Source organism: Hevea brasiliensis, chromosome 4 (assembly GCF_030052815.1).
Source record: "Hevea brasiliensis isolate MT/VB/25A 57/8 chromosome 4, ASM3005281v1, whole genome shotgun sequence".
Lineage (NCBI taxonomy): Eukaryota > Viridiplantae > Streptophyta > Magnoliopsida > Malpighiales > Euphorbiaceae > Hevea > Hevea brasiliensis.
Window position 1 is genome coordinate 64,698,550 of NC_079496.1, and position 72,089 is coordinate 64,770,638.

Here is a 72,089-nt window from a genome sequence, read left to right on the forward strand (position 1 = left end):
TTCTGCTAGCTTTTCCAAAGAAGTAGCCTCGATCGCGTAAAATGTGCTGATTTGGTTAACCTATCCACAATCACTCATACTGCATCATGCTTCTTTTGAGTGAGAGGTAGACCACTGACAAATTCCATAGTGACTCAGTCCCATTTCCATTCAGGTATGTTTATGGGCTGTAACAAACCTGATGGAACTTGATGTTCTGCTTTGACTTGCTGACATGTCAAGCATCTAGTTACATAGTCAACTATGTCCTTCTTCATACCTGGCCACCAGTATCGGAGTTTCAGGTCATGGTACATTTTTGTGCTTCCTGGGTGCATAGCATACACACTTTTATGTGCTTCTTTCAGAATATTGGTTTTCAATTCTTTATCATATGGAACACACACTCTTTCTTTATAGTACAGGCACCCATTTTCTTTCACTTCATATTCAGTTTCCTTCCCCTCAGTGATTTTGCCCATAACAGCCATTAATTTCCCATCTGTCTTTTACCCATCCTCAGATTCATGTAATGCATTCGCTTCACTTGCAACTCAGCCAAAATAGCTCCATCATGAGTTAAGGATAGTTAGGCATTCAGAGATCTTAATGCTACAATAGATTTTCTGCTTAAAGCATCAGCGACTACATTTGCCTTCCCAGGGTGGTAGTCAATTACACAATCATAATCTTTCAGTAATTCAATCCATCGCCTCTATCTCAAATTAAGTTCCTTCTGGGTTAACAGATACTTCAGACTCTTATGGTCTGTGTATATGTAGCATTTTTCTCCATACAAGTAATGCCCCCATATCTTCAATGCGAAGATAATTGCTGCTAATTCTAAATCATGAGTAGGGTAGTTCTTTTCATGTGGCCTTAACTGCCTGGAAGCATATGCGACCACTTTCCCTTCTTGCATGAGTACACACCCTAACCCATTGTGTGAGGCATCACTGTAGACTACAAAGTCTTTTCCAGACATTGGCTGTGTTAACAATGGTGCCTCTGTCAACATAGCCTTCAGCCTCTCAAAACTGGCTTGACACTTGTCATTCCAGTCAAATTTCATATTCTTGTGTAGTAATTTGGTCATTGGAGCAGCTATCAGGGAAAATCCCTTTACAAATCTTCTATAATATCCAGCTAACCCCAAGAAACTTCTGATCTCAGTTGTATTTCTGGGAGGCTTCCATTCCATCACTGCTTCAATTTTCTTGGGATCCACTCTAATCCCTTCAGCTGATACTACATGTCCAAGGAATGCAATCTCATTCAACCAGAACTCACACTTGGACAATTTAGCATACAATTTCTTCTCTTTTAGAGTCTGCAGAACAATTCTCAAATGCTCATCATGTTCTGCTTTATCCTTGGAATACACCAGAATGTCATCAATGAAGACCACTACGAATCGATCTAAGTATGGATGGAAGATACGGTTCATAAGGTCCATGAATGCTGCTGGAGCATTTGTTAACCCAAATGGCATCACTAGGAATTCATAATGCCCATACCGGGTTCTAAATGCAGTCTTAGGCACATATGCATCCTTAACCCTTAGCTGATGATACCCTGATCTGATATCAATATTAGAAAACACACTGGCTCCCTTTAACTGATCAAACAAATCGTCAATTCTAGGCAACGGATACTTGTTCTTCACTGTTACTCTGTTTAACTGTCGGTAGTCAACACATAACCTCAGTGTCCCATCTTTCTTCTTTACAAACAGTACCGGAGCTCCCCACGGTGACACACTGGGGCGTATGAACCCCTTGTCTATTAGTTCTTGTAGCTGAATTTTTAACTCTTTCAATTCAGCAGGTGCCATCCTATATGGAGCAATTAAAATTGGAGCTGTACCCGGCATAATCTCAATAGCAATTTTTGTGGTAATGGTAGTCCACATTAGTGTAACCGAGTCACTGACTCTAGCTACCTTAGAAGTGTAGTCTTTCGATAGGCTAGTTCTGAAGTTTTAAATTTTTTACTAGAATTTTCACATTTATTTCCCGTAATAGTACTCTATTCGGGCGTAACTGTATCAAATTATAGATTACTTACAAATATTCTTATTTTATTCTACCACGAGAAAGCACGTAGCTCTACACAATAATCTCATGTCGGTACTGTAATCTACAGCTTACAATACAAACATCGAGAACATTACATAGTTATTACATTATAACCTAATTAACAAGGTTTTCTACTTCTTTTTCTAATGCCCTTTATGGCTCTAAGTCCATATCTTAACTTTGATTAATCAAAAGTAAACAGATCTGCATAGTGTCACCTCAACTCTTATGAATGCAATGCATGTATGCACATTATCTTTCCACTTATCTTTGCCTAGGAACACCTAAACCGTGCTCTAATACCACTAAATGTAACACCCCTCACCCGTCTACAGTGTAGCTGAGCAAGGCGTGCTACACGGCGTGCCGGAGCACCTGATCTTATCTGATTTCATTATAGTTCTAGATTTACTTGTTCAAAAACTTTGTTTGAGGTTTAGGCTATTTTTACTGTTTATCAAAATCTGACTAATTTGGAAATTTCAAAAAATTTTAACGATAATCCGGCAACGTGCTGACTGTAATTTAGACTAACAGTTCTTCTGAACCTGCCAAAAATAATTTCAATATACACTCAATTTCTCAAACTTAATAGTCTCAAAAATTCTCAAACATAATGTATCTTAATACAGTATCCAGATTTCTCAGAAAACTCATCAGATTTTCAACATCTCAATATTCACAAGTACAATCTCATTATAACTCAAATTCAATTCACATATTAAAATACTTACTTTGAGTAGCTTCCATAATTCATAGGTTAATTACATGAGTTTATTTTGTACAAGATATACAAATAATTTACAATGTACTAGGAATGAACAATATACATAACATGTATAAAATGAGCCCTATCTACATGCATTGCTAAGGAGGTGACAATCTTGAACTCTTCTGACACTTCTGCAGATCTGGACTCCAAAAATCTCAGTTGACAGTCTACTGGTTTTTACCTTCAGTACCTGCGCGAGGAAGCAATTCCATCGCGCTAAGCATTTCTGCTTAGTGGTGCAATAGTATAACAAGAAATAATATATACAATTAAAGAAAGAAATAAATCATAATTCAGATACTCAAGAATCAATTTAATTTGGTATGGTATTTCTAGTATCAACGATCTTATATACTAGTTTGTTCCTCTTTGGAAGTGCTTACTTTATAACTTTTCAGTAATACTACCCAGTATGCAATTTATTCTAACTGTATTGTATTTCAAGTCTCTATGATTTTGCAATTTATATTTTTTTTATGTTTCTTTTGCTAATTTCTTTTACTCATTCATTCAATACTTAATTTAATTGTAAATACTTAACTTAACTTAGCTTCCTGAACTGAATAATGTTTTAAATGACTGCCCATATAGCCTATACACTGACCAGACTGGATAAATGGATATACTAGCACTGGGTACCTAGTACCTTGGGCCGTCACACCATCGGTCACAAAGTATCTCCCGGTGTGCAAACAGTGTGGCTAAAAAGCCATATAATCAGTCGGGCATTAAGCCGAGTATAATAACACAAACTGTATAGCCATAGGCTATTAAAAACATAATATGGCATAATAAGCCATAAAATACAGTATGACGTAAAATCATTTACAGAACAGCTGTCAGAATCCTATTAGCATGCCAACCTATCCAAACTAGTCAACTAGGCAAACTAGGGCATATTACAAGATTAAATATTTATTTCTTTATTTTCAGGGTTTACTGGTCATTACACAATTCACTGGTCAATGAAAATATTAACCTTTTTATACATCATGGATAGGTTGATTCTAGTATCAACATGTCACAATTTGCATTTCAATATGCTGCCAATATAGTGCTATTTACCATTTTTACAAGTTGGCATTCATTGCCAAAATGCTTCAAGCATCATTGTATGTAAATGTCAAATTCTCAATTTTTGTGTGCTAGATTGGTCTACCTTAAAGTCCTATTTCTCTTGGTTTTTAGCTTATGGTCAAAGAAGCAAAATTGTAGCTCTATGTCTCATTGCACGCGGGGCAAAATTTCAGGTCATTCTGAGTTGTATAGACCAAGTTATGGTCAATTTACTAAAACTGGACAGATTGCACCTTTGGTGCAAAATTTGGTCAATTTCTCAATTTTTGTGTGCTAGATTTGTCTAGCTTAAAGTCCTATTTCCCTTGGCTTTTAGCTTCTGGTCAAAGAAGCAAAATTGTAGCTCTATGCCTTATTGCACGCGGAGCAAAATTTCAGGTCATTCCGAGTTGTGTAGACCAAGATATGGTCAATTTGCTAAAGCTGGACAGATTGCACTTTTAGTGCACAATTTGGTCAATTTTTAGGTCACTTTTGGTTCGGCAGTTTTTGTGCCCGAACTTGTGCAAGCCATTTGACTTGGTTCTGGTCATTTCTGAGCTTTTGTGTCTTCATAAGACTTGTAGATATAGGTCTTAACTATTCCTGGTCAAAATTTTAGGTCAATTGGACCTGTTTTTATGGCCTAAACACTAACTGCTGCCCAAATGGTCAGTTTTCAAGCCTTAAATGCACTAATCCGGATTTGGTCACTTTTTAAGGTCAGTTTCTAGGTAGAATTTTGGCAACATTTCTACATGAAAGTTGGCCTATTTGGTGTCTAGTTTCACCCCATATTGGCCTCATACCAATTGGGTTCACAGTTTGGCACTTATGGCCTAATTTAGGTGCTGCCTTCAATACACAACCTGCACAAAGAACATACACTCCCAATTTGATGTTCCTTCTCCTCCTCATTACTACAATATTCAATCAACAACACTTCCATATATATATTGTACACAATTCCAGTAAAAATTCTGGGCAGAATACTCAAGTGCACAAGGCACACAATACACCATTAAACTTCAATATTTACATCCACCCAAATTCAATGTGCATTAACACTTATGTTCCACAAACACTCTCATTTTAACTACACATGCTGCCCACAATTTAACACCATTACATTTCATTAATAAACTACATATTCACACACACAAATTCATGATTTAATAGGCTGCCCAATATGGTAGTTTGCCCAAGGCATTAAAGCTCCATTTCACACCCTTAATTCAAATGTTCTAATTCAACAATTCACATTCAATCAATTCAATTCCTATACATATATCCATATCAAACTTCATCTTTAAACTCATCTACATCATTTAAACACATCAAAATCCCATGAATTTCTTGGCTGCCGAAATGAAGGGCTCACCAAATATACATTAATTTATTTAATTTCTTCACAAATCAACTCACCCAAAGCTCAAAACAAGATCTAATGAAAGAAAATGGGGAGATTAAGCACTAACCTTAATTCAAGAACTTCCCAAGCTTGTGAAACTTCAAAATTTTCCTTTCTTTTTGCTGCCTATAGCTTTCCCATGAGGTGAGGACCAATTTTAATGAAGGGACTCTTGAGTTTTAAGTGGAAAATGATGAGTTTGGTGAGCTTGCATGGAACTCATCTATGGAGGAAAGGAAGAGCTCCATTTCGGCCTTTTGAGAGAATTGGAGAAGATGAAGTGAGTTAGTGGATTGTTCCTTGTCATCTTATGTATTTTATATGCCCACTAACTTAGGTTTATTATTAGTATAATTCAAAGTTTCAATATTTGCAAATTAATCCCCCACTTTTTCCTTTAATTGCTTTTCATATTTAATTTCTTATTTTCATGAAATTTTAAAATTTAATACCACTTATTTTTAATGGAAATTTAGGTCAAAATCCAACTCTAGGTTTCAATTGACCAAAATGCCTCACTTCGGGTTATATTCCCGATTTTTTGATAATACCGATTTTTATCTGTTTCTCGATTTTTCGTTTTTCTTTGTACTAATTTATAAATTTTTATTTGATATTTGTAGTGTCAATTACATTTCAATAAACCTTTATTTATGTCTCAAAATTAGATTCAGAGGGTTCCCCGCGGTCCTGAGGTCGGCAACGGCCTTCCCAGTGCGGTTACCCATCGCTATGGTGCCGGCTCGTTTAACTTAGCTTCATTTTCTCTCTTTCATTTTTGTTTGATTTTTCTTGTATTTTCTTTTTATTTATTTCTATCATTATATGTCTGTTCACTATCACCGAAGTGTAGTGCCAGACATACTGACTTGCCTGGACTGATATTTGACTACTGGAGCAATAGAACGTACAAAATATGTACAGTGGGGATGTTACAAAGAATATGAATGACAGTATTTTAGTACAAAGTATCATAAATTTGTTCACAATCGAGGATACTTCACAAAAGGCATGACTTATCCAGAAAGATTGTAATCATGTTTGTTCCCAAAGTATTAATATGAGATATAAATAAGTTAGAGTGGTGAGTCTCATGCCACATAACAAACATGATAGGCACTTATACACAATAAGTAGGCCGAATCAGTGATGCTTATGACAAGCACATAGAGTTTACTCTTGTCAATGCATTGTCATATATCATATCAGTGCATATAATCTTTAGACCTGAGATAACATAGTTATCTTGTATATAAGTGGTTTAAGTTTGATACTCGTATTGTGTATGGGTATATGGGCATATGTTAGCTCCTACTAGTTATATATGGAATAGGTGTTGATCAAGATGGAATTCGTTACCCTAAGTAAACAGGGATAAAATTCTATGTTCATTTAATTGTTCTTGATGATTTACGTTCCTGGCCAGAATAGATAGATTTAGTTAGAAAAGAGTTTCTGACAAGAAAATCTAATTAATCAAGAACTGGAATTAAAAGAGAACATAATATTTATAGCAAATAGAGTTTGACATTAATCATGACTCCAGCTAGAATTGGGATTTTGTAATGGAGGATTCTAGAGCATGGTAACATATGATTAAAGGTTCATTTAAGGTATTCATTATTACTAATTGGATAGCCATGGCATGCTATGCTAGGTATCAACCATGATCTATGAGATACCTGAAATGATTTAGAGAAATCATTTACTGTAAGAAAGAGTTCTAATAATATTAAGAGATAATATCATTTCTCATTGCCAATAAGTAATTAGCCTAGTAAGTCACACATCTACACAAGTTAATCACCAAGTAAAATTTGATTTAATTGATTAATTAAATAGTTTAATTAATTAATTAAATAGGTTTAGTTTGCAATAAGATTGTAAGGTCCCTAACATGACTAAAACCAAATCTAGGTTATTGGATGTAAAGCATAAATTAAATATATATTTAATTATTTAAATATGAATTTAATTGTGAGAAATTAATTAATGAAGATTAATTAATTAATTAATTTATATTTGATATAAATTAATTTAAAGAGGAGAAATTATAATTTTGGGTTGAGAACTCAAATTAAAAGTAAGGGTAAATTGGTCTTTTCAAATGGTGATATGTGGCATCATGAGATGGTGACACATGGCACCATAAAAGCTTACCACTTGTCTTCCTATGATGGAAGACCACTTTTTATGATTTAAATGGAGCTTGACACTTGGCTCCATGAGATTAAGTCAACTAAAAGCAAGATAGGATCTTGTGGTGACATGTGGCAAGGAGTAAGTGAGGTTTGACTTTACTATAAAAGGGAAAAGGAAGAAAGAGAAAAAAAAATCTTTTTAAAAAAAAATTCTTCTCCTTCCTCTTCTTGTCGCCGACACACTTGCTTCTCCTCTCTCTTCCATCTTTCTTCCATAGACAAGTGAGAGAAAGCTTGGTTCTCTTTAGAATCAAAATACTAAAAAGAGTTTCTAGTACATCTACATCCATAAAACCTTCACCAAATGCAAAACCCTAAGTTTTTAGTGGTTGGCAAGCTTCAAGAGAGGATTGGGGCTGCAATTTGGTGATCCTTGGTGAGCTTGTGGTGGACAAGCTAGAGGAGCTACAATTGGAGCTCTTGGAAACTCCCAAAGGGAATTAAGAAGGTTGATTCTCCGCCTTAGAGGTTTGTTGAACTTCATCGCTCTTTTAATTAGCATTTAATGTGATTAAATAATAAACATCAATCCTTAATGGCAAATAAATTAATAAAGTATGCTAAAAGGTATTTTGGCATGCCTATGGGCATAGGAGGTTGGCTAGGTTCACAAGCTACAATGATATGCTAGCATGTAACCCTAGATAAAATTTTTGAAATTCAACCTACTAATGGCCCAAACCCACACTTCCCAAGCCTTTAATTGGTATCAAAGCCACTATATTTGCAATTAGGATTGATTTTGAGGCTTAATTGTGTGATTGGATAAGGTTTGGAATGAAAAAACCTAGAAAAACTTAATTGCCATAAGAAACACGGCTTGGGCGTGTCCTAGATCAAGGGCCGTGTTTTTGGGTTTGCTAGGAAGGGCGTGGGGGTGTAATGGTTACACGGGCCATGCTTTTTCGCGCCTTGACCCTTGTTTTCCTCTGCCCGACAGAGTCACATGACAAAGCCCATGTTTTTTCATGCTCCGAGCCGTGTGATCGGTACCACGGGTTGTGTAATGGTTACACGGGCTGTGTTATGCTTCAAGGGCATGTTCTGGCTAATTTTGGGTTCTTTTATGCAATTGTTGTGTAAATCTTAACCCAAAATTAAGCCTAGACCTAATTAAATTATTTAATTAGGATTTCCAATCACACAAATAATTTTTAAAATTGTTTTCATGAAATTAAATTTGGAAAAAGTTCCTAAAATTTAGAATTGATTTGAATGAAATTCAAATTGAGTACTGATTGAGTATGTGATATTCAATTTAATTTTAAACATGTATATTTCTTTTATTACTAAATTTTAATATGCATGATGGATGATCATGGACAATAAAAGACCAATGTGATTGGATTTATTTCTTTTATTTTTTTTTTGGATGTAAAATAATTAATTTTATTTTAGAGGCATGTATTACAAATGATGTAATAACTTAGGATGTATTTTCATTTATTTAAGGACTTTAAAAGTCCATATTCTTATATATTCACCTTGGTATGCCAAGGGTTACAATGTAATCGGATTGCAAGAAGAACAAGCAGGTCAAGAGTATTGGTGGGACCAGTGGAAGGAGATCAAGATAAAGGGTTGATTATGTACTCCTTCAGTAATTCTTGTAAAATGAATGAATGAAATACACTTAGGAATGCCCTGGTTCAATTCTTGGTGGCTCAGAATTGAATCTCTTAGAAAGTCTATGATCATACCATATTATTTGTTTATCCATGTATGCATGAGATGTATATGAATGCATGCAAGTATTTGATATATGCATGCCAACTGGATAATGTGCGAAGTGAGACCATAATAGTAATTAAGTCGACCACAAAATCTTCCAAACAAATGATTAAGTTGGAATGGTATAATTATGGTAATTATATCATGACCCTCCATTGAGGTAGTTATTTTAAGAAATTTTAAATACTTGCATTATTGGCTATATGAGCTTGGAAATGATGCATTTGTTTAAGAGATTTTCTTAAGAATAATTGTTAAGCATAAGATGTTGTAAGTATGTAAATAGTTGGTGGCCAATAATGGATGTGCCTAAGGTCATTAAAATTATTTGCATGCCTACTAGCTAAATGGGATAAACTTAAATAATGCAAGATAAGTCAATAATGGATGTGCCTAAGATTTGGAGCGTTAGAGGCCAAATAAATAATTGAACTTCACATGAGATGTGATGGGCAAGGAGTTGCTCACTTATAGTTCATTGTGATTCCAATAATGGATGTGCCTGAGGATGATCAATAAGATTATAAGAATTCAATCATCCACTAGAAATCCATCTAACTATGATTTGTGTTTCCTACTTTGGAAGTGTAGGATTCGCCAATTTAGTAGGATGAGTGAAGGAGCGGAAGCATGAAAAACACAAGTTTAGATCGTTGAATTCAAAAATTTTTCATATAGGGTCACCTGCATCATGCAAGATTTATTTTTATCTATTTGATTTCAATGATAAACAGCATATTAAAACTCTTTTAATATATTTTTGGATCTACATTTGCCATTTAAGATTTTAGAATTAACAGATTAATTCTTTAGAACCCTATATTAGATTAAGAACAAATGCACTAACCTTTTTTATGCACTGCAGTGTGTTTGGTACCTTTAGGATGTGCCTAGGACACTAAATGTTGTCCTCTAGCTTTTCCACATCAAGATCACTAATGGCAGCCCCTTGAACAGCTTCTAAAGCTTTTTCAATCAATTAGAAAATCAAGTTTTGCCTTTTGAGAGATTATAGATGTAAACAGAACACTAGAAACAATTTCCAGTATTTTTAATTCAAGAGATTGTTGAGAAATCTCTTTGAATTGATGAGAGATAAAGAAGATGAGAAGAAGAACACTCCAAGGGTGGCGGCACCAAGAGAATACAACAGCTTGTATTTTTGTTCTTTCATCCTTACACTTATATAGCTAGGTCACCACTTAAAACCCTTATCACATGTCACCTTCTGATTGGCTCTAGGTTTAATTGACCCAATCACATTGTGCCAAGTGTTAAACCTATATTTAATCTTGACTTTGATCATCTTACATGATTAAAAGACATATGATAAGCTTATGTGTAGTGCCATGTGTCACCATCTCATGGTGCCACATGTCAACCTGTGAAATGACCAAAATACCCTTGTGTCTTAATTTTGAGGTCTTAACCCAAAATAATTAATTTTCTTCTTATAATCAATTTATATCAAATATAAATTAATTAATTAATCTCTATTAATAAATTTCTCATTAATTAAATTCATATTTAAACACTTTAACTTATACGATACATCCAATAGCCTAGATTTGGTTTCAAGTCATGCTAGGGACTTTGCAATCTAATTGCAAACCAAACCTATTTAATTAATCAATTAAACTCTTTAATTAATTAATTAAATCATATTTAATTTGGTGATTACTTGTGTATGTGTGTGACTTACTAGGCTCATCACTAATTGGTAATGAGACATGATATCAACTCTTAATATCATCAAAACTTTTTCTTACCATAAATGATTTCTCTAAATCATTTTATGCAGCTTATAGACTATGGTTAATACCTAGCATAGCATGCCATAGCCACCCAATTAGTAATAAGGTTTACCTCAAATGAACCTATAATCATGTGTTACCATGCACTAGAATCTCTCTGTTACAAAATCCCAATTCGAGTTGGAGTCATGGTTTATGTCAAACTCCATTTGCTATGAATATTATATTCTTCTTTAATTCCAGTTCTTGATTAAAAGATTTTCTCATCAGAAACTCTTTTCTGATTAAATCTATCTGTCCTAGCCAGGAACTTGAAACATCAAGAACAATTAAATGAACATAGGATTTTATCCCTACTTATTTCGAGCAACAGATTCCATCTTGATCAACACTAACCCCCATATATAACTAGTAGGAGCCAACACATGCCCATATACCCATACATAGTATAAGTATGAAAGCAATATCAAACTCAAACCACCTATATACAAGATAACTGTGCTATCTCAGGTCTAAAGATTATATGTAACACCCCCATTTGCATAGCCTGGTAGATTTCACTGTTCTAGTGACCGGAGTTAGTCCGGAAAATTAAGGGGATTAGAGCCACACTTAAGACAACTAGAGAAGCCATAAATATAAATAATTAGTAATTGCTAATTAGTTAAGTATAAGTAAGAAAAACGAAACATAAGAAGTTAAACGAGCCAAGAGTCACAGCGATGGGTGGCCTTCTCGGGAATGACTGCGAAGTCATTTTAAACTCAAATTTCGAACCATAAAAAGTGACGCTGCGGTCCTTAGGACCCTTATAAACACAGTGAAAAAGAGAAAATCACGAAAAATAACTGTTAAGCCAGTCAAATAATTAGGTCAGGAAGCAGGAAGAAATATGGAATTAATTACAAACAGAGATGAACCAGGGAGGGGCAATTTGGTCAATTGACCCCGAGAGCTGACTCCTAACCTAACTGTCAAATAAAATAGGGAGAAAAGAAAATTTCGGAGTCGGGAATTAAATTAAAGAACTAATAGAAAAATAAAAATAAAAAAAAGGAAAAAGAGAAAGTGTAGGGAGATGACATCATGCATGACATCATGCATGATGTCATAAGAGTAATAATTAATAAATTAATTAAATTGATTTTTTTTTGGGTCTTCCATAAGCTAAAATACATAAAAGAAATAAAAAGAAAAAAATATATCATTTTGGTCATCTTTTTCCCATTGTTGCCGCCTTACCTTTTCCCTCTCATCTCCATGAATGGCCCTCCATTAAAGCCTGCACTCAAGCTTTAATTTCTTCACTTAATCTTAATAACTCCCATAAAAACCTTACAAGAGCTTGTTATATGAACTTAAGAACAAGAAAGAAAGAAGAAAAGAAGAGAAAAAATTGAAGATTGGATATTAAAGTTGAGGTAAGCACATCAATTTGAAAGTTTGTAATTATTTGTTGCGTTTTTAGTTTGAATTAGCTTGAAATATGCTTAAAATAAAAAAAAATATAGTGAGGGACCATTACTGAAATTTTGGCCAGCAGGTGATGGAAGTATGATTTGCATGGTTTGATGGATTTAAATGAGTTTAGAAACTTTATTTAGTTGAATGGTTAGGATTAAAAGCATTAAATGTGGTTAAATAATACAATTTAGTAAGTTAGGATTTTGGGACTTAGGGTTTATGAACAAAAAATGTAAGAAATGAGTAAATGGTGTCTTGGACCTATTTGTGAAGTGAAAAATGGTCATTTGTGACCAAATGAGTTATGTTGGAATGGTTGGAGTGAAAGCTAAATTCGGAGGGAGTGTGGTCATGCTGCTAGCAGCATGACCAAGTCAGCTTTGAAGGACCAAAAATGAAATTTTACAAGTCCAATTGATATGGGACCAATTGGGGATGAAAATAGACATAAAATGACACAATTTTCATTTGGGAACCATGCCCACAAAGTGACCAAAACCTAGTGAACAAATTGACCAAAGTTGGATAAGTGCAGGCTGCCCTGTACAAACTGACCAAATGAACAGTATTTATTCATTTGGTCATAACTCGAGCTAGGCAGGTCCAAATGACCTGAAATTTTACCACTGGCTAGATGAGATATAGACCTAAAACTTTCATGAAGAACACAAACCCAAATTCTGCCAGAAACCAAGTCATTTGGCCACCCATGTTGGTGACCCAAAACTGTCAGCACCAAATTTGCCCAGAAAATCTGGGTTTTTTCCAATCCGGCAGCCATGGTTCAAATGGCCATAACTTGAGCTACAAAACTCCAATTGGGGTGATCCAAAAATAAGAATAAACTTAAGACAATAAGGAACATTTTCGATGAAGGAAGTTTTGCCAAATTCCAACAACAAACTGACTAATGAAACAGTACAATTAGGGACACCAAAATTGAAAATTTGACAATTTTGCCTAAAAGGCCTAAGTTTTGAGAAAATGACCAAAACCAACAAGTTTAGTGACCAAAATGTGGTATGTTGGTGAAGTTGGAATTCCCATACCTATTAAGCCTTAGAAAGTCAATAATTTGACTTGAATAGTGCAGTGAATAGTAACCCGAAACATAAAATTTCAAGAACGTCGAGTTTAGCACGTTAGAGCTAGGTAAAAATGAGGCTAAATTTATTTTGGATTTATGTTAAGTTCTAGTACTGAAACATTGTAAAATTATGTGTTTCAGTTGAAAAGAATATCGGGAAGGAACCCGAGGAACCGAGTCGAGGCTAAGGGGCGACTCGCTTGAGGTTTGTGTACAACGTATACTTTTTGTAATCATCTTTTGCATACTATTTTGAATAATGTGAAATATTGGATTATGGCATTCTTATGATGTTGTGATTTAAATTGTTGAAAGTTATTATGTATATTGAAATGACAATGTTTAGCAAATTGTTAAGATAAGTTTTGAAACCACAGTGCCATGACCATATATTTGAACACCTCACTAGCACGACTAATGGGGGTAATTAGTTTCGAATTTTGATTCCTTCTCTGGAGAAGTGTTGAGGTGTGTCAGTAGAAGAGGATGTGAATGGATATCCATATATTTGAGCTAGCTAGTCTTGTGATGTGATTTCTCTTTAGCCTATGGCTATTGAGATTCTATTTGTTTCGAATGGCATGATGTAACTGTGGGTTTTATGAAATGTGTTTTGATACTTTGAAATGAACTTGGTTTGCATTTAAAATCTCATAATGCATGATTTGTACTTAATTCTCATGATCAGCCAAATTTTTGAATAAATGTGATTTAAGTTTTGCATAAAGATTATTTTAGTATGTTGTGCACCACTGAGTCCTAGTACTCAGCGATAGCTTCTATTGTTGTCGCAGATACGGAGACTAGAAGAGCAGCAGACTGAGCTGCTAAGGATTGAGGATCTTCCTGTTTTGAAGCTATTGGGTATAATTTATACCCTAATTGTAAATATTTCTTTTGATGTATGTATTGCATATAAATGTATGGACATGTAAATGGGTCTTGAGCAGCTTGTACAAAAATTTGTATGAAGTTTGTAATAAAGTTTAGTTTGTGTTTCTTTTGATATAAATTTGTAAGAATGTGTATAAATTGTTTTGTCTTTAATGAAATATGAGTGGAACTATTTTATTTAATTTGAATGAAATGTATTGTTAATATTTTGAGGATTATTGAATTTTGAACATGAGAAATTGATTGAAATGAATTGAGTTTGATTGTGAAATTGAAGTAGTTGTTGAGAAAAATTTTTAGAAGTGCTTTTTACAGATATTTGAAGAACTAGTTTTTCAGAATACAAACAGAACTCTGTCAAAATTTTTATAAAATTTGCGGAAAAACAAAATGGACCAAAAATATTAACTAGATTTACTTTTAATCATATGTTTTAAATACCTATTAAAAAATGCTCACCACTTGTCAAAAGTAAGAAAATTGTTTAAAATCTCTTGTAGGGTACTTAATGAGTTATCGGTAGGTGAAGTTCGGTAGTTCATTAGGCATTCTACGGGATCATGTTAAGCCTTACAGAGGGGTAAGGTGTGACATGTTTTAGTGGTCTCAGAGCAAGTTTTTGAAGTATGTTTTAAATTGTGAATTTGTGTCTTTTCTTTGTTAAGTATAACTGCTCAATGTCCATAATTGTTACATACAGTGCATTACATCATGAATATGAACTAACGGGGGGAAATCTACATGTGTTATTTGTTTAGGAGATACCCTAACTTCAGATTGAAATGGAAGAAGGGGATCGCTCAGTTGAGCAGTCTGTTGAAGCTGAGGCACATGGGGAAGCCCCAGCTTTACCGAATGTTAGTGGGTCAGCAGCACCAGCCCCACAAATGCCGCAGTTCCCTGCACAGTTTGCACAGCAGATGGCTGCGATGTTTCAACAAATGGCTGGGGGTATGCCTGCTCAAGCTCCACCCCAACCACCTGTGGCACAACCACCGCTCCACTGCATAAAGATGATAAGTTATTGAAGTATGGGGCTGCAGAATTTAAGGGTACAGTGGACCCTTTGGAGGCAGAGCAATGGCTTGAAAGAATGGACAGAGTATTTAAGAAGCTGCATTGCCAAGATGAGCTAAAGTTTGAGTATTCTGTGTCGCTACTGCAAGGGGATGCGTATGATTGGTGGAAGACCATCCCCCACAGCTTGGCTGAACCACTAGTGCTGACCTGGGATGAATTCATCAGAGAGTTCAGATAGAAATACATCCCAGATGCATATGTTGATCAGAAACTGCAAGAATTTTTAAGTTTGAAACAAGGGAACCGATCGGCGGTAGAGTATGAGAGGGAGTTCTCTCGCTTAAGTCATTATGCTGGGAGTCTCCTTACTACCAGCAAGGCAAGATGTAAGAGATTTGAGACGGGTTTGAAGCCCAGCATAAGGATGCAAGTTGTGGGATTTCGACATAGCAAATTCTCAGAGCTTATGTCTCAAGCACTTGAACTGGAGAGAATTGAATCAGAAGCAACCCCAGTGAAAGAAAAATCAGAAAAAGCTGAGAAATCAGAAAAAGACTAGGGGAAAAATCAGTTGAATAGAGTTCTGGTGCTACCTCTAGAAAGAGAAAGAAATTTAGTGGACCCAGCAGGGGTCGAGGTGGAAGATTTGGTAGAGGCAGATTTTCTGGACAGAGACCCCCTAGGTCTGGTCAGCAGTCGAGCAGGGGTTCACATTCTGCCCGCCCCTGTGAGACTTGTGGCAAGATTCATGGACAGGGTCATTTAGCAAGAGACTGCACTAGTGCTCCGTCTTTGAGATTTGGTCCAGCTCCTACTACTTCGAGGGATCTATTCAGAGTCTTGCTCCCAGAGGTTCACAGTCAGTTGGCAGAGGAAGAGGCAGAGGTAGAGGCACTGCTTCAGGCAGTCAGGGCACAGTTGGTTAATCAGGACAAGGAAGTGCTTCAACCAGAATCTACACAATGAGACAGCGAGAAGAGGCTGAGACTTCTAATGTGGTGGCTGGTACATTCTCTATCTTTGATCAAGAAGTATTTGTATTGTTTGATCCGGGTTCAACCCATTCATATATTAGTGCTAGCATAGTCAGTTCACTTGCTGTTCCATGTGTGCAAATGGGTTTTGAAGTGCTAGTAACTAGTCCGTTAGGACAAGAGGTCCGGGTCAACAGAATTTATAGAGACTGTCCTTTGGTGATCCAAGGACATGTTTTCCTGTCAGACTTGATTGAAATGCCCTTCAGAAAATATGATATCATCTTGGGCATGGATTGGTTAGCCAGGCATCATGCCATGATTGACTGTAGACTGAAGACAGTCACTTTTGGTCTCCCTTTGTACGGTGATGTGGTAATACATGGGGAGAGGCATTAACTGCCATCAAACATCATTTCAGCTGCACTGGCCAGAAAAATGATTAGGAAAGGGTGTGAGACGTACTTGGCACAAGTGATAGACACCCAAATGGGTAGTCCAGCATTGAGGGACATCCCTACTGTATGTGACTTTTCGGATGTGTTTCCTGATGAATTGCCAGGATTACCTCCAGAAAGAGAGGTGCAGTTTGAGATTGATGTTATGCCTGGTGTGGACCCAATCTCCATAACGCCATATAGAATGGCACCTGCAGAATTAAAAGAGTTGAAAGTACAATTGCAAGAGTTGCTTGACAAGGGCTTTATCTGCCCTAGTGTGTCACCTTGGGGAGCGCCAGTGTTGTTTGTAAAGAAGAAAGATGGCACTCTCCGCTTGTGTATTGATTATCGGCAATTGAATAAGGTGACAATAACGAATAGATATCCATTGCCCCGCATTGATGACTTGTTTGATCAGTTGAGGGGTGCAGCTGTGTTCTCCAAAATTGACCTTAGATTAGGTTATTATTGTTAGTAGTATGCCCTAGAGCATATCATTTAGTATGTATCTTGTACATATTTTTAATAATAAAAGGCATTTCCACTTTTCCGTTTACATAATATATTTATGTGTAATAGAAAAGGTCCATTGATATTTTGTTAGAAATATTATTCTTAAGTTGTTAAGAATATGAGTGACAATATTTCTAGCACAAAGTATCATAAATAGGTTCACAATCGAGGATACTTCATAATAAGGACATGACTTATCCAGAAAGATTGTATTCATGTTTGTTCCCAAGTTATTTATATGAGATATAAATAAGATGGAATGGTGAGTCTCATGCCATATAACAAACATGATAGGCACTTATAAATGATAAGTAGGCCGAACCAGTGACACTTATGACAAGCACATGGAGTTTACTCTTGTCAATGTTTTGTCATAAATCATATCAGTGCATATAATCTTTAGACCTGAGATAGCAGCTTATCTTGTATATAGGTAGTTTGAGTTTGATATCGCTTTCATACTTGTACTATGTATGGGTATATGGGCATGTGTTGGCTCTCGCTAGTTATATATGGAGGTAGGTGTTAATCAAGAAGGAATCTGCTCTCTAAGTAAATAGAGATAAAATCCTATGTTCATTTAATTGTTCTTGATGTTTCAAGTTCCTGCCAGACAGATAGATTTATTCGTAAAAGAGTTTCGATGAGAAAATCTTTTAATCAAGAACTGGAATTAAAAGAGAACATAATATTCATAGCAAATGGAGTTTGACATAAACCATGACTCAAATTTGAGTTGGGATTTTGTAACAGAGAGATTCTAGTGCATGGTAACATATGATTATAGGTTCATTTAAGGTAAATCTTATTACTAATTGGGTGGCCATGGCATGCTATGCTAGGTGTTAACCATGGTCTATGAGGTTCATAAAATGATTTAGAGAAATCATTTATGGTAAGAAAGAGTTCGATGATATTAAGAGTTGATATCATGTCTCATTGCCAATTAGTGATGAGCCTAGTAAGTCACACACATACACAAGTTATCACCTATTTAAATATGATTTAATTAATTAATTAAAGAGTTTAATTGATTAATTAAATAGATTTGGTTTGTAATTAAATTGCAAAGTCCCTAGCATGACTTGAAACCAAATCTAGATTATTGGATGTGTAGTATAAATTAAATTTATATTTAAAGTGTTTAAATATGAATTTAATTGATGAGAAATTAATTAATAGAGATTAATTAATTAATTTATATTTGATATAAATTAATTAGAAGAAGAAAATAATTATTTTGGGTTAAGAACTCAAAATTAAGACACAGGGGCATTTTGGTCATTTTGCAGTGTGACACGTGGCACCATAAGATGGTGACACATGGCATAACACATAAGCTTACAAATATTTTTAATCATGTAAGATGATTAAAATCAAGATTAAATATAGGTTTGATACTTGGCACAATGTGATTGGGTCACTTAAACCTAGAGCTAATCAAAAGGTGACATGTGGCTAGGGTTTAATGTGTTAACCTAGCTATTTAAGTGGGGTTATGAAAAGAAAACACAACCAGCAGCCTCTCCTCTCATATGTCACGCCACTTTGAGCCTCTCCAGCTATTTCTCTTCATCTCTCATCAATTCAAAGAGATTAGCCATCAATCTCTTGAATTAAGAACACTAGAAATTGTTTCTAGTGTCCTGTTTGCATCTCTAATCTCTTAAAAGGCAGAACTTGAATTTCTAATTAATAGAAAAGGCTTTAGAAGCTGTTCAAGGGCTTCCATAGGTGTTCTTGGTGTGGACAAGCTAGAGGGACAACATCCGTGTCCTCAAGATGAATCTCAAAGGCGCAGACACGCTGCAAAGACATCAAGAGGTTAGTGTAATCGTTCTTGATTTAATCTAGGTTCTAAAATTAATCTGATTAATTTTAAAATCTTAAATGGCAAATACAGATCCAAAAACATATTAAAAGAGTTTTAATATGTTGTTTATCATTGAAATCAAATAGATAAAAATAAATCTTGCATGGTGCATGTGACCCTAGGTGAAAATTTTTGAATTCAATGGTATAAACTTGTGTTTTTCACGCCTGCCTTCAATTGGTATCGAGCCACTAGATTTGCCATTTAGATTGTTGATTATATAATCTAATTGTGTGTTTGATCATGAGATCAAGAGATTCATTGCTGGTTGGATCATGAGATGTGGCGTCACACATGGAGAAGCCACCATTGGTGGCGGCAACAATGGTTCCATGGGTGATTCAAGGTTTGGCTTTTAATTCTGCAATTGTTGTATGATCTAAGGCCTATTCTTTGACTAATTAAAGTGTTTAATTAGTTGTTTTAATCACACAATTAAATTATGATTCAAATCAGAATTTTAAAAAATGTTTGAATGTGATTCAAATCTGAATTTTAAAAGTTGTTTGAATGAGATTCAAATCTGAATTTTTAAAGTTGTTTGAATCATATTTAAATCTGATTTTTAAAATTGATTCAATAAAATTCAGATCTGATTTTTAAAAATATTTGAATGTGATTCAAATCTGATTTTTTAAAAAATGTTTGAATGTGATTCAAATCTGAATTTTTGAAGTTGTTTGAATGTGATTTAAATCTGAATTTTTAAATTTGTTTGAATGAGATTCAAATCTGAATTTTTAAATTTATTTGAATCATATTCAAATCTGGAATTTTAAGTTGAATATGAGATATTCAATTTAATTTAAGAATTTATGTTTTATTTAATTGTTAAATAGTGATATGCATGATGGATGATGATGGACTATAAAAGACCAATGTGATTGGATTTATTTCTTTTATGTTTCTTTGGGATTGTAAATTAATTAATTTATTTTAATTTATTTTGGGCATGTATTATTAAGTTTGTAATATTTTTGGGTTGTAATTTCATTTATTTAAGTTCTTGTAAATTCGCCTTGGTATGCCAAGGATTACTATGTAATATTGGATTGCAAGAAGTTCAAGGAGGTCAAGAGCATTGGTGGGACCAAAGGGGAGGAATTCAATATCAAGTGTTGATTATGTACTCCTTCAGCAACTCTTGTAAAATGAATGAATGAAATGCACCTAGGAATGCCCGATTCAATTCTTAGTGGCTCGAATTGAATACCTTAGAAAGTCCATGATCATAACATATTTACTGCTTATCCATGAATGCATGAGATGTATGGGAATGTATGCAATTATATGATATATGCATGCTAAATGGATAATGTGCAAAGTGAGACCTTAATAGTAATTAGGATGGCTATAAAATCTTCCAAACAAATGATTAAGTTGGAAATGCTATAATTAAAGTAATTATAACATAAGCCCTCCATTGGGGCAATTATTTTAAGAAATTTTAAATAGTTGCATGAGATGCAATTAATTTAAGAGATTTTCTTAAGAATAATTGTTAAGCATGAGATGTTGTAAATATGTAAATGGTTTGGTGGCCAATATTGGATGTACCAGAGGACATTAAAATTATTTGCATAATTATCGCTCAATGGGATCAACTTAACTAATGCAAGATAATTCAATATTGGATGTACCTGAGATTTTGAGCATTAGGGGCTAGTAAAAGGATTGAACCTCACATGAGATGTGATGGGCAAGGAGTTGCTCACTTATAGTTTATTGTAATTCCAATAATGGATGTACCTGAGGATGATCAATAGAATTATAAGAATTCAATCACCCACTAGAAATCCATCCAACTAGGATTTCCGCTTCTACTTTGGAAGTGTAGGATTCGCTAAGTTAGTGGGAGGACCAATTTGATTAAAAGACCATAATCATTTTGGTTAATTACATGATACATTTACTAATTAATCTGGTTATTTTCTCAGCTAATTTTCTCGATAAAAATGAGCACAAAACAACCACCACCATCCAATATCCTTGCAAGCATACTTGATCACAACAGTTGACAGGACCTAATCATTCGATTGGCTAAGAAATTTGAAACTTGTCTTGAACCTTGAACATATAGGATATGTTCTAGATTCAAATGTTCCTGGTCCCTTACCTCCAGAGGCCACACAAGAGGAACATGAAACTTTGGACAAGTGGAAAGAGCATGATATAAGAGCTAAGTGTTACATGCTTGCTTCTATGAGTAATGAGTTACGTACAACATGAGAACATGCAGAGTGCGAGTGAGATCCTCCTTCACCTACAAGAGTTGTATGGTGAGCACAAAGAGAATGCTAGGTATGAGATATCTAAACAGCTTATTCCGTATGAGGATGTCCGAGGGATGTAATGTTGGGGATCATGTCCACAAGATGATTCGGTGATTGAGCAGCTTGGAACATCTTGACTTCAACATGGATTTCCAACTACAAACGGATTTGATCCTTCATCCCTTCCTCGAGTCTTTTGGGAATTTTGTGACAAATTTCCATATGACTAAACAGAATGCACCTTAGCCGAATTACTCAACATGCTGGTTATTGCCCAAAAGAATATGCTGTGCAATAAAGGAAAAGAGGTAGCTTTGGTTGCATCTTCTTCCACTGGAAAGTCCAACAAGAAGAAAGGCAATAAGAAAAAGAAACCTCGATTCTGGTCCTTCCAAGAAAATAGCTAAACAGTAAAAGGAAGACTAAAGTCGATGAAGGCAAAGGAAAGTGTTTCCATCGCCAAAAGGATGGGCACTGAAAAGGAACCGCCTGCAGTATCTTGCTTCTCAAGGACAAGAAGGATACACCTTCTAAGGTATGTCCATATCTTGTTATTTAGATTCGATGATACTTATAGTTCATCTACACTTGGGTTTTAGATATCGTGCCGCTTCACATTTCTAATGATATGCAGAACTAGCAAACAAGAGTGACTTGCATTCTCAAGATATTAGAGTCCTGATTGGCAATGGCTCAACCTGAAGCTTTAGCCATAGGATCTAAATCTTTTACATGTTTGGACATGTTTTGTGTTTGGATAATATTTTATATGTACCTGATGCTTTTAAGAACATCATTTCTATATCAAGTTTGACTAAAAATGGCTATGAATTTCAATTCACAGATGATGTTTGCAATATTTATTTTGGAAATAAATATGTTGGTTCGGTTATATGAATGATGGTCTTTATTATTTGGATAATAATGACAAACACAAAATGAATGCAAGTGATCTAAAAGAATACAATGCCATGGTGAAAACCAACTCAAGTTCAAAATATATTTGGCACTTAAGGTTATGTCATGTTGTAGAAGATAGGATTGCAAAATTGGAGAAAATGGGGATTCTATCCTCATTGGGCTCTGAGCCTACTCCAACTTGTGAATCTTGCCTTCAGGGCAAAATGACTAGATCACCCTTTGTTGGACAAGGGCTAAGAGCTAAAAATATTTTGGAACTAATACATAGTGATGTATGTGGTCTGTTTAAAGAAATGGCTAGAGGGGGCTTTCATTATTTTATTACCTTTACTGATGCTAAATCAAGGTTTGGGTATTTGTATTTGATGAAATACAAACATGAATCCTTTGAAAAGTTCAAAGAATTTAAATCTGAAGTAGAAAATCAAACAGGAAAGAATATTAAAGTTCTTCGATCAGATCGTGGAGGTGAATATTTGAGTACTGAATTTGATGAATACTTGAGAGAGCATGGCATTGTTTCTCAGCTGACTCCTCCAGGAACGCCACAGCTGAATGGTGTATCTGAAAGGAGAAATCGTACTTATTGGATATGGTACGTAGTATGATGAGCTATACCGATATGCCAATCTCCTTTGGGGATTTGCATTAGAATCACTTTATATATTCGAATAGGATTCCATCAAAATCGCTTTCTTCCACACCTTATGAGATATGGTATGGAAGAAAACCAAGTCTTAAGCATGTTAAGATTTGGGGTTGTCCACTTATATCAAAAGTCAACACCGATAAATTGGAGACCAGATCGTAAAAGGTCAATTTGTTGGATATCCAAAAGATAGTTTTGGATATTATTTTTATTTGCCTACTTCACAAAAGGTTGTGATAAGTAGAGATGCCACATTTCTTGAACAAATACTTGTTCAAGAAGGAGGCAAAGGAAGGCAAATAGAGTTAGAATTGGAGAATTTCGACCAACCAATGCATCGATGGATATAGATCCATCTAGTCAACCTATACCCATTGATGAAACATCTACAAACTGCTCCTCGTATAACAACTGTGGTATCTCACCCACCGGTGAGATATGGTTTTCTTCATGAAGAAGAACAAGAGTTGTCTACTCCTGAAGAAGTAGATCATGGAGATGATCCACTTACCTATGAAGAAGCTATATCAGATATAGAATCTTCAAAATGGATTGATGCTATGAAATCCGAGATTGATTCCATGTATAAGAATCAAGTTTGGGATCTTGTTGACCCACCTAAAGGTATTGTACCTATAGGGAACAAATGGGTTTTCAAGAAGAAAATTGGTTCCGATGGAAAGGTAGAGACCTATAAGGCAAGGCTAGTAGCGAAAGGGTTTTGCCAAAGGCAAGGAATTGACTATGATGAGACTTACTCGACTGTTGCCATGCTTAAATCAATTAGGATTTTATTAGCAATAGATGCATACTATGATTATGAGATTTGGCAGATGGATGTCAAAACAAATTTTCTTAATGGATACATTGAAGAAAACAATTTCATCGAACAACCTAGGGGATTTGAATCCCAAGATGGTTCCAAGGTATGCAAGCTAAAGCGATCCATTTATGGGTTGAAACAAGCTTCGAGGAGTTGGAACATCCGTTTTGATGAAGCCATTAAATCTTTTGGTTTTATCAAAAATGAGGATGAGCCATGTGTATATAAGAAGGTTAGTGACAAAGCTATCACTTTCCTTGTCTTATATGTGGATTACATACTGTTGATTGTTAATGATACAGTTATGTTGACGACTATAAAGGTATTGTTGTCAAATACATTCTACATGAAAGACTTAGGGGATGAAACCTATATTCTTGGTATTAGAATCTATAGAGATAGAGCTAAAAGGATAATTGTTTTATCACAAAGTCTTTACTTAGAAAAGGTGTTAAAGAGGTTTAACATACTTGATTCCAGGAGAGGATTGTTACCAGTGAGACATGGTATCCACCTTTCTAGAGAGATGTCTCCAAAGACACCTGAAGAAAGAGATAAGATGGCCAGATTCCATATGCTTCGCTATTGGAAGTTTAATGTATGCAATGTTGTGTACTAGGCCTGATATCGCATATGCTATTAGTTTGACTAGCGTGTATCAATCTAATCCAGTTTGGAACATCGATAGTCACAAGAATATCCTTAAGTACTTGAGAAGAACTAAGGATTTATTCTTGATTTATGGAGGTGGAGACTTGCAATTGGATGGTTATACTGATTCTGATTTCCAATTAGATATCGATGATAGAAAGTCTACCTCTGGATATGTGTTCATTTGTAATGGAGGTGCAGTCAGTTGGAAGAGTTCCAAACAGAGCACGACTGCAGATTCCACTACTGAGGCTGAGTATATTGTCGCATCGATGTCGCAAAAGAAGTCGCTTGGATAAAGAAGTTCGTGATAGAACTTACGTAGTTCCTTCCATTGAGTCGCCAGCCCACTACACTGTGACAATAATGGAGCAGTCATACAGGCTAAGGAACTAAGGTCTCACCAAAATCCAAACACATAGAAAGGCACTACCATATTATCAGACATATAGTTGGGCAAAGGCGATATAGCCATGCAGAAAAATAACATCAGCTGAAAAATTCAGCTGATCCATTCACTAAGCCTTTGTCACAAGCTCAGTTAGACTGACATCTTGAGAAGATGGGTCTAAGGTATTGTAATGAATGGCTCTAGTGCTAGTGGGAGATTGTTAGTAGTATGCCCTATAGCATATCATTTAGTATGTATCTTGTACATATTTTTAATAATAAAAGGCATTTCCACTTTTCCGTTTACATAATATATTTATGTGTAATAGAAAAGGTCCATTGATATTTTGTTAGAAATATTATTCTTAAGTTGTTAAGAATATGAGTGACAATATTTCTAGCACAAAGTATCATAAATAGGTTCACAATCGAGGATACTTCATAATAAGGACATGACTTATCTAGAAAGATTGTATTCATGTTTGTTCCCAAGTTATTTATATGAGATATAAATAAGATGGAATGGTGAGTCTCATGCCATATAACAAACATGATAGGCACTTATAAATGATAAGTAGGTCGAACTGGTGACACTTATGACAAGCACATGGAGTTTACTCTTGTCAATGTTTTGTCATAAATCATATCAAGGCATATAATCTTTAGACCTGAGATAGCACAGCTTATCTTGTATATAGGTAGTTTGAGTTTGATATCGCTTTCATACTTGTACTATGTATGGGTATATGGGCATGTGTTGGCTCTCGCTAGTTATATATGGAGGTAGGTGTTGATCAAGAAGGAATCTGCTCTCTAAGTAAATAGAGATAAAATCCTATGTTCATTTAATTGTTCTTGATGTTTCAAGTTCCTAGCCAGGACAGATAGATTTATTCAGAAAAGAGTTTCTGATGAGAAAAATCTTTTAATCAAGAACTGGAATTAAAAGAGAACATAATATTCATAGCAAATGGAGTTTGACATAAACCATGACTCAAATTGAGTTGGGATTTTGTAATGTAGAGATTCTAGTGCATGGTAACATATGATTATAGGTTCATTTAAGGTAAATCTTATTACTAATTGAGTGGCCATGGCATGCTATGCTAGGTGTTAACCATGGTCTATGAGGTTCATAAAATGATTTAGAGAAATCATTTATGGTAAGAAAGAGTTCTGATGATATTAAGAGTTGATATCATGTCTCATTGCTAATTAGTGATGAGCCTAGTAAGTCACACACATACACAAGTTATCACCTATTTAAATATGATTTAATTAATTAATTAAAGAGTTTAATTGATTAATTAAATAGATTTGGTTTGTAATTAAATTGCAAAGTCCCTAGCATGACTTGAAACCAAATCTAGATTATTGGATGTGTAGTATAAATTAAATTTATATTTAAAGTGTTTAAATATGAATTTAATTGATGAGAAATTAATTAATAGAGATTAATTAATTAATTTATATTTGATATAAATTAATTAGAAGAAGAAAATAATTATTTTGGGTTAAGAACTCAAAATTAAGACACAGGGCATTTTGGTCATTTTGCGGTGTGACACGTGGCACCATGAGATGGTGACACATGGCATAACACATAAGCTTACAAATATTTTTAATCATGTAAGATGATTAAAATCAAGATTAAATATAGGTTTGACACTTGGCACAATGTGATTGGGTCACTTAAACCTAGAGCTAATCAAAAGGTGACATGTGGCTAGGGTTTAATGTGTTAACCTAGCTATTTAAGTGGGGTTATGAAAAGAAAACACAACCAGCAGCCTCTCCTCTCATATGTCACGCCACTTTGAGCCTCTCCAGCTATTTCTCTTCATCTCTCATCAATTCAAAGAGATTAGCCATCAATCTCTTGAATTAAGAACACTAGAAATTGTTTCTAGTGTCCTGTTTGCATCTCTAATCTCTTAAAAGGCAGAACTTGAATTTCTAATTAATAGAAAAGGCTTTAGAAGCTGTTCAAGGGCTGCCATAGGTGTTCTTGGTGTGGACAAGCTAGAGGGACAACATCTGGTGTCCTGAAGACGAATCTCAAAGGCGCAGACACGCTGCAGCACATCAAGAGGTTAGTGTAATCGTTCTTGATTTAATCTAGGGTTCTAAAATTAATCTGATTAATTTTAAAATCTTAAATGGCAAATACAGATCCAAAAACATATTAAAAGAGTTTTAATATGTTGTTTATCATTGAAATCAAATAGATAAAAATAAATCTTGCATGGTGCATGTGACCCTAGGTGAAAATTTTTGAATTCAATGGTATAAACTTGTGTTTTTCACGCTTCCGTTCCTTCAATTATCAGCTGAAAGTACAAGAGCAAAGTATTCCTAAAACTGCCTTCAGAACCCGCTATGGCCATTATGAGTTTTTGGTTATGCCATTCGGGTTAACTAATGCTCCAGCTGCTTTTATGGATCTGATGAATACTATTTTCAGACCATACCTCGACCAGTTTGTTGTGGTATTCATTGATGATATATTGGTCTATTCGAGGAATGCAGAAGAGCATGATAGACATTTGCGGATTGTACTGCAGACTTTGAGGGAGAAACAACTATATGCCAAATTATCGAAGTGTGAATTTTGGCTGAAGGAAATATCTTTCTTGGGGCATGTAGTATCAGAAGAGGGCATTAAAGTAGATCCAAGTAAGATTGAAGCTGTCCTTAATTGGAGGTCACCCAGAAATGTCACAGAAATTCGTAGTTTTCTGGGTTTAGCTGGATACTACCGTAGATTTGTGGAGGGATTCTCCATGTTGGCATCTCCATTGACCAAGCTGCTTAGAAAAGATGTGAAATTTCAGTGGACGGATAAATGCCAACAGAGTTTTGATGAATTAAAAAAATGTTTGACTAAAGCTCCAGTCCTGACTTTACCTACTCCGGGTAAATAATACACCGTTTATAGTGACGCTTCTCACAATGGGTTAGGCTGTGTATTGATGCAAGATCGAAATGTCATTGCCTATGCATCACGCCAGTTAAAACCGCATGAGAGGAATTATCCAACACATGATTTGGAGCTTGCAGCTATTGTGTTTGCTCTTAAGATCTGGAGACACTATTTGTATAGGGAAAAGTGTTACATCCACACAGATCATAAGAGTTTAAAGTATTTGGGCACCCTGAAAGAGCTGAATTTGAGACAGAGGAGATGGTTAGAGTTGATAAAAGACTATGATTGTCTAATAGACTATCAACCAGGAAAAGCAAATGTTGTGGCTGATGCCTTAAGTTGCAAGACTATGGCGAGTCTACGGGTTACTCCTTTGTCTTTGGTACATGAGTTAAGATCATTGCATGCTAGCTTAGAGATTAATGATGATGGACAGACAGCAATTGCATGGCATGTATAGCCAGTGTTGATTGATCATATTAGAATGGCTGCTCAAAATGATCAGAAATATCAAAACCTATTGGAAGAAGTCAGGCAGGGCAAGAAACCAGAATTCTCAATCAGAGATGATGGTCTACTACTACACCAGGGCAGAATATGTGTTCCTAATGATGTCGATTTGAGGCAAATCATTTTAAAGGAAGCACATGAGTCTCCTTTTGCCATACACCCTGGTGGCACAAAAATGTATAGGGGGCTAAAGGAGCATTACTTGTGGATGGGTATGAAAAGAGATGTGGCAGAGTTTGTATCCAAATGCCTAACTTGTCAGCAAGTGAAGGCAGAGCATCAAGTACCCACTGGGTTGTTACATCCACTACCAGTACCAGAATGGAAATAGGAAAGAATAACAATGGATTTTGTGATGGGACTTCCGAGGACATAGAAGAGTCATGATGCAGTATGGGTCATTGTCGACAGACTAACTAATTCTACTCATTTTCTGCCAGTTCGGATGGACTACAGTTTAGAAAGATTGGCCAAGTTATACATCGATGAGATTGTGAGACTGCAAGGAGTGCCAGTATCCATCGTGTTAGACAGAGATCCTAGGTTCACTTCTAGATTCTAGGGTAGTCTTCAGAGAGCCCTAGGAACTAGATTGAACTTCAGTACGGCATTTCACCCACAGACAGATGGCCAGTCTGAGAGGGTAATTCAGATCTTGGAGGACATGCTACGGGCTTGTGTGATTGAGTTTGAGGGCAGTTGGGATACACACTTGCCTTTGATTGAGTTTACTTATAACAACAGTTACCAATCAAGCATTGGAATGCCTCCATATGAAGCTTTGTATGGCAAAAAATGTAGAACCCCATTGTGTTGGGATGACGTGGGTGAAAGAAAGATAATTGGACTCGAAATTGTTCAGCACACTGAAGAGAAAATTAGGGTGATCCGAGATTGACTTAAGACTGCATCAGACCGTCAGAAGTCCTACATTGATTTGAAGAGAAGAGATATTGAGTATGCAGTGGGTGAGAAAGTTTTCCTCAAAGTTTCTCCTTGGAAGAAAATTATGAGATTCGGCAAAAAGCGGAAACTGAGTCCTCGCTTCATTGGGCCATATGAGGTTCTGGAAAGAGTGGGTCCTTTGGCATATCGGTTGGCACTACCTCCAGAGTTGGAGAAGATACATAATGTTTTCCATGTGTCTATGTTGAGGAGGTACCGATCAGACCCATCTCATGTACTACCAGTAGAGGAAATTGAAGTGAATCCAGACCTCACATATGAAGAAGAACCCATAGAGATTCTGGCTTATGAGGTGAAGCAGCTACGGAACAAGCAAATACCGTTGGTAAAAGTGCTGTGGAACCATCATTCGGGCCAGGAGGCTACTTCGGAACGAGAAGAGGACATGAGGAGACAGCACCCACAGCCATTCAGAGATTAGTACCAGGTAAAATTTCGAGACGAAATTTATTTTAAGGGGGGGAGAATTGTAACACCCCCGTTTGCATAGCCTGGTAGATTTCACTGTTCTAGTGACCGGAGTCGGTCCAGACAATTAAGGGGATTAGAGCCACACTTAAGACAACTAGAGAAGCCATAAATATAAATAATTAGTAATTGCTAATTAGTTAAGTATAAGTAAGAAAAATAGAACATAAGAAGTTAAACGAGCCAAGAGTCACAGCGATTAGTGACCTTCTCGGGAATGACTGCGAAGTCATTTTAAACTCAAATTTCGAACCGTAAAAAGTGACGCTGCGGTCCTTAGGACCCTTATAAACACAGTGAAAAAGAGAAAATCACGAAAAATAACTGTTAAGCCAGTCAAATAATTAGGTCAGGAAGCAGGAAGAAATATGGAATTAATTGCAAATCGGGATGAACCGGCGAGGGGCAATTTGGTCAATTGACCCCGAGAGCTTACTCCTGACCTAACTGTCAAATAAAATAGGGAGAAAAGAAAATTTCAGAGTCGGGAATTAAATTAAAGAACTAATAGAAAAATAAAAATAAAAAAAAAGGAAAAAGAGAAAGTGTAAGGAGATGACATCATGCATGACATCATGCATGATGTCATAAGAGTAATAATTAATAAATTAATTAAATTGATTTTTTTTTGGGTCTTCCATAAGCTAAAATACATAAAAGAAATAAAAAGAAAAAAAAATATCATTTTGGTCATCTTTTTCCCATTGTTGCCGCCTCACCCTTTCCCTCTCATCTCTATGAATGGCCCTCCATTAAAGCTTGCACTCAAGCTTTAATTTCTTTACTTAATCTTAATAACTCCCATAAAAACCTTACAAGAGCTTGTTATCTCAACTTAAGAACAAGAAAGAAAGAAGAAAAGAAGAAAAAAAAAATTAAAGATTGGATATTAAAGTTGAGGTAAGCACATCAATTTGAAAGTTTGTAATTATTTGTTGCGTTTTTAGTTTGAATTAGCTTGAAATATGCTTAAAATAAAATAAAAAATAGTGAGGGACCATTACTGAAATTTTGGCCAGCAGGTGATGGGAGTATGATTTGCATGGTTTGATGGATTTAAATGAGTTTACAAACTTTATTTAGTTGAATGGTTAGGATTAAAAGCATTAAATGTGGTTAAATAATACAATTTAGTAAGTTAGGATTTTGGGACTTAGGGTTTATGAACCAAAAATGTAAGAAATGAGTAAATGGTGTCTTGGACCTATTGTGAAGTGAAAAATGGTCATTTTTGACCAAATGAGTTATGTTGGAATGGTTGGAGTGAAAGCTAAATTCGGAGGGAGTGTGGTCATGCTGCTGGCAGCATGACCAGGTCAACTTTGAAGGACCAAAAATGAAATTTTACAAGTCCAATTGATATGGGACCAATTGGGGATGAAAATAGACATAAAATGACACAATTTTCATTCAGGAATCATGCCCAAAAAGTGACCAAAACCTAGTGAACAAATTGACCAAAGTTGGATAAGTGCAGGCTGCCCTGTACAAACTGACCAAATGAACAGTATTTGTTCATTTGGTCATAACTCGAGCTAGGTAGGTCCAAATGACCTGAAATATTACCAGTGGCTAGATGAGATATAGACCTAAAACTTTCATGAAGAACACAAACCCAAATTCTGCCAGCAACCAAGTCATTTGGCCACCCCAAGTTGGTGACCCAAAACTGCTAGCACCAAATTTGCCCAGAAAATATGGGTTGTTTCTAATCCGGCAGCCATGGTTCAAATGGCCATAACTTGAGCTACAAAACTCCAATTGGGGTGATCCAAAAATGAGAATAAACTTAATACAATAAGAAACATTTTCTATGGAAGAAGTTTTGCCAAATTCCAACAGTAAACTAACCAATGAAATAGTACAATTAGGGACATCAAAATTGAAAATTTGACAATTTTGCCTAAAAGGCTTAAGTTTTGAGAAAATGACCAAAACCAACAAGTTTAGTGACCAAAATGTGGTATGTGGATGAAGTTGGAATTCCCATACCTATTAAGCCTTAGAAAGTCAATAATTTGACTTGAATAGTGTAGTGAATAGTAACCCAAAATACAAAATTTCAAGAACGTCGAGTTTAGAACGTTAGAGGTTTTTGGATTTATGTTAAGTTCTAGTACTGAAACATTGTAAAATTGTGTGTTTCAGTTGAAAAGAATATCGGGAAGGAACCCGAGGAACCGAGTCTAGGCCAAGGGGCGACTCGCTTGAGGTTTGTGCACAACGTATACTTTTTGTAATCATCTTTTGCATACTGTTTTGAATAATGTGAAATATTGGATTATGGCATTCTTATGATGTTTTGATTTAAATTGTTGAAAGTTATTATGTATATTGAAATGACAATGTTTAGCAAATTGTTAAGATAAGTTTTGAAACCACAGTGTCATGACCATATATTTGAACACCTCACTAGCACGACTAGTGGGGATAATTAGTTTCGAATTTTGATTCCTTCTCTGGAGAAGTGTTGAGGTGTGCCAATAGAAGAGGATGTGAATGGATATCCATATATTTGAGCTAGCTAGCCTTGTGATGTGATTTCTCTTTAGCCTCTGGCTATTGAGATTCTATTTGTTTCGAATGGCATGATGTAACTGTGGGTTTTATGAAATGTGTTTTGATACTTTGAAATGAACTTGGTTGGCATTTAAAATCTCATAATGCATGATTTGTACTTAATTCTCATGATCAGCCAAATTTTTGAATAAATGTGATTTAAGTTTTGCATAAAGATTATTTTAGTATGTTGTGCACCACTGAGTCCTAGTACTCAACGATAGCTTCTATTGCTATCGCAGATACGAAGACTAGAAGAGCAGCAGACTGAGCTGCTAAGGATTGAGGATCTTCCTATTTTGAAGCTATCGGGTATAATTTATACCCTAATTGTAAATATTTCTTTTGATATATGTATTGCATATAAATGTATGGACATGTAAATGGGTCTTGAGCAGCTTGTATAAAAATTTGTATGAAGTTTGTAATAAAGTTTAGTTTGTGTTTCTTTTGATATAAATTTGTAAGAATGTGTATAAATTGTTTTGTCTTTAATGAAATATGAGTGGAACTATTTTATTTAATTTGAATGAAATGTATTGCTAATATTTTGAGGATTATTGAATTTTGAACATGAGAAATTGATTGAAATGAATTGAGTTTGATTATGAAATTGAAGTAGTTGTTGAGAAAAATTTTTAGAAGTGCTTTTTACAGGTATTGAAGAACTTGTATTTCAAAATACAGACAGAACTCTGTCAAAAGTTTTATAAAATTTGCGGAAAAACAAAATGGACCAAAAATATTAACTAGATTTACTTTTAATCATATGTCTTAAATACCTATTAGAAAATGCTCACCACTTGTCAAAAGTAAGAAAATTGTTTAAAATCTCTTGTAGGGTACTTAATGAGTTATCGGTAGATGAAGTTCGGTAGTTCATTAGGTATTCTACGGGATCATGTTATGCCTTACAGAGGGGTAAGGTGTGACATTATACGCACTGATATGATTTATGACAATGTATTGACAAGAGTAAACTCCATGTGCTTATCATAAATGTCACTGGTTCGACCTACTTATCATTTATAAGTGCCTATCATATTTGTTATATGGCATGAGACTCACCATTCCATCTTATTTACATCTCATATAAATAACTTGGCAACAAACATGATTACAATCTTTTTAGATAAGTCATGTCCTTATTGTGAAGTATCCTCGATTGTGAACCAATTTATGATACTTTGTGCTAGAAATACTGTTACTCATATTCTTAACAACTTAAGAATAAAATTTCTAACAAAATATCAATGGACTTTTTCTGTTACACATAAATATATTATGTAAATGGAAAAGTGAAAATGCCTTTTATTAATAAAAGATGTACAAGATATATACTACTAACAATCTCCCACTAGCACTAGAGCCATTCATTACAATATCTTAGACCCATCTTCTCAAGATGTTGGTCTAGCTGAGTTTGTAACATAGGCTTAGTGAATGGATCAACTGAATTTTCAGCTGATGCTATTTTTTGAATGGCTACATCGCCTCGCCCAACTATTTCTCTGATAATGTGGTAGTGCCTTTCTATGTGTTTGGATTTCTGGTGAGACTGGAGTTCCTTATATCCAAACAACTTCTTTTGCAGCATCTGATGCAGCAATATACTCAGCCTCGATAGTGGAATCTGTAGTCGTACTCTATTTGGAACTCTTCCAACTGACTGCACCTCTATTACAAATGAACACATATTCAGAGGTAGACTTTCTATCATCGATATCTGATTGGAAATCAGAATCAGTATAACCATCCAATTGCAAGTCACCACCTCCATATATCAAGAATAAATCCTTAGTTCTTCTCAAGTACTTACGATATTCTTGATAGTTATCCAGTGTTCCAAACCTGGATTGGATTGATACCTACTAGCCAAACTAACAACATATGCGATATCCAGCCTAATACACAACATTGCATACATCAAACTTCCAATAGCCGAAGCATATGGAATCCTGGCCATTTTATCTCTTTCTTCAGGTGTCTTTGGAGACATCTCTTTAGAAAGGTGGATACCATGTCTCACTACTGACAATCCTCTCTTAGAATCAAGCATATTAAACCTCTTTAACATCTTTTCCAATTATAGACTTTGGGATAAACCCATTATTCTTTTCGCTCTATCTCTATAGATGCGAATCCCAAGAATATAGATTGCCTCCCCTAAGTCTTTCATGGAGAATGTATTTGACAACTATACCTTTACAGTTGTCAACATACCTATGTCATTACCCATCAACAGAATATCACCCACATATAAGACAAGGAAAGTGATAGTACTATTACTAACCTTCTTATATACACATGGCTCATCCTCATGTTTGATAAACCAAATGACTTAATGGCTTCATCAAAACGGATGTTCCAACTCCTCGAAGCTTGTTTCAACCCATAAATGGATCGCTTTAGCTTGCATACTTTCGAACCATCCTGGGATTCAAAACCCCTAGGTTATTCCATGAAAATATTTTCTTCAATGTATCCATTGAGAAAAGCTATTTTGACATATATCTGCCAAATCTCATAATCATAGTATGTAGCTAATGCTAATAGAATCCTAATTGATTAAAGCATGGCAATAGGTAAGAAAGTCTCCTCATAGTCGATTACTTTGCCTTAAGCGAAACCCTTTCGCTACTATCCTTGCCTTATAGGTCTCTACCTTTCCATCAGAACCAATTTTCTTCTTGAAAACCCATTTGTTCCCTATAGGTACAATAACTTCAGGTGGGTCAACAATATCCCAAACTTGATTCTTATACATGGAATCAATCTCAGATTTCATAGCATTAATCCATTTTGAAGAGTCTATATCTGATATAGCTTCTCCATAGGTAAGTGGATCATTTCCATGATCTACTTATTCATGAGTAGACAACTCTTATTCTTCTTCATGAAGGAAACCATATCTCACTGGTGGGTGAGATACCCTGGTTGTTCTATGAGGAACAGCTGTAGATGTTTCATCAATAGGTGTAGGTTGACTAGATGGATCTATATCCATCTGATCTGTTGGTTGGTCAGAATTCTTCAATTCCAACTCTATTTGCCTTCCTTTGCCTACTTCTTGAACAAACTATTGTTCAAGAAATGTGGCATCTCTACTTATCACAACCTTTTGTGATGTAAGCAAATAAAAATAATATCCAAAACTATCTTTTGGATATCCAACAAATTGACCCTTTTCTAATCTGGTTTCCAATTTATCAGTGTTTAGCCTTTTGATATAAGCTGGACAACCCCAAATCTTAACATGATTAAGACTTGGTTTTCTTCCATGCCATATCTTATAAGATGTGGAAGATACTGTTTTTGATGGAATCCTATTTAGAATATACAAAGCTGATTCTAATGCAAATCCCCAAAAGGAGATTGGCATATTAGTATAGCTCATCATACTACGTACCATATCCAATAGGGTACGATTTCTCCTTTCAGATACACCATTCAGCTGTGGTGTTCCTAGAGGAGTTAGCTAGGAAACAATGCCATACTCTCTTAAGTATTTATCAAATTTAGTACTCAAGTATTCACCTCCACGATCTAATCGAAGAGCTTTAATACTTTTTCCTGTTTGATTTTCTACTTCAGATTTAAATTCTTTAAACTTTTCAAAAGATTCATGTTTGTATTTCATCAAATACAAATACTCAAACCTTGATTTATCATTAGTAAAGGTAATAAAATAATGAAAATCACCTCTAGCCATTTCTTTAAATGGACCACATACATCACTATGTATTAGCTCCAAAATATTTTCAGCTCTTAGCCCTTGTCCAACAAAGGGTGATCTAGTCATTTTGCCCTGAAGGTAGGATTCACAGGTTGGATTAGGTTCGGAACCCAATGAGGATAGAATCCGCATTTTCTCCAATTTTGCAATTCTATCTTTTGCAACATGACCTAACCTTAAGTGCCAAATATATTTTGAACTTGAGTTGATTTTCACCATGGCATTGCATTCATTCAGATTACTTGCATTCATTTTGTGTTTGTCATTATTATCCAAATAATAAAGACCATCATTCATATAACGCAAACCAACATATTTATTTCCAAAATAAATATTGCAAACATCATCTGTGAACTGAAATTCATAGCTATTTCTAGTCAAACTAGATATAGAAATGATGTTCTTAAAAGCATCAGGTACATGTAAAATATTATGTAAACACAAAACATGTCCAGACATGTAAAAAGATTTAGATCCTATGGCTAAAGCTTCAACAGTTGAGCCATTGCCAATCCGGAGTCTAACATCTCAAGAACGCAAGCTGCTACTATTTGCTAGTTCCTGCATATCATAAGAAATGTGAGAATTGGCACAAGTATCTAAAACCCAAGCTATAGATGAACTATGAGTATCATCAGAATCTAAATAACAAGATATGGACATACCTTCCGAAGGTATATCCTTCTTGCCCTTCAGAGAAGTAAGATACTCTGGGCAGTTCCTTTTTCAGTGCCCATCCTGCTGGCAGTGGAAACACTTTCCTTTGCCTCCATCAGCTTTAATCTTCCCTTTCTGTTTAGCTATTTTCTTAGAAGGATCAGGAATCTGAGGTTTCTTTTTCTTATTGCTCTTCTTCTTATTGAACTTTCTAGCAGAAGAAGATGCAATCAAAGCTACCTCTTTTCCTTTATTGCCCGACATATTCTTTTGGGCAAAAACCAACATGTTGAGTAAACCAGCCAAGGTGCATTCTTATTTAGTCATATGGAAATTTGTCACAAAATTTCCAAAAGACTCAGGAAGGGACTAAAAGATCAAATCCGTCTGCAGTTGGAAATCCATGTTAAAGTCAAAGTGTTCCTGCTACTGAATCAGCCACATCATCTTGTGGACATGATCCCCAACATTCTGTCCCTCAGACATCCTCATGCGGAATAACTGTTTAGATATCTCATACCTAGCATTCCTTCTGTGCTCACCATACAACTCTTGTAGGTGAAGGAGGATCTCACTCGCCCTCTGCATGTTTTCATGCTACTTTTGTAACTCATTACTCATTGAAGCAAGCATGTAATACTTAGCTCTCATATCATACTCCTTCCACTTGTCCAAAGTTTTATGTTCCTCTAGAGTGGCCTCTGGAGGTAAGGGACCAGGAACATTTGAATCTAGAACATATCTTATATGCTCAAGGTTCAGGACAAGTTTCAAATTTCTTAGCCAATCAGATAGATTATGTCCTATCAACGTATTTCGATCAAGTATGCTTACAAGGATATTGGATGGTGGTGGTTGTTCTGTTCTCATTATTATCAGAAAATTAACTGCAGAAAATAACCAGATTAATTAGTAAATGTATCATGTAATTAACCAAAATGATTATGGTCTTTTAATCAAATTGGTCCTCCCACTAACTTAGCGAATCCTATACTTCCAAAGTAGAAAACAGAAATCCTAGTTGGGTGGGTTTTTAGTGGGTGATTGAATTCTTATAATTCTATTGATCATCCTCAGGTAGGTCCATTATTGGAATTACAATAAACTATAAGTGAGCAACTCCTTGCCTATCACATCTCATGTGAGGTTCAATCCTTTACGTAGCCCCTAATGCTCAAAATCTCAGGTACATCCATTATTGACTTATCTTGCATTAGTTAAGTTAATCCTATTGAGCCAGTAATTATGCAAATAATTTTAATGTCCTCAGGTACATCCAATATTGGCCACCAAACCATTTACATATTTACAACATCTTATGCTTAACAATTATTCTCAAGAAAATCTCTTAAATTAATTGCGTCTTATGCAAGTATTTAAAATTTCTTAAAATAATTACCTCAATAGAGGGCCCATGTTATAATTACTTTAATTATATCATATCAAACTTAATCATTTGTTTGGAAGATTTTGTGATCGTCCTAATTACTATTAAGGTCTCACTTTGCTCATTATCCATTTAGCATGCATATATCATATACTTGCATATATTCCCATACATCTCATACATTCATGGATAAATAGTAAATATGGTATGATCATGGACTTTCTAAGGGATTCAATTCTGAGCCACCAAGAATTGAATCAGGGCATCCCTAGGTGTATTTCATTTATTCATATTACAAGAGTTGCTGAAGGAGTACACAATCAACACTTGATCTTGAATTCCTCCCAATTGTCCCACCAATGCTCTTGACCTCCTTGATCTTCTTGCAATCCAATTACATAGTAATCCTTAGCATACCAAGGCGAATTTACAAGAACTAAATAAATGAAATTACAACCCAAAAAAATATTACAACCTTTATAATACATGCCCAAAATAAATTAAAATAAATTAATTAATTGACAACCCAAAGAAACATAAAAGAAATAAATCCAATCACATTGGTCTTTTATAGTCCATGATCATCCATCATGCATATCACTATTTAACAATTAAATAAAACATACATACTTAAATTAAATTGAATATTTCATATTCAACTTAAAAATCCAGATTTTAATATGATTCAAACAAATTTAAAAATTCAGATTTGAATCACATTCAAACAAATTTAAAAATTCAGATGTGAGTCAAAATTTAATTGTGTGATTAAAATTCTAATTAAACAACTTAATTAATCATAAGATGAGCTTTTAGATCATATAACAATTGTAGATTCAAAAACCCAAACCTTGCGCACACCATTGGAGACCACAAAGTGTGCGCACCATTGGTGTTCATCACCATGCCGCCACCATTCCTTTGCAACCAGCAATGGATCTATCATCTCATGATCAAACCACATAATTAAATCATATAATCAACAATCTAAATGGCAAATATAGTGGCTCTGATACCAATTGAAGGAGTGGAAGCATGAAAAACACAAGTTTAGATCATTGAATTCAAAAATTTTTCATCTAAGGTCACATGCATCATGCAAGATATATTTTTATCTATTTGATTTCAATGATAAACAACATATTAAAACTCTTTTAATATATTTTTGGATCTACATTTGCCATTTAAGATTTTAGAATTAACAGATTAATTCTTTAGAACCCTAAATTAGATCAAGAACAAATGCACTAATCTTTTTGATGCACTGCAGTGTGTTTGGCACCTTTGAGATGCGCTTAGGACACCAAATGTTGTCCCTCTAGCTTGTCCACACCAAGATCGCCAATGGCAGCCCTTTGAACAGCTTCTAAAGCTTTTTCAATCAATTAGAAAATCAAGTTTTGCCTTTTGAGAGATTATAGATGTAAACATGACACTAAAAATAATTTCTAGTATTTTTAATTCAAGAGATTGTTGGGAAATCTCTTCGAATTGATGAGAGATGAAGAAGATGAGAAGAAGAACACTCCAAAGGTGGCAGCACCAAGAGAATACAACAGCTTATATTTTGTTCTCTCATCCTTACACTTATATAGCTAGGTCACCACTTAAAACCCTTGCCACATGTTACCTTCTTATTGGCTCTAGGTTTAATTGACCCAATCACATTGTGCCCAGTGTCAAACCTATATTTAATCTTGAATTTGATCTTCTTGCATGATTAAAAGACATATGGAAAGCTTATGTGTAGTGCCATGTGTTACTATCTCATGGTGCCATATGTCAACCTGTGAAATGACCAAAATACCCCTGTGTCTTAATTTTGAGTTCTTAACCCAAAATAATTATTTTTCTTCTTCTAATCAATTTATTTCAAATATAAATTAATTAATTAATCTCTATTAATAAATTTCTCATTAATTAAATTCATATTTAAACACTTTAACTTATACTATACATCCAATAACCTAGATTTGGTTTCAAGTCATGCTAGTGACTTTGCAATCTAATTGCAAACCAAACCTAGTTTATTAATCAATTAAACTCTTTAATTATTTAATTAAGTCATATTTAATGTCAGACCCTACGCCTCCGTAAGATGTAATATGATCCCGTAGCGTACCTAATAAATTACCAAATTTCGTTTACTAATAACCCATTAAATACACTACAAGGGATTTTAAACCTTTTCCTATTTCTTTTTACAGTGGTGAGCACTTTTAACAGGTGTGATTTTTTTTTTATCTGAAGTGAACCAATTAATAAATCTGAAGTATCAATAATTTCTGTAAAAATTTTGGCTGAGTATCATCTATATTTTGAATAAAATAGTTCTTCAAAAACCTGTAAAAAGCATTTCCAATATATTTCTTCAATCCCAAACTCCAATATTAGCTCAACACAATAAATTTCTCAACATTTGTCAACTCAATTCAACATCAATTTTCCAGTGTTTCCAAAAGCTGAGATAAGAGAAATATGTCACAATATTTTTACAGGCCAAAATAATTTATAATTTTAGTTTACAACTGCTCAAGACCAGTACAATATATACATACAGTGCACATATATTACAACAAAAATTACAAAAATATGGTATACTCAATATATCCAGCGAAATCTCAAAATGTAGCACAAGCAGTCTACTCTGCTGCTCTGTCCGTCTGTCTACCTACGACAGTAATGAAAAAGCTATCACTGAGTAAAATTTACTCAGTGGTGCACAATAATAATTTAGAATGCGGTATATAAAACTTTTATTGATAATTTACAATTCAAATAATTCACAATTTCATGTCACAATTTTCAAAGCTCATATAATACAAATTTGATCAAATAATTGAATAACACAATGTTGCCAATCAATAACACAATTTAGGTCATGACACAAACTTTTCTGAACATGTCGTGTTGTACACCACGACAAGACATACTCACCCCACTAATCGAAATCAATGAGGGAGGTGGCTAGCTAGCTAATGAGTACTCATCTAAACTCACCTCAGACTGGCAAGCCAGAGAGGGAGGAAATAATCAAATATCAAACTCAACCACACGAGTGGAGGAGGAATATAGTAATATTGTCATGCCAAGTGTGAATCAAAACAATTCCAAATCACAATATTTCAAACAAACCACAAATCGCATTTTATCTCAAAATTTTCATTTGTGAAGTAGGCAACGCAATAATTTCCAAATAATATTCCCAAAGTCAAAACAATCAAAAACTATTCATAACTAATTTCTCCAAATAAATTTTCTGGTAAAAGCAGTGAATATAAAAAGTATTGTCCACAGACCTCGGATGAGTCGTCTCTTGCCCTTGACTCAATGTTCCTTATGCTCTTCAATATCCTTTTCAACTGAAACACACAATTTAAAGTATTTCAGTACTCAGTTAAATTGTTTCTAATCATAAGGTTCCATAATTAAATTTTATTGATACTACTCCTTTTATTAGTCAACCTATAATGTTGACTTTTAATGCACACTAGGTGAATTAATTTTAATGTTACCAATATGTCGCATTTTATAGTCCTCAAGTGTTGGTATATTTTACTAAATTCATTTTCAAGTGTATTGCATTTTATTGTAATTTATCGGATTTCGGTATGATGTTTTGACCTAACCGGATGACCTAGTTCCCTCGGTTTTCGGGTTGTGGTCCGAATTACAAACTTGTAGGTCTATGTCTTAGTGAACTTTTGCCATAAATTTTATGTCATTTGGAGTTTAGTAGACCAAGTTATGGTCATTTTACTATTGCTGGACAGATTAGACTAAAATGGCAAACTTAGGTCATTTTTAGGTCATTTTCGATTCTGGCAGTTTTTATACCGAAACTTGTGCAAGCATTTTTACTTGTTTATAGTCATTTATGGGTTTTGATCTCTTCATAAGAGTTGTAGGTCTATGTCTAAGCTATACATGGTATAAATTTCAGGTCATTTAGACCTATTTTGAGTGAGTTATGGCCAAAATATTGACTGCTATTCAAATGGTCAATTTTCAGATTTGCAAAGTCACTAATCCAGATTTAGTCAATTTTCATGTCAGTGTCTGGACAGAATTTAGGTAGGCTTCCAACATGAAAGTTGGCACATTTTGTTCCTAATTTCATTTTCAATTGGCCTCATACCAATTGGAGTCACACAATTTCATTTATAGCCTAAAACATATACTGCTCTTAACACATTTTTAAAGCAATTAACCAATCACACATTTAACCAACTATATCTTCACTTCCCAAACAATTTTGCACTTGTACCATACCATACCCATTCATTAATTTATATTATAGTAACTTTGGGCAGAATATAATCAATTTACAATGCACCAATTATACTTCCAATGCACAATATCCAATTCTAAACAATACATACACATGAATGCTCCTAACCACTACATATAACTTTCATCCTCAATCATACAAACTGCCCCTACATCATTACCACTAGAATTCATCAATAAGTTTCATGATATCATACATAATTTCATAAGTTTAAAGGCTACCTAAAAATGGCAGTTTACTTAGATATTGAATTTTCTTTACAAACCCTTAATTTCAATTACTCAATTCACACATACACATATAATACATTGGCTAAAACATCTTATACATTTAAGCATTCTAATTAACCTCATTACCCATCAAATTAAAGTGAAAACAACTCAAACTTCTTCAATATCCATGGCTACCAAAAATGGAGCATCTCCATAACTCATCAAAACCTCAAATTTTCTTCATAAATCAACTCACCACAACACCAACACAAACTTTAACAAAGAAAGGAAGAAGAAATGGATATTTACCTCTTGTGAGCTTGACCAAACTTCACCAAAAACTCTTAAAATTACTATCAACTTCTTCCTTGCAAGGTGGGCAGAAACTTTAATGAAGGCAAGTATGGGAAATGATGGCTTCATCATGGTGCTTAGGCTTGAAAAGTGAGGCGGCCATGGGAGAGGTTTTGAGAGCTTCCATTCGGCCAAATGAAATTTTCAAGTGGAGAAGATGAATTGCAGAATGTTAGTGGATATTTCTATCCACTTATGATATTATATGATGTACAATGGTCCACTAACATAGTTTAATGATAAATTAATATTAAACTTTTCATTATTCAAAACCTTCCCCAAAAATTTCCTTATTTATTTTCATTTCAATTTCATTCATCATTTTTATAGGGTTTTCTAACTTTAATGTCACTTATTTTTAATGGAAATTTAGGTCAAAAGGCAACTCTAGGTGTCAATTGACCAAAATGCCCTTATTCGGGTTGTATTCCTAATTTTTCGGTAACACCGATTTTTGTCGTTTTCTTGTTTTTCTTTGTACTAATTAATTAATTTTTCTTTGACATTTCCTATGTCATTTATACTTCAATAGATGTTTATTTAAGTCTTAAAAATATTTTCCAGGGTTCCTCGCGATCCAGGGCTAGTCAATGGTCCTCGCCGTAACTTCCAAGTGCGATCACCCATCGCTACGATTTTCGGCTCGTTTAACTTAATCACATTTCATTGCTCTTATATTTCCTTTGTTTTTCTTGTATTTTCCTCTATTGTATTTCATTATTTTATGTCTCCTCACTAACATTTAAATGTAGTTCCAGGCATTCTAGCTGTCCAGACAGACACTGGTCACTGGAACAGTAAAACGCACTACCAAACATAGGGGTGTTACAATACATTTAATTTGGTGATTACTTGTGTATGTGTGTGACTTACTAGGCTCATCACTAATTGGCAATCAGACATGATATTAACTCTTAATATCATCAGAATTCTTTCTTACCATAAATGATTTCTCTAAATCATTTTATACAGCTCATAGACTATGGTTAACACCTAGCATAGCATGCCATAGCCACCCAATCAGTAATAAGGTTTATCTTAAATGAACCTATAATCATATGTTACCATGCACTAGAATCTCTCTATTAGAAAATCCCAATTTGAGCTGGAGTTATGGTTTATGTCAAACCCCATTTGCTATGAATATTATGTTCTCTTTTAATTCCAGTTCTTAATTAAAAGATTTTCTCATAAGATCTTGGCAAGAAACTTAAAACATCAAGAACAATTAAATGAACATAGGATTTTATCCCTATTTACTTAGGGTAATAGATTCCATCTTGATCAACACCTACCTCCATATATAACTAGTAGGAGCCAACACATACACATATAACCATACACAGTACAAGTATGAAAGCAGTATCAAACTCAAACCACCTATATACAAGATAACTGTGCTATCTCAAGTCTAAATATTATATACATTGATATGATTTATGACAATGCATTGACAAGAGTAAACTCCATGTGCTTATCATAAATGTCACTGGTTCGACCTATTTATCATGTATAAGTGCCTATCATATTTGTTATATGGTATGAGACTTACCATTCCATCTTATTTACATCTCATATAAATAACTTGAGAACAAACATGATTACAATCTTTCTGGATAAGTCATGTTCTTATTGTGAAATATCCTCGATTGTGAACCAATTTATGATACTTTGTGCTAGAAATACTGTCACTCATATTCTTAACAACTTAAGAATAGAATTTCTAACAAAATATCAATGAACCTTTTCTATTACACATAAATATATTTTGTAAATGGAAAAGTGAAAATGCCTTTTATTAATAAAAGATGTACAAGATACATACTAAATGATATGCTCTAGGGCATACTACTAACAATGAGCAACTTGATTAAAAGGCCATAATTATTTTGGTTAATTACTTGATACATTTACTAATTAATCTTGTTATTTTCTTCAGTTTATTTTTTGATAACAATAAGCACACAATAATCACCACCATCCAATATCCTTGCAAGCATACTTGATCATAATAGGTTGACAGGACCTAATCTTTCTGATTGGCTCAAAAATTTAAAACTTGTCCTAAACCTAGAACGTGTTGGATATGTTCTAGATTCAAAGATTCCTAGTTCCTTACCTCCAGGGGCCACTCTGGAGGAATCAAAGACTTTGGACAAATGGAAGGAGCATGATATGAGAGCCAGATGTTATATGCTTGCTTCTATGACTAATGAGTTACAGAAGTAGCATGAAAACATGCAAAGTGCAAATGAGATCCTCCTTCACTTGCAAGAGTTATATGGTGAGCATAGCAGGAATGCTAGGTATGAGATATCTAGATAGTTATTCCAGATGAGGATGTCAGAGGGACAGAATGTAGGAGATCATGTCCACAAGATGATTCAGCTTATAGAGCAGTTGGAACATCTTGATTTTCACATGGATTTCCAACTACAGACGGATTTGATCCTTCAGTCCCTACTAGAGTCATTTGGGAATTTTGTGATAAATTTTCATATGACTAAGCAAGAATGCACTCTGGCTGGCTTGCTTAACATGCTGGTTATTGCCCAAAAGAATATGCCAGGCAATAAAGGAAAAGAAGTGGCTTTGGTTGCATCTTCTTCTTATGCTGGAAAGTCTAAGAAGAAGAAGGGCAGTAAGAAAAAGAAACCTCAAGTTCCTGGACCTTCCAAGAAGATAGCCAAACAGAAGGGCAAGACCAAAGCTGATAAAGGCGAAGGAAAGTGTTTCCACTGCCAGAAGGATGGGCACTGGAAGAGGAATTGTTCGGAGTATCTTGCTTCTCTGAAGGACAAGAAAGATAAACCTTCAGAAGGTATGTCTATATCTTGTTATTTAGATTTTGATGATGCTCATAGTTCATTTATAGCTTGGGTTTTAGATACTGCTGCTAGTTTTCACATTACTTTTGATATACAGGAACTAGCAAGTAGCAGCAGCTTTCAAACACGAGATGTTAGACATCGGATTGTAATGGCTCAACTGTTGAAGCTTTAGCTATAGGATCTAAATCTTTGTACATGTATGGACATGTTTTGTATTTAAATAATATTTTTTATGTACCTGATGCTTTTAAGAACATCATTTATGTATCTAGTTTGACTAGAAATGGTTATGAATTTTAGTTCACAAATTATGTTTGTAATATTTATTTTGGAAATGAATATATTAGCTCGGGTTATATGCAAAATGGACTTTATTATTTGGATAATAATGTTAAATACAAATCTAATGCAAGTAATCTAAATGAATGTAATGCCATAATAAAAATCAACTCAAGTTCAAAACATCTTTGGCACTTAAGATTAGGACATATTATAGAAGATAGGATTACAAAGCTGGAGAAAATGAGGATTTTATTCTCATTGGGTTCTGAACCTGCTCCAACTTGTGAATCCTGCCTTCAAGAAAAAATGACTAGATCACCTTTTGTTGGACAAGGTTTAATAGCTAAAAATATTTTAGAACTAATACATAGTGATGTATGTGGTACATTTAAGGAAATGGCTAGAGGCGATTTTCATTACTTTATTACCTTTACTGATGATAAATCAAAGTTTGGGTATTTATATTTGATGAAATACAAATATGAATCCTTTGAAAAGTTCAAAGAATTCAAATCTGAAGTAGAAAATCAAACGGGAAAAGGTATTAAAACTCTTCGATCAGATCGTGGAGGTGAATACTTAAGTACTGAATTTGATGAATACTTGAAAGAGCATGGCATTATCTCCCAGCTGACTCCTCCAGGAATGCCACAATTAAATGGTGTATCTGAAAGGAGAAATCATACCCTATTAGATATGGTACGCAGTATGATGAGCTATACTAACATGCCAATCTCCTTTTGGGGATTTGCATTAGAATCAGTTTTACATATTCTGAATAGGATTCCATCAAAATTGGTCTCTTCCACACCTTATGAGATATGGCATGGAAGAAAACCAAGTCTTAAACATGTTACGATTTGAGGTTGTCAAGCTTACATTGAAAAGCTGAAGACTAATAAATTGGAAATCTAATCAGAAAGGGGTTGATTTGTTGGATATCCAAAAGAAAGTTTTGGATATTATTTTTATTTGCCTACATCACAAAAGGTTATAGTAAGTAGAGATGCCATATTTCTTGAAGAATAATTTATTTAAGAAAGTGGCAAAGGAAGCCAAATAGAGTTAGAATTGGAGAATTCTAACCAACCAACAAATCAGATGGATATAGATCCATCTAGTCAACTTATACCAATTGATGAAACATCTACAATAATTCCTCGTAGATCAACCAGAATATCTCACCCACCAAAGAGATATGGTTTTCTTCATGAAGATGAATAAGAGTTGTTTGCTCATGAAGAAATAGATCATGGAGATGATCCTTTTACCTATGAATAAGCTATATCAGATATAGACTCTTCTAAATGGATTGAAGCTATGAAATTTGAAATTGATTCCATGTATAAAAATCAAGTTTGGGATCTTGTTGACCCATTTAAAGGTATTGTAACTATAGGAAATAAATGGATTTTCAAAAGAAAAATTGGTTCTGATGGAAAGGTAGAGACCTATAAGGCAAGGCTAGTTGTGAAAGGGTTTTGCCAAAGGCAAGGAATCGATTATGAGGAGACTTTCTTACCTGTTGCCATGCTTGTAACACCCCTACAAGCATAGTCCTATACATTCTACTGTTCTGGTAACCAGTGTCTGTCCGGGTAGTTAGGATGTCTAGAACTATGTCTGTACCAACTAGAAAAGTTCGAAATAAAAATTAATAGTAATTACCTAAAAGTAAAATATAAATAAGAAAAATAAAGCATAAAGGGTTAAATGAGCCAAGGCCACAGCGATTGGTGACCAAATCGAGAAGTGACTGTGAAGTCAGTTGCAACCCTAATTTTGTATAGAATATTGTGACACCGCAGGCCTAGGAATTATTGCGAAGCTAGTGGAAATGAGAGAACCACAGAAAAATAATTGAGAACAAGGTCAAATAAGTAGATCAGGGTTCAAGAAGCAATACAATGCTATTGGTAAAACGAATCTGACCGGTAAAGGGTATTTTGATCAATTCACTTGAAGAGTTGACTTTTGACCTAAATAGCAATTAAAGTAAGTGAGATTAAAACATTTGAAAGGAATTAAATTAACGGAGATGTGTATGAAATTTTATAAAGGACATACATGGAATTACGTAAATTGTAATAATAATAATAATAATAATAATAATAATTAAAATTATAAATATAAATATATATATATATATATATATATATATATATATATATATATATATAGAGAGAGAGAGAGAGAGAGAGAGAGAGAGAGAGAGAGAGATATTTTGAAAATAAGACAAATACTTTAATTACCATCTTATCTCGCCTTCTTCTTCCTCCCCACTTGTGCTGTTCACTTCCTTCACTCCCATCCTCCATTGTTGTTCCATCTAAGCTCTTTAAACCCTTAAATTCTCCCCTAATTCCCATAAATAATTAAGAGAAAACCTGAAATTGGATCTTGATTGGAAGGAAGGAAACAAAGAAATCAAGGAATTTGAAGATTTTAAAGATAGAAAAAAATTGCCAAGTGAGGTGAGTTGCAATCCAAGCTTACTTATTGTATATTCACTTAAATTAAGTTTAATTATGGGGAATTACCATGGGAATTGATGAAATTATGCATGATATAGGGAGAGTAAATTTTGGCTAGGTTGAGGATAGTTAGGGTTTATGAGCTTTGATGCAATTAGGTTTGAATTCTAACATGAATGAAGATATAGACATGAATTTCATACTTGAATTTGTTTGACATTGAAAGGTGATAATTAGGGTTCTTGACATTAAGGTTTTGGGGAAAAAAATAGGGGACATTGATTAATTGATGCCAATTGACCAAATTGATGTTTAAAGTGGTTAATTAGTATGTTTGGGAGTTGATTGAATGCATGGAAATTTAAGTGGGATTGAAGGTGATGCTACCCCAATTTCGACAGCCTGACCATGGTCTACTCAAATGGCCATAATTGCAATTTTGTTACTCTAATTGCTGTGAGGTCGATTAGAGATAAAAATTAAGACCCAAAGCTACAATTTTCATGTAGAAACCTTGCCCTAAAACTGACCTTAACTTAGCGAAAAATTGGGTTGAATCTGGATCACACACCCTGCCCCTGTGTAGAATTGACCATATGAACAGTACTTATTCAAATGGTTATAACTTAGTGTAGAAAGGTCCAAATGACGTGATTTTTGAACCATTGGAAAGCTATGACATAGTACTACAACTTTTATGAAGGACAAAAACCCAAATTCTGCCCATAACCAAGTCAAATTGTCAACCAAAGTTGGTTGCTCAAAACTACCAAAACCAAAATGGTACCCAGAATTCTGGGTTTGAACCAATCCGGCCAGCCACCTTAGAAATAGCATAACTTGAGCTACAAAACTCCAAATGGAGTGATTCAAAAAAGGAATTAAAGCTAAGACATTAAGAAACAACTTTGATGGAGGGACATCAGCTAAGTTCTTACTGTAGAAGGTCCAATAGAACAGTAAAAATAAGTGACCCAAAACCAAAAATTTGCCAATTCTCCTAGGAAACCTTAAATTGAGTTTGGCAATCAATACCAACAAAAATGTGACCCAAAATGTGGTATGTGTGAGTAATTAGAATTAATAAACCTATTTAGTATGAAAAAGTCAATATTTTGACCAATTGGTCAAATAAATAGTAACTGCCATAATAAAAAACACAAAGAATTCAATTTATGGGGCCTTAGAAGTAAAATAAAGTAAAGTGAAAAATTCAATTATTGAAATTTCTATTAGAAATAATTTGGATAGGTATTGAAACACTGTGATTTTGTGTTTCAGTAGAAAAAGAGACTGGAAAGGACAAGGAAAGAGTGAGTTAAGGCAAGGAGGTAACTCACTAGAGGTTTGTACACAACTAATTTTATTCAATTGATTTTAATATTGTAAATTATTTTGAATGAATTGTGAGTTTGAATGTGTCAGTGACAATTGTGATTTCCTCTTTAAACTTTATGAATTGTGTATTGCCAACCCTTTAAGGGTAAATTCTTGAATGATTTGTGTTAAGTGAATTGAAATGCAAATATTTGAATGGAAATTTTATGAATTAGTTTTTAAACCACAATTAGCATGACAGTCCCATTCGGAAATCCCCGGTAGTAACAATTATTTGGGGTTTGGCAATTAAAAATTGCTTATGTCTCCCATTAATAACGGTTAGTGGGGTAAGACTATATGAGTAATCATTAGCTAGCTAGCCCTTCCCTCATTAATAATGGTTAGTGAGATGATTTGCTTTGTCGTGGTGTACAACACGACATTGATCGTGAAATTTTGTGTCTTGGTATAAACTGTGTATTCTTGGCAACACTTTTACTTTGTGATTTGTGAAATGTGGTTTGAAATAAATGATTCATGTTAACTTGAGATTTTGAAAAACACTTCTTTGGATATGAAAAATTTTGATTTGTTATGTGTTGATTTATTATGCTCTATAATGAGCTGAATTTTTCTTAGTTGTGTATCACTGAGTATAATTACTCAGTGATAGCTTTTATTTGCTATCGCAAATAAAAGAAAGGATAAGGCAGCAGAGTGAGCTGCTACAGTGATAGGTGAGTACAGTTTGAAGATCTTTTTGTATAGGTATATTATTTATACCCTTATCAATTAGTTGATGTAAATACTTTTGTTCATATGTATCTTTTGTACTAGTTTAGCAGTTGTACAGTAAAATTTGTAATGACATTACTTTTTCTTTCTTTCTTGAAAAATTTAGACTTTTGTATTTATATCGAATATATTAAATGAAATTGATGGACATGAAAAATGTATTGAGATTGTGTTGAACTAAGGCCTATTTATGTTGAGATTGAGAATTTTGCTTTGGAGGTGCTTTCTTTTCAGGTTTTGGAGGAACTGTATTCTTAAATTACAGCTAGCACTCTGCTGAATTTTCTATAAAAATTACGAAAAATAAAATTGACCAAAATTTTAACTCATAATTTAAACTTCAATTAAAGGTTTTTAAATAGTGCTTTAACATTACTTTACAATTTTAAATGAATTGGATTTGCATAAAATCCCTTGTAGTATATTTAATGGGTTATCGATAGGCAAAGTTCGGTAATTCATTAAGTATACTACGGGATCATATTATGCCTTATGGAGGAGTAAGGTATGACATGTTTTAGTAGTATCAGAGCAACATTTTGAATGAGTTTTGAACTATGTATTTGATTTATTTGCTTGATTAGTGCAACTACTTTATGTCATTTATTAATACATATGATGCATTTACTGAAGGAACGGAAGCGTGAAAAATACAAGATTATACCATTGAATTCAAAAATTTTCACCTAGGGTCACATGCACCATGCAAGATTTATTTTTATCTATTTAATTTCAATGATAAACAACATATTAAAACTCTTTTAATATGTTTTTGGATCTGTATTTGCCATTTAAGATTTTAAAATTAATCAGATTAATTTTAGAACCCTAGATTAAATCAAGAACGATTACACTAACCTCTTGATGTGCTGCAGCGTGTCTGCGCCTTTGAGATTCGTCTTCAGGACACCAGATGTTGTCCCTCTAGCTTGTCCACACCAAGAACACCTATGGCAGCCCTTGAACAGCTTCTAAAGCCTTTTCTATTAATTAGAAATTCAAGTTCTGCCTTTTAAGAGATTAGAGATGCAAACAGGACACTAGAAACAATTTCTAGTGTTCTTAATTCAAGAGATTGATGGCTAATCTCTTTGAATTGATGAGAGATGAAGAGAAATAGCTGGAGAGGCTCAAAGTGGCGTGACATATGAGAGGAGAGGCTGCTGGTTGTGTTTTCTTTTCATAACCCCACTTAAATAGCTAGGTTAACACATTAAACCCTAGCCACATGTCACCTTTTGATTAGCTCTAGGTTTAAGTGACCCAATCACATTGTGCCAAGTGTCAAACCTATATTTAATCTTGATTTTAATCATCTTACATGATTAAAAATATTTGGCAAGCTTATGTGTTATGCCATGTGTCACCATCTCATGGTGCCATGTGTCACTGCGCAAAATGACCAAAATGCCCTCGTGTCTTAATTTTGAGTTCTTAACCCAAAATAATTATTTTCTTCTTCTAATTAATTTATATCAAATATAAATTAATTAATTAATCTCTATTAATTAATTTCTCATCAATTAAATTCATATTTAAACACTTTAAATACAAATTTAATTTATACTACACATCCAATAATCTAGATTTGGTTTCAAGTCATGCTAGGGACTTTGCAATTTTATTGCAAACCAAATCTATTTAATTAATCAATTAAACTCTTTAATTAATTAATTAAATCATATTTAAATAGGTGATAACTTGTGTATGTGTGTGACTTACTAGGCTCATCACTAATTGGCAATGAGACATGATATCAACTCTTAATATCATCAGAACTCTTTCTTACCATAAATGATTTCTCTAAATCATTTTATGAACCTCATAGACCATGGTTAACACCTAGCATAGCATGCCATGGCCACCCAATTAGTAATAAGATTTACCTTAAATGAACCTATAATCATATGTTACCATGCACTAGAATCTCTCATTACAAAATCCCAACTCAAAGTTGAGTCATGGTTTATGTCAAACTCCATTTGCTATGAATATTATGTTCTCTTTTAATTCCAGTTCTTGATTAAAAGATTTTTCTCATCGAAACTCTTTTACGAATAAATCTATCTGTCTGGCCAGAACTTGAAACATCAAGAACAATTAAATGAACATAGGATTTTATCTCTATTTACTTAGAGGAACAGATTCCATCTTGATCAACACCTACCTCCATATATAACTAGCAGGAGCCAACACATGCCCATATACCCATACATAGTACAAGTATGAAAGCAGATCAAACTCAAACTACCTATATACAAGATAATCTGTGCTATCTCAGTCTAAAGATTATATGCACGATATGATTTATGACAAAACATTGACAAGAGTAAACTCCATGTGCTTGTCATAAGTGTCACTGGTTAACCTACTTATCATTTATAAGTGCCTATCATGTTTGTTATATGGCATGAGACTCACCATTCCATCTTATTTATATCTCATATAAATAACTTGGGAACAAACATGAATACAATCTTTCTGGATAAGTCATGTCCTTATTATGAAGTATCCTCGATTGTGAACCTATTTATGATACTTTGTGCTAGAAATATTGTCACTCATATTCTTAACAACTTAAGAATAATATTTCTAACAAAATATCAATGGACCTTTTCTATTACACATAAATATATTATGTAAACGGAAAAGTAGAAATGCCTTTTATTATTAAAATATGTACAAGATACATACTAAATGATATGCTCTAGGGCATACTACTAACAATCTCCCACTAGCACTAGAGCCATTCATTACAATACCTTAGACCTATCTTCTCAAGATGTCGGTCTAACTGAACTTGTGACAAAAGCTTAGTGAATGGATCAGCTGAATTTTTTAGCTGATGTTATTTTTCTGCATGGCTATATCGCCTTGCCCAACTATATCTCTGATAATGTGGTAGTGCCTTTCTATGTGTTTGGATTTTGGGTGAGACCTTGGTTCCTTAGCTCAGTATGATCGCTCCATTGTTGTCACGATTGTAATGAAGCTGACTCAATGGAAGGAACTCTTGTAAGTTACATCACGAACTTCTTCATCCAAGCGACTTCTTTTGCGACATCGATGCGACAATATACTCGACCTCGATGAGTGGAATCTGCAGTCGTGCTCTGTTTGGAACTCTTCCAACTGACTGCACCTCCATTACAAATGAACACATATCCAGAGGTAGACTTTCTATCATCGATATCTGATTGGAAATCAGAATCAGTATAACCATCCAATTGCAAGTCTTCCACCTCCATAAATCAAGAATAAATCTTTAGTTCTTCTCAAGTACTTAAGGATATTCTTGTGACTATCGATGTTCCAAACCTGGATTGGATTGATACTTGCTAGCCAAACTAATAGCATATGCGATATCCGGCCTAGTACACAACATTGCATACATTAAACTTCCAATAGCCGAAGCATATGGAATCCTGGCCATCTTATCTCTTTCTTCAGGTGTCTTTGGAGACATCTCTTTAGAAAGGTGGATACCATGTCTCACTGGTAACAATCCTCTCTTGGAATCAAGCATGTTAAACCTCTTTAACACCTTTTCCAAGTATAGACTTTGGGATAAACCAATTATTCTTTTCGCTCTATCTCTATAGATGCGAATCCCAAGAATATAGGTTGCCTCCCCTAAGTCTTTCATGGAGAATGTATTTGACAACCATACCTTTATAGTCGTCAACATACTGTATCATTACCCATCAACGTATGTCATCCACATATAAGACAAGGAAAGTGATAGCTTGTCACTAACCTTCTTATATACACATGGCTCATCCTCATTTTTGATAAAACCAAAAGATTTAATGGCTTCATCAAAGCGGATGTTCCAACTCCTCGAAGCTTGTTTCAACCCATAAATGGATCGCTTTAGCTTGCATACCTTGGAACCATCTTGGGATTCAAATCCCTTAGGTTGTTCCATGAAAATGTTTTCTTCAATGTATCCATTGAGAAAAGGCATTTTGACATCCATCCGCCAAATCTCATAATCATAGTATGCACTATTGCTAATAAAATCCTAATTGATTTAAGCATGGCAACAAAGTAGAAAATCTCCTCATAGTCTATTCCTTGCCTTTGGCGAAACCCTTTCGCTACTAGCCTTGCCTTATAGGTCTCTACCTTTCCATCGAACCAATTTTCTTCTTGAAAACCTATTTGTTCCCTATAGGTACAATACCTTTAGGTGGGTCAACAAGATCCCAAACTTGATTCTTATACATGGAATCAATCTCGGATTTCATAGCATCAATCCATTTTGAAGAGTCTATATCTGATATAGTTTCTTCATAGGTAAGTGGATTATCTCCATGATCTACTTCTTCATGAGTAGACAACTCTTGTTCTTCTTCATGAAGAAAACCATATCTCAGTGGGTGAGATACCACTGGTTGTTCTACGAGGAACATTTGTAGATGTTTCATCAATGGGTATAGGTTAACTAGATGGATCTATATCCATCGATGCATTGGTTGGTCGAATTCTCCAATTCTAACTCTATTTGCCTTCCTTTGCCTCCTTCTTGAACAAAGCATTGTTCAAGAAATGTGGCATCTCTACTTATCACAACCTTTTGTGAAGTAGGCAAATAAAAATAATATCCAAAACTATCTTTTGGATATCCAACAAATCGACCTTTTACGATCTGGTCTCCAATTTATCGGTGTTCGACTTTTTGATATAATTTGGACAACCCCAAATCTTAACATGCTTAAGACTTGGTTTTCTTCCATGCCATATCTCATAAGGTGTGGAAGAAGCGATTTTGATGGAATCCTATTCAGAATATATAAAGCTAATTCTAATGCAAATCCCCAAAGGAGATTGGCATATCGGTATAGCTCATCATACTACGTACCATATCCAATAAGGTACGATTTCTCCTTCAGATACACCATTCATTTGTGGCGTTCTGGAGGAGTCGGTGAGAAACAATGCCATGCTCTCTCAAGTATTCATCAAATTCGATTACTCAAATATTCACCTCCACGATCGATCGAAGAGCTTTAATATTTTTCTGTTTGATTTTCTACTTGATTTAAATTCTTTGAACTTTTCAAAGGATTCATGTTTGTATTTCATCAAATACAAATACCCAAACCTTGATTTATCATCAGTAAAGGTAATAAATAATGAAAGCCCCCTAGCCATTTCTTTAAATGGACCACATACATCACTATGTATTAGCTCCAAAATATTTTCAGCTCTTAGCCCTTGTCCAACAAAGGGTGATCTAGTCATTTTGCCCTGAAGGCAAGATTCACAAGTTGGAGTAGGCTCGAGCCCAATGAGGATAGAATCCCCATTTTCTCCAATTTTGCAATCCTATCTTACGCAATATGACATAACCTTAAGTGCCAAATATATTTTGAACTTGAGTTGGTTTCACCATGGCAATGCATTCTTTTATATTGCTATACTGCAGGCGGTAAAAACACTTTCTTCTTGCAATGGAAACACTTTCTGTTGGCGGTGGAAACACTTTCTTCTTGGCAATGGAAACACTTTCCTATTGGCGGTGGAAACACTTTCCTTTGCCTTTGTCGACTTTGGTCTTCCCTTCTGTTTAGCTATTTTCTTGGAAGGACCAGAATCAAGTTTCTTTTTCTTATTGTCCTTCTTCTTGTTGGACTTTCCAGTGGAAGAAGATGCAACCAAAGCTACCTCTTTTCCTTTATTGCGCATATTCTTTTGGGCAATAACCAGCATGTTGAGTAATTCTAAGGTGCATTCTGTTTAGTCATATGGAAATTTGTCACAAAATTCCCAAAAGACTCGGAAGGGTGAAGGATCAAATCGTTTGTAGTTGGAAATCCATGTTGAAGTCAAGATGTTCCAAGCTGCTCAATCAGCCGAATCATCTTGTGGACATGATCCCCAACATTCATCCCTCGGACATCCTCATACGGAATAAGCTGTTTAGATATCTCATACCTAGCATTCTGCTGTGCTCACCATACAACTCTTGTAGGTGAAGGAGGATCTCACTAGCACTCTGCATGTTCTCATGTTATACGTAACTCATTACTCATGGAAGCAAGCATGTAACACTTAGCTCTCATATCATGCTCCTTCCACTTGTCCAAAGTATCATGTTCCTCTTGTGTGGCCTCTGGAGGTAAGGGACCAGGAACATTTGAATCTATAACATATCCTATATGTTCAAGGTTCGAGACAAGTTACAAATTTCTTAGCCAATCAGACAGATTAGGTCTGTCAACTGTTGTGATCAAGTATGCTTGCAAGGATATTGGATGGTGGTGGTTGTTTTGTGCTCATTATTATCAGAAAATTAATTGCAGAAAATAACCAGATTAATTAGTAAATGTATCATGTAATTAACCAAAATGATTATGGTCTTTTAATCAAATTGGTCCTCCCACTAACTTAGCGAATCCTACACTTCCAAAGTAAGCGGAAATCCTAGTTGGATGGATTTCTAGTGGGTGATTGAATTCTTATAATTCTATTGATCATCCTCAGGTACATCCATTATTGGAATTACAATAAACTATAAGTGAGCAACTCCTTGCCCATCACATCTCATGTGAGGTTCAATCCTTTACCTAGCCCCTAATGCTCAAAATCTCAGTACATCCATTATTGACTTATCTTGCATTAGTTAAGTTGATCCCATTGAGCGATAATTATGCAAATAATTTTAATGTCCTCAGGTACATCCAATATTGGCCACCAAACCATTTACATATTTACAACATCTCATGCTTAACAATTATTCTTAAGCAAATCTCTTAAATTAATTGCATCTCATGTAACTATTTAAAATTTCTTAAAATAATTGCCCCAATGGAGGGCTTATGTTATAATTACTTTAATTATAGCATTTCCAACTTAATCATTTGTTTGGAAGATTTTATAGCCATCCTAATTACTATTAAGGTCTCACTTTGCACATTATCCATTTAGCATGCATATATCATATAATTGCATACATTCCCATACATCTCATGCATTCATGGATAAGCGATAAATATGGTATGATCATGGACTTTCTAAGGATTCAATTCGAGCCACCAAGAATTGAATCGGGCATTCCTAGGTGCATTTCATTCATTCATTTTACAAGAGTTGCTGAAGGAGTACATAATCAACACTTGATATTGAATTCCTCCCCTTTGGTCCCACCAATGCTCTTGACCTCCTTGAACTTCTTACAATCCAATATTACATAGTAATCCTTGGCATACCAAGGCGAATTTACAAGAACTTAAATAAATGAAATTACAACCCAAAAATATTACAAACTTAATAATACATGCCCAAAATAAATTAAAATAAATTAATTAATTTACAATCCCAAAGAAACATAAAAGAAATAAATCCAATCACATTGGTCTTTTATAGTCCATGATCATCCATCATGCATATCACTATTTAACAATTAAATAAAACATACATACTTTAAATTAAATTGAATATCTCATATTCAACTTAAAATTCCAGATTTTAATATGATTCAAATAAATTTAAAAATTCAGATTTGAATCTCATTCAAACAAATTTAAAAATTCAGATTTGAATCACATTCAAACAACTTCAAAAATTCAGATTTGAATCACATTCAAACATTTTTTAAAAAATCAGATCTGAATTTTATTGAATCAATTTTAAAAAATCAGATTTAAATATGATTCAAACAACTTTAAAAATTCAGATTTGAATCTCATTCAAACAACTTTTAAAATTCAGATTTGAATCACATTCAAACATTTTTAAAATTCTGATTTGAATCATAATTTAATTGTGTGATTAAAACAACTAATTAAACACTTTAATTAGTCAAAGAATAGGCCTTAGATCATACAACAATTGCAGAATTAAAAGCCAAACCTTGAATCACCCATGGAACCATTGTTGCGGCCACCAATGGTGGCTTCTCCATGTGTGACGCCACATCTCATGATCAAACCAGCAATGAATCTCTTGATCTCATGATCAAACACACAATTAAATTATATAATCAACACTCTAAATGGCAAATATAGTGGCTCTGATTCCAATTGAAGGCAGGCGTGAAAAACACAAGATTATGCCATTGAATTCAAAAATTTTCACCTAGGGTCACATGCACCATGCAAGATTTATTTTTATCTATTTAATTTCAATGATAAACAACATATTAAAACTCTTTTAATATGTTTTTGGATCTGTATTTGCCATTTAAGATTTTAAAATTAATCAGATTAATTTTAGAACCTAGATTAAATCAAGAACGATTACACTAACCTCTTGATGTCTTTGCGTGTCTGCCTTTGAGATTCGTCTTGAGGACACCGGATGTTGTCCATCTAGCATGTCCACACCAAGAACACCTATTGCAACCCTTGAACAGCTTCTAAAGCCTTTTCTATTAATTAGAAATTCAAGTTCTGCCTTTTAAGAGATTAGAGATGCAAACAGGACACTAGAAACAATTTCTAGTGTTCTTAATTCAAGAGATTGATGGCTAATCTCTTTGAATTGATGAGAGATGAAGAGAAATAGCTGGAGAGGCTCAAAGTGGCGTGACATATGAGAGGAGAGGCTGCTGGTTGTGTTTTCTTTTCATAACCCCACTTAAATAGCTAGGTTAACACATTAAACCCTAGCCACATGTCACCTTTTGATTAGCTCTAGGTTTAAGTGACCCAATCACATTGTGCCAAGTGTCAAACCTATATTTAATCTTGATTTTAATCATCTTACATGATTAAAAATATTTGGCAAGCTTATGTGTTATGCCATGTGTCACCATCTCATGGTGCCATGTGTCACTGCAAAATGACCAAAATGCCCACAATGTCTTAATTTTGAGTTCTTAACCCAAAATAATTATTTTCTTCTTCTAATTAATTTATATCAAATATAAATTAATTAATTAATCTCTATTAATTAATTTCTCATCAATTAAATTCATATTTAAACACTTTAAATACAAATTTAATTTATACTACACATCCAATAATCTAGATTTGGTTTCAAGTCATGCTAGGGACTTTGCAATTTTATTGCAAACCAAATCTATTTAATTAATCAATTAAACTCTTTAATTAATTAATTAAATCATATTTAAATAGGTGATAACTTGTGTATGTGTGTGACTTACTAGGCTCATCACTAATTGGCAATGAGACATGATATCAACTCTTAATATCATCGAACTCTTTCTTACCATAAATGATTTCTCTAAATCATTTTATGAACCTCATAGACCATGGTTAACACCTAGCATAGCATGCCATGGCCACCCAATTAGTAATAAGATTTACCTTAAATGAACCTATAATCATATGTTACCATGCACTAGAATCTCTCTGTTACAAAATCACAACTCTAGATTGAGTCATTGTTTATGTAAAAATACTTTTGCTATGATTATTATGTTCTCTTTTAATTCAGTTCTTGATTAAAAGATTTTCTCATCGAAACTCTTTTACGAATAAATCTATCTGTCTGGCAGGAACTTGAAACATCAAGAACAATTAAATGAACATAGGATTTTATCTCTATTTACTTAGAGGAACAGATTCCATCTTGATCAACACCTACCTCCATATATAACTAGCAGGAGCCAACACATGCCCATATACCCATACATAGTACAAGTATGAAAGCAGTATCAAACTCAAACTACCTATATACAAGATAACTGTGCTATCTCAGGTCTAAAGATTATATGCACTGATATGATTTATGACAAAACATTGACAAGAGTAAACTCCATGTGCTTGTCATAAGTGTCACTGGTTCGGCCTACTTATCATTTATAAGTGCCTATCATGTTTGTTATATGGCATGAGACTCACCATTCCATCTTATTTATATCTCATATAAATAACTTGGGAACAAACATGAATACAATCTTTCTGGATAAGTCATGTCCTTATTATGAAGTATCCTCGATTGTGAACCTATTTATGATACTTTGTGCTAGAAATATTGTCACTCATATTCTTAACAACTTAAGAATAATATTTCTAACAAAATATCAATGGACCTTTTCTATTACACATAAATATATTATGTAAACGGAAAAGTAGAAATGCCTTTTATTATTAAAATATGTACAAGATACATACTAAATGATATGCTCTAGGGCATACTACTAACATTTACATCATGAATATGAATTAATAGAGATAATACTCCTTGTGTTTATTGTCAGGGAGTAGATAATCTTTTTGAATCGGAATAGAAGAAGGAGATCATTCCGTTGAGCAATCTATTGAGGCTGAGGCACCGAGGGAAGCCCCAGCTCTCCAGAATGTGAGTGGATCAACCACTCCAGCTCCTCCAATGCCGCAGTTTCCTGCTCAGTTTGCTTAGCAAATGGCTGCACTATTTCAATAAATGGCTGAAAACCTGCCAACACAAGCCCAAGCCCAAACCCAAGCACCAGCAGTGCAATCAAAGCCTCCAGCCAGGCAATATGATAAATTGATGAAATTTGGGGCTACTGAATTTAAGAGAACAGTGGATCCACTAGAAGCTGAACAGTGGATTGAAAGAATTGAGAGAGTATTTAAGAAGTTACATTACATAGAAGAACTCAAGTTTGAATACTCTGTTTCTTTGCTACATGGGGATGCATATAAGTGGTAGAAGACCATCCCCCATAGTTTAGTGGAGCCCCCTGTTCTAACTTGGTTGAATTTTTTGAGGGAATTCAGATAGAAATGGGTCCCCGGTGCTTATGTTGACATGAAATTGCAAGAGTTTTTGAGCTTGAAGCAAGGGAATAAATACATGGCTGAGTATGAGAGAGACTTCTCTAGATTAAGTCACTATTCGAGGAACTTGCTTACAAAGACTAGAGATCGATGTAATCGATTTAAGGCCAGTTTGAAGCCCAGTTTGAGGATGCAAGTAGCGGGGTTCAGACATGAAAACTTCTCTGAATTGATATTTCAAGCATTGGAACTAGAAAGAATTGAAATGGAAGGGGCATCTAAAAGGGTTCAGAAGAGAAAGAGAAAATTGGAAAGAGTACTGATCAAGCTCCTGATAATGGGTCAGGAAAGAGAAAGCACTTTGGAGGATCTAGCTCACACAAGTCCGATAAAGGTAGATCATTAGGACATAAGCCACCCCAACCTAGCCAGCAGACATCTAGAGGAACAGGCCATACTTGTGAAATCTGTGGAAGAGTACATGGAGGGGTTTGTTATAAAGCCATCAGAGCCTGTTATAACTGTGGTGGGACTGGACATTTTGCCAGGGACTGCGTTAGTGCTCGCAGATCTGGGCCACCTACTATAGCTGAATGTTTAGTTCAGAGTTTTGCCTCCAGAGGTTCACAGACAGTTAGCAGAGGCCGAGGTAGAGGTAGAGGTAGTACTTCCAGTAGTCAGGCCATAGTTAATCAGCCTGAGCAGAGTGGTGCACTGGCTAGGGTATACACCATGACGAAGTGAGAAGAGGCTAAAACTTCTGATATAGTTACTGGTACATTTTTTATTCTTGATCAAGATGTGTTTGTATTGTTTGATCCAGGTTCCACCCATTTTTATGTTAGTGCTAGCATCATTGGCTATCTTGCTGTCCCTTATGTGAAAATGGATTTTGAGGTGCTAGTAACTAGTCCGTCAGGACAAGAGGTCAAGGTCAACAGAATGTATAAGGATTGTTCTTTGGTGATCCAAGGACACACATTCGTATCTGACTTGATTGAAATGCCCTTTAAAGATTATAATATTATCTTGGGCATGGATTGGTTAGCCAAGCATCATGCAATGATTGACTGTAGACTCAAGACAGTCACTTTTGGCTCCCTTAGTATGGTGATGTGGTTATACATGGGGATGAAGGAACGGAAGCGTGAAAAACACAAGTTTATACCATTGAATTCAAAAATTTTCACCTAGGGTCACATGCATCATGCAAGATTTATTTTTATCTATTTGATTTCAATGATAAACAACATATTAAAACTCTTTTAATATGTTTTTGGATCTGTATTTTCCATTTAAGGTTTTAAAATTAATCAGATTAATTTTAGAACCCTAGATTAAATCAAGAACGATTACACTAACCTCTTGATGCAACTGCGTGTGCGCCTTTGAGATTCGTCTTCAGGACACCAGATGTTGTCCCTCTAGCTTGTCCACACCAAGAACACCTATGGCAGCCCTTGAATAGCTTCTAAGCTTTTTTCTATTAATTAGAAAATCAAGTTCTGCCTTTTAAGAGATTAAAGATGTAAACAGGACACTAGAAATAATTTCTAGTGTTCTTTAATTCAAGAGATTGATGGCTAATCTCTTTGAATTGATAAGAGATAAAGAAGAAGAGATGAAAACCCTCAAAGTGGCGTGACAAAGGAGTGTGGCTGCTGGTTGTATTTTATTTTCTCATAACAACACTTAAATAGCTAGGTTAACACATTAAACCCTTGCCACATGTCACCCTTTTATTAGCTCTAGGTTTAAGTGACCCAATCACATTGTGCCAAGTGTCAAACCTATATGTAATCTTGATTTTAATCATCTTACATGATTAAAAAACATTTGGCAAGCTTATGTGTTATGCCATGTGTCACCATCTCATGGTGCCACGTGTCACACTGCAAAATGACCAAAATGCCCCTGTGTCTTAATTTTGAGTTCTTAACCCAAAATAATTATTTTCTTTTTCTAATTAATTTATATCAAATATAAATTAATTAATTAATCTCTATTAATTAATTTCTCATTAATTAAATTCATATTTAAACACTTTAAATATAAATTTAACTTATATTATACATCCAATAATCTAGATTTGGTTTCAAGTCATGCTAGGGACTTTGCAATCTAATTGCAAACTAAACCTATTTAATTAATCAATTAAACTCTTTAATTAATTAATTAAATCATATTTAAATAGGTGATAACTTGTGTATGTGTGTGACTTACTAGGCTCATCACTAATTGGCAATGAGACATGATATCAACTCTTAATATCATCAGAACTCTTTCTTACCATAAATGATTTCTCTAAATCATTTTATGAACCTCATAGACCATGGTTAACACCTAGCATAGCATGCCATGGCCACCCAATTAGTAATAAGGTTTACCTTAAATGAATCTATAATCATATGTTACCATGCACTAGAATCTCTCTGTTACAAAATCCCAACGCAAGCTAGAGTCATGGTTTATGTCAAACTCCATTTGCTATGAATATTATGTTCTCTTTTAATTCTAGTTCTTGATTAAAAAGATTTTCTCATCAGAAACTCTTTTCTGAATAAATCTATCTGTCCTGGCCAGGAACCTGAAACATCAAGAACAATTAAATGAACATAGGATTTTATCTCTATTTACTTAGAGGAACAGATTCCATCTTGATCAACACCTACCTCCATATATAACTAGTAGGAGCCAACACATGCCCATATACCCATACACAGTACAAGTATGAAAGCAGTATCAAACTCAAACTACCTATATATAAGATAACTGTGCTATCTCAGGTCTAAAGATTATATGTACTGATATGATTTATGACAAAACATTGACAAGAAGTAACTCCATGTGCTTGTCATAAGTGTCACTGGTTCGGCCTACTTATCATTTATAAGTGCCTATCATATTTGTTATATGGCATGAGACTCACCATTCCATCTTATTTATATCTCATATAAATAACTTGGGAACAAACATGAATACAATCTTTCTGAATAAGTCATGTCCTTATTATGAAGTATCCTCGATTGTGAACCTATTTATGATACTTCGTGCTAGAAATATTGTCACTCATATTCTTAACAACTTAAGAATAATATTTTTAACAAAATATCAATAGACCTTTTCTATTACACATAAATATATTATGTAAATGGAAAAGTGGAAATGCCTTTTATTAATAAAAATATGTACAAGATACATACTAAATGATATGCTCTAGGGCATACTACTAACAATCTCCCACTAGCACTAGAGCCATTCATTACAATATCTTAGACCTATCTTCTCAAGATGTCGGTCTAACTGAGTCTGTGACATAGGCTTAGTGAATGGATCAGCTGGATTTTCAGCTGATGCTATTTTCTGCATGGCTATATCACCTTACCCAACTATATCTCTGATAATGTGGTAGTGCCTTTTTATGTGTTTAGATTTTGGGTGAGACCTTAGTTCCTTAGCCTGTATGACTGCTCCATTGTTGTCACAGTGTAGTGGAACTGCTGACTCAATGGAAGGAACTACTGTAAGTTCTATCACGAACTTCTTTATCCAAACAACTTCCTGCGGCATCGATGCGACAATATACTCAACCTCTGTAGTGGAATCTGCAGTCATGCTCTGTTTGGAACTCTTCCAACTGACTGCACCTCCATTACAAATGAACACATATCCAGAGGTAGACTTTCTATCATCGATATCTGATTGGAAATCAGAATCAGTATAACCATCCAATTGCAAGTCTCCACCTCCATAAATCAAGAATAAATCCTTAGTTCTTCTCAAGTACTTAAGGATATTCTTGACAGCTATCCAGTGTTCCAAACCTAGATTGGATTGATACCTGCTAGTCAAAGTAACAGCATATGTAATATCCGGCCTAGTACACAACATTGCATACATTAAACTTCCAATAGCTGAAGCATATGGAATCCTGGCCATCTTATCTCTTTCTTCAGGTGTCTTTGGAGACATCTCTTTAGAAAGATGGATACCATGTCTCACTGGTAACAATCCTCTCTTGGAATCAAGCATGTTAAACCTCTTTAACACCTTTTTCAAAGTATAGACTTTGGGATAAACTAATTATTCTTTTCGCTCTATCTCTATAGATGCGAATCCCAAGAATATAGGTTGCCTCCCTAAGTCTTTCATGGAGAATGTATTTGACAACCATACCTTTATAGTCGTCAACATACCTGTGTCATTACCCATCAACAGTATGTCATCCACATATAAGACAAGGAAAGTGATAGCACTGTCACTAACTTTCTTATATACACATGGCTCATCCTCATTTTTGATAAAACCAAAGGATTTAATGGCTTCATCAAAACGGATGTTCCAACTCCTCGAAGCTTGTTTCAACCCATAAATGGATCGCTTTAGCTTGCATACCTTGGAACCATCTTGGGATTCTAATCCCCTAGGTTGTTCCATGAAAATGTTTTCTTCAATGTATCCATTGAGAAAAGCTGTTTTGACATCCATCTGCCAAATCTCATAATCATAGTATGCAGCTATTGCTAATAAAATCCTAATTGATTTAAGCATGGCAACAGGCGAGAAAGTCTCCTCATAGTCGATTCCTTGCCTTTGGCGAAACCCTTTTGCTACTAGCCTTGCCTTATAGGTCTCTACCTTTCCATCAGAACCAATTTTCTTCTTGAAAACCCATTTGTTCCCTATAGGTATAATACCTTCAGGTGGGTCAACAAGATCCCAAACTTGATTCTTATACATAGAATCAATCTCGGATTTCATAGCATCAATCCATTTTGAAGAGTCTATATCTGATATAGCTTCTTCATAGGTAAGTGGATCATCTCCATGATCTACTTCTTCATGAGTAGACAACTCTTGTTCTTCTTCATGAAGAAAACCATATCTCACTGGTGGGTGAGATACCCTGGTTGTTCTACGAGGAACAGCTGTAGATGTTTCATCAACGGGTATTGGTTGACTAGATGGATCTATATCCATCTGATCTGTTGGTTGGTCAGAATTCTCTAGTTCTAACTCTATTTGCCTTCCTTTGCCTCCTTCTTGAACAAACTTTTGTTCAAGAAATGTGGCATCTCTACTTATCACAACCTTTTGTGAAGTAGGCAAATAAAAATAATATCCAAAACTATCTTTTGGATATCCAACAAATCGACGTTTTCTGATCTGGTCTCCAATTTATCAGTGTTCAGCTTTTTGATATAAGCTGGACAACCCCAAATCTTAACATGCTTAAGACTTGGTTTTCTTCCATGCCATATCTCATAAGGTGTGGAAGAAACTGATTTTGATGGAATCCTACTTAGAATATACAAAGCTGATTCTAATGCAAATCCCTAAAAGAAGATTGGCATATCAGTATAGCTCATCATACTACGTACCATATCCAATAGGATACGATTTCTCCTTTCAGATACACCATTCAACTGTGGCGTTCCTGGAGAAGTCAGCTGAGAAACAATGCCATGCTCTCTCAAGTATTCATCAAATTCAATACTCAAATATTCACCTCCACGATCTGAACGAAGAGCTCTAATACTCTTTCCTGTTTGATTTTCTACTTCAGATTTAAATTCTTTGAACTTTTCAAAAGATTCATGTTTGTATTTCATCAAATACAAATACCCAGATCTTGATTTATCATCAGTAAAGATAATAAAATAATAAAAGCCCCCTCTAGCCATTTCTTTAAATGGACCACATACATCACTATGTATTAGCCCCAAAATATTTTCAGCTCTTAGCCCTTGTCCAATAAAGGGTGATCTAGTCATTTTGCCCTGAAGGCAGGATTCACAAGTTGGAGTAGGCTCAGAGCCCAATGAGGATAGAATCCCCATTTTCTCCAGTTTTGCAATCCTATATTCTGCAACATGACATAACCTTAAGTGCCAAATATATTTTGAACTTGAGTTGGTTTTCACCATGGCATTGCATTCTTTTAGATTGCTATACTCTGGCCAGTGGAAACACTTTCTTACTGGCAATGGAAACACTTTCCTGTTGGCAATGGAAACATTGTCCTGTTGGCAGTGGAAACACTTTCCTTTGCCTTTGTCAGCTTTGGTCTTCCCTTTCTGTTTAGCTATTTTCTTGGAAGGACCAGGAATCTGAGGTTTCTTTTTCTTATTGCCCTTCTTCTTGTTGGACTTTCCAGTAGAAGAAGATGCAACCAAAGCTACCTCTTTTCCTTTATTGCCTGGCATATTCTTTTGGGCAATAACCAGCATGTTGAGTAAACCAGCTAAGGTGCATTCCTGTTTAGTCATATGGAAATTTGTCACAAAATTCCCAAAAGACTCAGGAAGGGACTGAAGGATCAAATCCGTCTGTAGTTGGAAATCCATGTTGAAGTCAAGATGTTCCAACTGCTCAATCAGCCGAATCATCTTGTGGACATGATCCCCAACATTCTGTCCCTCAGACATCCTCACACGGAATAGCTGTCTAGATATCTCATACCTAGCATTCCTGCTGTGCTCACCATACAACTCTTGTAGGTGAAGGAGGATCTCACTCGCACTCTGCATGTTCTCATGTTGCTTCTGTAACTCATTACTCATGGAAGCAAGCATGTAACACTTAGCTCTCATATCATACTCCTTCCACTTGTCCAAAGTTTCATGTTCCTCTTGTGTGGCCTCTGGAGGTAAGGGACCAGGAACATTTGAATCTAGAATATATCCTATATGTTCAAGGTTCAGGACAAGTTTCAAATTTCTTAGCTAATCAGATAGATTAGGTCCTGTCAATCTATTGTGATCAAGTATGCTTGCAAGGATATTGGATGGTGGTGGTTGTTCTGTGCTCATTATTATCAGAAAATTAATTGCAGAAATAACCAGATTAATTAGTAAATGTATCATGTAATTAACCAAATATGATTATGGTCTTTTAATCAAATTGGTCCTCCCACTAACTTAGCGAATCCTACACTTCCAAAGTAGAAAACGGAAATCCTAGTTGGATGGATTTCTAGTGGGTGATTGAATTCTTATAATTCTATTGATCATCCTCAGGTACATCCAATATTGGAATTACAATAAACTATAAGTGAGCAACTCTTTGCCCATCAATCCTTTACCTAGCCCCTAATGCTCAAAATCTCAGGTACATCCATTATTGACTTATCTTGCATTAGTTAAGTTGATCCCATTGAGCCAGTAATTATGCAAATAATTTTAATGTCCTCAGGTACATCCAATATTGGCCACTAAACCATTTACATATTTACAACATCTCATGCTTAACAATTATTCTTAAGAAAATCTCTTAAATAAATTGCATCTTATGCAACTATTTAAAATTTCTTAAAATAATTGCCCCAATGGAGGGCCTATGTTATAATTACTTTAATTATAGCATTTCCAACTTAATCATTTGTTTGGAAGATTTTATGGTCATTCTAATTACTATTAAGGTCTCACTTTGCACATTATCCATTTAGCATGCATATATCATATAATTGCGTACATTCCCATACATCTCATGCATTCATGGATAAGCAGTAAATATGGTATGATCGTGGACTTTCTAAGGGATTCAATTCTGAGCCACCAAGAATTGAATCAGGGCATTCCTAGGTGCATTTCATTCATTCATTTTACAAGAGTTGCTGAAGGAGTACATAATCAACACTTGATCTTGAATTCCTCCCACTGGTCCCACCAATGCTCTTGACCTCCTTGAACTTCTTGCAATCCAATAATACACTTTTGATCTCATGATCAAACACACAATTAAATCATATAAACATCAATCTAAATGGCAAATATAGTGGCTCTGATACCAATTGAAGGAACGGAATAGTGAAAAACACAAGTTTATACCATTAAATTCAAAAATTTTCACCTAGGGTCACATGCATCATGCAAGATTTATTTTTATCTATTTGATTTCAATGATAAACAACATATTAAAACTCTTTTAATATGTTTTTGGATCTGTATTTGCCATTTAAGATTTTAAAATTAATCAGATTAATTTTAGAACCCTAGATTAAATCAAGAACGATTACACTAACCTCTTGATGCACTGCAGCGTGTCTGTGCCTTTGAGATTCGTCTTCAGGACACCAGATGTTGTCCCTCTAGCTTGTCCACACCAAGAACACCTATGGCAGCCCTTGAATAGCTTCTAAGCTTTTTTCTATTAATTAGAAAATCAAGTTCTGCCTTTTAAGAGATTAAAGATGTAAACAGGACACTAGAAACAATTTCTAGTGTTCTTTAATTCAAGAGATTGATGGCTAATCTCTTTGAATTGATAAGAGATGAAGAAGAAGAGATGAAAACCCTCAAAGTGGCATGACAAAGGAGTGTGGCTGCTGGTTGTATTTTATTTTCTCATAACAACACTTAAATAGCTAGGTTAACACATTAAACCCTTGCCACATGTCACCCTTTTATTAGCTCTAGGTTTAAGTGACCCAATCACATTGTGCCAAGTGTCAAACCTATATGTAATCTTGATTTTAATCATCTTACATGATTAAAAAACATTTAGCAAGCTTATGTGTTATGCCATGTGTCACCATCTCATGGTGCCACGTGTCACACTGCAAAATGACCAAAATGCCCCTGTGTCTTAATTTTAAGTTCTTAACCCAAAATAATTATTTTCTTCTTCTAATTAATTTATATCAAATATAAATTAATTAATTAATCTCTATTAATTAATTTCTCCTTAATTAAATTCATATTTAAACACTTTAAATATAAATTTAACTTATATTATACATCCAATAATCTAGATTTGGTTTCAAGTCATGCTAGGGACTTTGCAATCTAATTGCAAACCAAACCTATTTAATTAATCAATTAAACTCTTTAATTAATTAATTAAATCATATTTAAATGGGTGATAACTTGTGTATGTGTGTGACTTACTAGGCTCATCACTAATTGGCAATGAGACATGATATCAACTCTTAATATCATCAAAACTCTTTCTTACCATAAATGATTTCTCTAAATCATTTTATGAACCTCATAGACCATGGTTAACACCTAGCATAGCATGCCATGGCCACCCAATTAGTAATAAGGTTTACCTTAAATGAATCTATGATCATAAGTTACCATGCACTAGAATCTCTCTGTTACAAAATCCCAACGCAAGCTAGAGTCATGGTTTATGTCAAACTCCATTTGCTATGAATATTATGTTCTCTTTTAATTCCAGTTCTTGATTAAAAAGATTTTCTCATCAGAAACTCTTTTCTGAATAAATCTATCTGTCCTGGCCAGGAACTTGAAACATCAAGAACAATTAAATGAACATAGGATTTTATCTCTATTTACTTAGAGGAACAGATTCCATCTTGATCAACACCTACCTCCATATATAACTAGTAGGAGCCAACACATGCCCATATACCCATACACAGTACAAGTATGAAAGCAGTATCAAACTCAAACTACCTATATACAAGATAACTGTGCTATCTCAGGTCTAAAGATTATATGCACTGATATGATTTATGACAAAACATTGACAAGAGTAAACTCCATGTGCTTGTCATAAGTGTCACTGGTTCAGCCTACTTATCATTTATAAGTGCCTATCATATTTGTTATATGGCATGAGACTCACCATTCCATCTTATTTATATCTCATATAAATAACTTGAGAACAAACATGAATACAATCTTTCTGGATAAGTCATGTACTTATTATGAAGTATCCTCGATTGTGAACCTATTTATGATACTTCGTGCTAGAAATATTGTCACTCATATTCTTAACAACTTAAGAATAATATTTCTAACAAAATATCAATAGACCTTTTCTATTACACATAAATATATTATGTAAATGGAAAAGTGGAAATGCCTTTTATTAATAAAAATATGTACAAGATACATACTAAATGATATGCTCTAGGGCATACTAGTAACAGGGGAGAGACAATTATTGTCATCAAATCTCATTTCAGCTGCACTAGCTAGAAAAATGATCAAAAAGGGGTGTGAAGCATATTTGGCTCATGTGATAAACACCCAAGTAGAGAGTCTCACAGTGATGAATATTCCTACAGTATGTGACTTTCTAGATGTGTTTTCTGAAGAATTGCCAGGGTTACCTCTAGAAAGAGAGGTGTACTTTGAAATAGAGGTTATGCCTAGTGTGGACCCAATCTCTATTACACCTTACAGAATGGCACCTGTCGAGTTAAAGGAGTTGAAGATGCAGCTACAAGAATTGCTTGATAAGGGCTTTATTCACCCTAGTGTGTCACCTTGGGGAGCACCAGTGTTGTTTGTTAAGAAGAAAGATGGCACTCTCCATCCATGTATTAACTACAGACAGCTGAATAACGTGACAATAAAGAACAGATATCCGTTGGCCCACATAGATGATTTATTTGATCAGTTGAAGGATGCAGCTATGTTCTCCAAAATTGACTTGAGATTGGGATATTATCAGTTGAGGGTGCAAGAGCAGAGTATCCCAAAAACTGCTTTTAGAACTCAATATGGCCACTATGAGTTCTGGTTATGCCATTCGGGTTAAACAATGCTTCGGTTGCATTCATGGACCTGATGAACAGTATCTTCAGGTCCTACCTTAATCTATTTGTAGTTGTGTTTATTGATGACATCTTGGTATATTCGAGGAATGCAGAAGAGCATGATAGGCACCTAAGAATTGTGCTACAGACTTTAAGGGAGAAGCAGTTGTATGCTAAA